This window comes from Amblyomma maculatum, chromosome 1 (assembly GCF_055883805.1).
Source record: "Amblyomma maculatum isolate TAMU_Amacu chromosome 1, ASM5588380v1, whole genome shotgun sequence".
NCBI classification, from domain to species: Eukaryota; Metazoa; Arthropoda; class Arachnida; order Ixodida; family Ixodidae; genus Amblyomma; species Amblyomma maculatum.
Window position 1 is genome coordinate 238,040,447 of NC_139344.1, and position 50,728 is coordinate 238,091,174.

The 50,728-nt window shown below is 48.6% G+C and overlaps 2 protein-coding genes and 1 pseudogene across 2 annotated transcripts; 2 read left to right on the plus strand and 1 right to left on the minus strand.

The window, feature by feature from the left end:
- Positions 1-21,267: 21,267 nt before the first annotated feature.
- Positions 21,268-22,781, plus strand: LOC146205989 (uncharacterized). Its single transcript, XM_084608306.1, has 4 exons — positions 21,268-21,461; positions 21,535-21,670; positions 21,804-22,046; positions 22,710-22,781. Exons 1-4 carry the CDS (start codon positions 21,268-21,270, stop codon positions 22,779-22,781), a joined length of 645 nt encoding a protein of 214 aa, XP_084464432.1.
- Positions 22,782-26,863: 4,082 nt separating this feature from the next.
- On the plus strand, positions 26,864-28,205 carry LOC146205990 (uncharacterized). Its single transcript, XM_084586985.1, has one exon. It carries the CDS (start codon positions 26,864-26,866, stop codon positions 27,926-27,928), a length of 1,065 nt encoding a protein of 354 aa, XP_084443111.1. The 3' UTR covers positions 27,929-28,205.
- Positions 28,206-28,609: 404 nt separating this feature from the next.
- LOC146205991 (uncharacterized) lies at positions 28,610-30,679 on the minus strand (annotated as a pseudogene).
- Between the last annotated feature and the right edge of the window lie 20,049 nt (positions 30,680-50,728).

A 50,728-nucleotide genomic window follows, 5' to 3' on the forward strand; every position in this document is an offset into this window, starting at 1 on the left:
ACTGTCACCCCCGCCAATTTGGGGGGCGAGAGTGGCGTAGGAGCACAATTGCCTATTATAGTGCGCGTGATCCTGATTGGACCGGGGTGCCTCTGCCTTTCGCAGTGCTGCAAAGGTCTTGTGAGACGAAGTATCAAAGATGCTAGCACTGCGCTTAATTATCATACAGCAGTTCATCACATCGATCAGGCGGGGGAATTTGGTTCCTGGAAACCCAGGTGCCGCGAAGTTCTCCCCATATTTTCGTGTGGCATCCCGGCGAAAATGGCGGCTGAGGAATATTCGCGCATGCGCCCCGCGAGCGGCAAAGCCCGCATTCCATGTGGCCTTTTTTCCGACCCATTGTTCGGGTCATGGTCTGCTGTGGTCATTTTACCCCGCCCATATATACTACAGCAACTCCGCGATAGGCAACGATTTTGACTTTCTCAAGTTCTAACTCACCACTGACAGTTATATATTGCCACGAAACCTTCAAAACTGTATTTGTTGTTAACAGCCGCCAGCATGCGGCCTTATCACTGCGATCCTGGCACGCGTATCAATTCTGTATCCCGTGTTTGTTCGTGCTCGTTGTCGCGATACGACGCGTTATCATTTTCTTTGTGGCGAAAGATGCGCCGAGATCTGTCTCGAAGATTCGGATCACTTGCTTATGTTTCCAGTTTGAGACGTTATGTAGATTTTTCTGAGCAGCCTTTAAATTGAGCTTTGACGAGTGTGACGGGCATTCTTTGTTCGAGGATCAACGAGCGCGTTTGATGCTATCGCCACCGCCGAGCTGCTTAGTTTTTTGCGGGCGCAAGCAAGCCCAATAAAGAGTTTTTTCAGTAACATCAAGCCTGTGTCTTCTTTTGGCGTCAACGACCTTGTCACCACTACGTGACGTCTGGTGGAGGTGCTGCCTTTGATCCTTCAAGCGAAGACCCCAGCCTTGTTCCTGTCGCCCTGGGGGACCAGCCTACAGGTCACCGAACCAGCCGCCGACTCCAAGGCCTACAACCCGAACACGGTCTTCTGCCTGACCCCGTTCGACTCCGGAAGGCATCAACTTTGGAAATGGCCCATTCAACAGCGCCAGTCGTCTTCGTGCAGCCCCGCCATCTTCCAAGGACTGCCCAGTGAAGATGCGGAAGACTGGACGGGCCTTTTCGACCGTGTGGCAGAATTCAACAGCTAGAACGACGCTGCGAAACTCAGGCAAGTCTACTTTGTTCTTCAAGGACATGCCCGAGTTTGGTTCGAAAATCACGAAACTTTTTAAAGGATTGGGAGATATTCAAAACACAGTTTTGAAGGCCTTTGTAAGTTCTGTCCGAAAAGAAAGAGCTCAGGCCCTCCTCCAAACAAGAATTCAACTTCCAAACGAGCCTGTCCTGGTCTACGTAGAGGAGATGAAGCGCCTGTTTCGCCGCGCCGACCCTAACATGACGGAAGGTGAGAGAGTGAAATTTTTAATGCGCGGCGTTAAAGAGTCGCTTTTTGCAGGGCTTGTCCGGAACCCGCCGAAAACTGTGGACGAATTTGAAAGTGAAGCATCGACCATCGAGAAGACTTTGGACACCCGGATGCGCCACTACGAGCGACCGCTACAACCGGACTACTCAAGCCACTACCCCAGCGCATCTGCAAGCGGAGGGAACCTTCGGGACCTCATCCGGGAGCTCGTGCGAGAGGAACTCAGCCGATTGCTGCCATCATCGCAACCCCCCCCCCCCCCCCCCCCCCCAGGTGGCGACACTCGCGGACGTCGTCCGGGAAGAAGTCCAGCAGGTGCTGGGCATTCCTAAAGCGACGGCTGCGACAGTTCCAGCTTAAGAGGCAACAGCGATGAACTACGCTGCTGCATTACGTCGTCCTGCACCCCGACGCGACCTCCCAAGCCCTCGTCGCTACCATCCTGCCCCCGAAAGCCGCCCCTTGGCCCCCGCCCGCCATGTCTACCAGTGATCTTTAAGCCCCAGGAAATGCGACGCCTGGAGGACACCTAACAACCGACCGCTCTGCTTCCATTGTGGTGAGGCAGGACACATCCTCCGTCACTGCCCGTACAGGCGGATCGGCCTCCGTGGTTTCGCTGTCGACGCCCCACGACCCCGTCCTGGTGAGCAACCACAGGAAATCAATGACTTCCTGCGCAGCAAAGAGCACTCGTCGTCAAGGCGTCTGTCACGCTCCCCATCGCCGTACAATGCCCGATTTGCGTCGCCGGGCCGCGGTTACTTGGAAGGACGGGCTCAGCCCCCGTAGGGGAAACTAAAGGCAGCAACCTTTGGAGGTGAGGTTGCTCAACGGCGAAAAGACGAAGGCTCTCCGCCACCGACGACCACTAACGACGACGCAGCCATTTCATTGCCGCTTCACACGACGACATCGACGACAACACGACCAGAGTGCAAGCCGACACCACCGCCCAGCGAAGTAACAACGGTATGCCCCGGCCATGACCTGAAGAAACGACGGAGCCGAGATCGGACACCAAGCCCGCGGGCAATGCGAGGACGCGAATAAGCGACCTTGAAGTTGATGTCGATGGTCGCAGAGTAAACCCTAATAAACACCGGAGCTGACTATTCAGTCGTCAGTAGACCGTTAGCCTCTCAGCTCAGGAAAGTTACCACCGCTTGGGATGGATAACTCCATCGGGACGGTGCACTGCAAGAATAACCGTCAATGGGCGTACTTACTCCACCAGCTTTGTGGTCTTGCAGGGTGCTCCTGAAACGTGATTTTAGGCATGGACTTTCTAAATGAACAGAGGGCTATCATCGACCTCCTATCCAAGCTCATCAAGCTCTCTGCATACAAAGCCATACCTGCTACGACGACTTCGACGCAACACGTCGCTCTAAACGTCCTCGACGGAGAACCGTGCCGCCCCGATCAAGCATCGCAGTCAGCGTAGGTAGCGCAGACATCAAAACCGCTGAAGGCATCGTCAAAGGAAATATCCAATTGCTCTTAGAACGAGGTGACGGCATCGCAAGAGGCATCACGAAATTCTGGAGAGGACAAGCTAAGGTGCTGGTAACAAACTTCACCGAAGAATACCGGCATCTCAACAAGGGCACGACGATCGCTTTTCTCGACGAATTAGCAGAACTCAAAGACGTATTCGCCCTCCACGACCAACCACTGGAAGACGTACCGGACCAATTCCGTCAGCCCACATTTGACGTCAACCCGGCATTGACCAACAGCAGGAAGGACCAGATTCGCAGTCTTCTTCGAAGCTACAGGGAGTGCTTCTCGTCATCATCGAAGGTACGACAAACACCACTGGCCAAGCACCGCATTATAACGGACGAACACGCCCGACCTCTGCGCCAAAGCCCCTATCGTGTATCGCCGCGAGAACGCCAAGCCATATACGCGATCAAGTTGAGGAAATGCTGCGTGATGACGTAATCCTGCCATCGAACAGCCCCTGGGCGGCACCAGTCGTTTTGGTGAAGAAGAAAGACGGCACACTTTGCTCCTGCGTTGGTTACCGCCGCTTGAATAGCATAACTGAGAAGGATGTCTACCCGCTTCCCCGCATCGACGACACTCTTGACCGGCTCTACAATGCAAGGTACTTCTCATCGATGGACTTGAAGAGCGGATATTGGTAAATTGAGGTCGACGAAAGAGATCGCGAGAAGACCGCATTCATCACACCGGACGGCCTTTTTGAGTTCAAGGTGATGCCATTTGGCCTCTGCTCCGCACCAGCCACGTTTCAACGAGTAATGGACACAGTCCTGGCAGGCTTAAAGTGGCAAATTTGTTTGGTATATTTGGACGACGTTGTTGTATTCTCACCAAACTTTGAAGACCACCTAAAACGACTGCAGACAGTGCTGGAAGCCATCAAGTCATCGGTACTAACGCTAAAAGCAGAGAAGTGTCACTTCGCCTACGAAGAACTGCGGCTCCTAGGTTACATCGTTAATAAGGATGGTGTTCGCCCAGACCCGGAAAAAACAGCTGCAATCACGCAATTCCTACCGCCTGTCGACAAGAAAGCTGTGCGCCGATTCCTTGGGTTGTGCGCTTATTATCGATGATTCGTCAGAAACTTTTCGCGCATCGCCGAACCGTTGACGCAGCTCACAAAGGCTGACGTACCTTTTAAATGGGAAGCGCCTCAAGGAGAAGCCTTTAGGCTCAACTCCATGAGCCCTCGAAACGCGCGTCCTGCGCGCTTGGATGCGCGCGCGCCGGCCAGAAGTCTGCGCATGCGCGAGGCGCCACCCACAGCGAGCGCGCTCACGACGCTCGGATCCGACAGTGCCTAATATTCGGCGCGCGTGCTGCTCGCGGTAGCACGCTTCCGAATTCCGGCGTGCAAGCATCGACCAATCTCCTGCTCGGACCATGTTTGGTCCGCAGTATGTGATAAATAAAAAATAAAACAAAATCAGCGAACGCTCTGCGTCGTGTATATCAAACATTTCACGTGTATGCTCTTGTGTTTTCGTCACAGAGGCTGTAAAAATGCTCCAGAAGCGGTGGAAAAGCCTCCGCGACAAGTTCCGCCGATTATGCAGCGCGCAACCGGGCGCGTACCGCGCCATGTATTTGGAGTTGTGTACCACTTTTTTTTTTTTTTGCGCGCCGGAGCGCGGTGCTCACTGCGCAGGCGCGCACGGCGCCCGGCGCGTAGGACGCAGAGGTGTCTATAGAGTCGAGCCTTTTGACGAACTTAAGCGCCGCCTGCAGTGCCCTCCTTTGATGAAAACGCCGAGACCGAAATTCATACCGACGCGAGCAGTGTGGGCCTAGGAGCCGTTCTCGTCCAGAAGAGTGCCGGACAGGAGAAAGTAATCGCCTACGCTAGAAAGTCCCTCACAAAAGCCGAAGTCAATTACTCGACGACCGAGAAGGAGTGTCTCGCGATCATCTGGGCCACTTCTAAGATTCGTCCATACCTATACGGCTGACCATTCAATGCTAAGCGACCATCACGAGCTCTGCTGGCTGGCTAATTTGAAAGATCCCTCCGGCCGCCTTGCCAAATGGAGCCTACGACTTCAAGAATTTGACTTGACTGTAGTCTATAAGTCAGGCCGGAAGCATTCCGACGCATACTGCTTATCACGTGCTCCCGTTGACGCTCCCCCGCACGATGACAACGACGCCTTTTTAGGACCGGTAAGAGCCAGCAGTTTCGCAGAACAACAGCGATCAGACCCTGAGCTGAAAGCGCTAGCCGATTACTTAGAAGTAAAGACCACTTCCCCTCCTGGTGTGTTCAGGCGACATTTATCATCATTCGCGTTAAGCAATGGCCTCCTCGTGAAGAACTTACGCACCCAACAGGACCGCGCAACTTCTTATAGTGCCTAAAAACCTCCAGCAGGAAATTCTGCAGGCGTTCCATGATGAGCCCACAGCAGGCCATCTCGGATTTGCGCGCACATTGCGTCGAGTAAAGGAGAAGTACTACTGGCCGCGACTGCCTGCCGAAGTTGCCCACTACGTGAAGACGTGTCGTGAGTGCCAACGACGCAAGACGCCGCCGATCAGACCAGCAGGACTACTAAACCCGATTACGCCCCCAATCTTGCTCTTTCAACAAATTGGAATGGATCGCCTCGGCCCCTTTCCATTTCGTCTATGGGTAACAAGTGGACACTGACTGCCTTACCCGTTACGCCGAAGCAAAAGCACTACTCAATGGTACCGCGGCAGAAGTCGCCAAGTTTTTTGCCGAACAAATTCTCTTGCGACACGGCGTCTCAGAACTGCTAATCACGGACAGGGGAACGGCGTTTACGGCAGAGTTGACGCAAGCCATCCTGGAATAGAGTCATACAAGCCATCGACGACCAACTGCGTCCCATCCCCAGACAATGGCCTTACGGAGCGCCTGAACAAAACGATCGCAGACATGATCGCCATGTATGTCGACGCTGAACACAAGACCTGGGACACAATCTTGCTGTACGTGATCTTCGCGTATAACACGGCAGTCCAGGAGGCGACCAGAGCGACCCCGTTCAAGCTTGTGTACGGCAGGGAGCCCACGACGACGCTCGACGCAATGCTGCCGCACGTAACCAACAAGGACAACTTTGACGTCGCCGCCTACCTGCAGCGTGCAGAGGAAGCCCGACGACTCGCACGGCTGCGTATTAAAGAGCAACAGCGCACCGACACCCGACGATACAACTTACGACGACGCCACGCAGAGTACAATCCAGGAGACCAAGTGTGGGTTTGGACTCCAATTCGCAGCCGTGGACTAAGTAAAAAGCTGCTGCGTCGATACTTTGGGTCACACAAAATCATTCGCCGCGTCGGACCACTGGACCATGAAGTCATTCCCGACGGAACGTAAGCATCACAACGGCGACGCACACGCCCAGAAATCGTACATGTTGTTCGTCTGAAGCCTTATTACGCACGTTAATGAATCCGTGGTGTTTCAACTTTGTAATATTTCTATTTAAGTTGCTTTGTTTATTTTGTAACATCGAGGAGATGTTTTTTTTTTAAGGGGGGAGTAATACCGCGAACCTTCAAAACTGTATTTGTTGTTTTTTTAACAGCCGCTGGCATGCGGTCTTATCACTGTAATCCTGGCACGCGTATCAATTCTGTATCCCGTGTTTGTTCATGCTCGTTGTCGCGATACGACGCGTTATCATTTTCTTTGTCGCGAAAGATGTGCCGAGATCTGTCTCGAAGATTCCGATCACTTGCGTATGTTTCTACAATGTTCCAGGTTGTGTTAGTAGCAGTTTGAGACGTTATGTAGATTGTTCTGAGCAGCCTTTAAATTGATCTTTGACGAGTGTGACGGGCATTCTTTGTTCGAGGATCGACGAGCACGTTTGTTGCTATCGCCGCCGCCGAGCTGCTTAGTTTTTTTGCGGGCGCAAGTAAGCCGAATAAAGAGTTTATATATATATATATATATATATATAGTGGAGATCAGTGATATATATATATATATATATATATATATATATATATATATATATATATATATATATATATTTTTTTTTTTTTTTTTCGCAGAGACTTCTGCCATAGCAAAAACCACTCTACTAAGGCAGCTCGGTCCGTCATTGGGGCGGAAGTCGTGTGCAGGGCAAAGTACTTCCATATCAAGTGTCATGTCATGCATAAATTCGGCGAGCAGCATTCCTTCATAGCCGGGACGGGAGAGCTGGGGCGGGGGTAGGGAGTAGGAATGACACCTGTGAAGAACTGGCTTCCCAGAGCCGACAGCAACACAATGCAGAAAAAGGCCTGCCCGATTTATGCCCAAAAACAGGCTTGGCCGCCATGGTGAAGGGGTTTTTCCGATGCAGAGAAGCTGACGTCTCGAGTTTTGCAAACTCTCCGTGGACTGTGGCTGTATGCTCTATAAAGTTTAGTACAAGCTCCTAATTTAGCGTTCATCTGTCAGCTGCTGATCACAAGCCCTGCATTAATTTGTTCGGAGAGGAAACAAACATTCTTAACTTCTCAAAATGTGCATGCCGTGAAGTGCTGCCATCACGGATGGTTCGCAACTTACGTCAGTCAGCCTTCTCATAGCAAAAATACGCACTGGAAACTGTCCTAGCTTTAGTCACAGTCTTTCCGACGCGAATATTGGTTCCGCTCAGAGTTTAAAGCGGCAAGAAAGAACGAGAACCACGCATTAACTCAGACAAAAAGAGAGCTCCGCCATTTTTATTGTGAATAAGGGGTTGTTTCTTCGTCGACCAAGTTTTACAACAATGTATGTACCTGCAACTGTGTGCCAATAATTGTAGGTGCATGTGTCCACCGAGAAGTGAGACATATTTATTATGCGGGGCATATTAACGTAGGTTTCGGGCCTTCGCGCGACGCCCGGCGGTGGCCACCATTGACCCTGAAGTGGGGTCACGTGACATGACGTCACGTGATGACGTCACACCGGCTGCAGATGGGGCCTCATATCGCGCCGTCGGTCGCCTCCCGGCGGTGGCCACCATTGACCTTGAAGTGAGATCACATGATGTGACGTCACGTGGTGACGTCACACCGGCTGCAGATGGGGCCTCATATACAAGCGTTTAGGGGTAGCTCGGCTGGAAACGCTGATTGGCCCAAACTTTGTGACGTCATATATAACGTCACAAACAACGTCATGAGTCACGTGATTTTTTATGATGTCATGTCCGGACGTAGGGCGCACGTGTTTTCCCTAGACTGTCCGTGGATTCCCCATGCTTTTCAGAGCGGCCGGGCGCGACCCGGCGGCATGGCCGGCGGTGTCGGCGGCGCGCCGCAAACAAACGGCAGCTGCCCAGCCGATGGCCGTCGGCGGAGAGGCACGAGGCCTAGCTTGCATGCAGTGCGGACACCGTGGAAATGGCAGCGATATCAAATAACATATGCACACTTCGAGCCGCGGAGAGGTTTCCGAACCAGCTTGTCACACCACACGAATTGCCGGGGAAATCAGTTTAATTGCTTTTCCTTTATCTAGATTTGTGTGAGACCTTTCGGCGACAAAAACAATCTAGGTTCGCCAACGCAGTGTGACCTGTTCGTAGGCCGGCCGGGCGAATTTTCCAGTGACAACTGCACACCATGTTTGCGGTGATTCCGATCTTCTGCACATTTCGTATATTTGCAAAACGCTTCCTTGCAAAATAGCTTTCTCGGTGCGACGTCCTTCAGGCGCGCAGGCTGTCGGCAACGGTCGTCCGTCCCGTTGCCACGCGTCTTCATATAATTCGGTCTTTTTCTAAGCGAAATAGTTCATTATGAATTGTTTTAACCAGAAATGCGCTCGGTGACCGCTCTTATTGGCTTAAGAGGGCCTAATTTCCTCACTCCAAACTAATGCGCCGGCGAATGCATATGATGCCGGCCGGCAACACCGCGGCGCCGGCGCTATTATAAGCACATCCTAGCTGCAATAGCTAGCTAGTTCATGACTGTAGGGGGAAAAAAATAGCTTTGAGGACAAAGGGAATAGAGATACGTACTAGGTCATTCGACTCTACAAATTTGTTAGGTCAGAAATTAGGAAAAATAAAACTAAATAAGCTGTAGTATTAAAGGATGACCTCTCACTGTTTTGGTTACCCTGTTGTTAAAAACAATTAGGTGCCTAATGAATATCCTATTCTCATTTGGGCTATGATTATTATAAAACTATGTAAGTCATTTCACATTGATCAGGGCTTGCTTTAGATTAAGTTTAATAAAGCAAATCCCCATCTTGCACTTGGAGCATAATGCCTTCATACCTCAAGTAAAGTTGATGGAGCATATCATAAAGTCGCAATTAATACAACCGGATTTCAGAACATTCAGCCTCAGGATTTCAGGCTAACAAGAAGAAATGTTGTACATTGTTACTAAGAAGGTCATGTTATATATGGGTAACTATCAGTTCAGTCGTTCAGTCGTGTCCGACTCTTCGTGACCCTATGGACCATGTCACGCCACGCTTTCCGGTCTTTCACCATCTTCATAACAACACATAACTTCATCTGTAGTGCCTCGAGGATGCCATCTAACCATCGCGTTCGCTGCCTACCCCTTCTCCGGCGACCCTCAGCCTTTCCCAACATCAAATCTTTCTCCAGCGACTCCTCTCTTCGCATCAGATGACCAAAGTAGCTGAGCTTTAACTTTAGAATTTGACCCTCCAATAAGCAGTCAGGGTTTATGGTCGACAATATCGACTGATTTGATCTTTTGGCAGTCCAAGGAACTCTCAAGAGTCCTCGCCAGCACCACAGGAGCATTATAAGATGTGTACTTTTTAAGTAGTACAGAACTGTGCGTAGCCTACATGAAAATATTGCAGCGTATATCACATGAAGAGTAATGGCATTGTATGTTTTGTAAGTGTCAGCATATGTTTGCTGTCAAATTGAGATCCATGTGATGCATGCATCTTTTAATGACTTAGTGCTTGTTCTAATGCAACGCATGGACCATTTCAGCTTGTCATGCCTTCGCATGTCTAATATGTAATAATATGTAATATGTAATAATATGTGATATGTAAGGGTGGTAATGCAAAGAGTGCAGTTAGAGAAATATATGCAAGGCAATTCACATGCTGCAATACTGTGGTCCTTAAGTTCTTTTCCTCAAGAGAATGCTTTCTCTCTTTTGTTGCTGTAAGAGAAGGTTATTGTTAAAATGAGAGATACACGTCAGTCCATCATGAAATCAAACCTGACGACCCCCACTATCACTCCGCTGCTGAAGACCACTTTGAGACTAAATGTATTCTGTTAGCAAGGCATCACTGCTCATTGGTACCTTTTTTATTTGCGTGGAGGCTACAGTAGTCTGTGCCATTGCTTTTCTATGTTGCTTGCAGTACCTGAAGTAGTAAATGCTGCACAATTTCATTTCCAGACAAAGCACCTATATCTTTACAAAGTGGTGGCAAAGATGGATGATTTAAAGCTCTTTCTCAAAGATGATGTGTGGCCACAGTGTGCAAGGCTATTGAGCAGAATTTCATAAAATCAAATGAGCTCAGAATATCAGTAGACAGGCCCCAGAACTTCAAAAAGAGTATGGTAGGGGAATGTGTCTGAGGTTCAGGGTTTTCATTGCAGGAAGAAAATAAAAGGGGTGATGCTTGACTGCACTGGTAGATTTTATGCCGAGCTCTGCTTTAAATCAAAAGCGATTTTAGAAGCCGCAGAACATATCTGGTCCTCTTGAAGTGAAGAGATTTCTTTATTCTACTGAGGGACCTCTCAAGCCTTAAAGTATCTAATCCGAAGCTTACATCCTTCTACGACAAGCTGTCTAATAGAACACATTTCATCGAAATGGCTTGGCTGAGGAGACACCTCAAATTAAAGTGGCAAGCATTGGACTCGAAGAGGCCAACAGTTGGGCAGCATTGGAGTTCCCCAGATTGAGATTTTCTAGAGCCTCTCCCCAGCCTGCAACTATTCCTAATATATGAGTGTCTGTTGTATCCTGTGAGAGGAGGAGGTTGTGTCCTGTGAGGAAGAGGACTTATGATGGGTCAGTGCACACTTTCAGATCTTGCATTATCATCTCTCGTAGGTGAGCTGGCAAAAAACATTGATTTTGACAAACCGAGTAGCAGCTTTGAAGCCTTAAAGACCGGAAAATGAAAATGTTGGCATGTCGAATTTTTTTTTTTTTGCTTTATGCTCTTTAGATCAATACCAGTTTTCAAAACAAGATTTATAATATCTGAAATTAGTTGCTCAAAGCAAGATGACTTCAGTGTTTCCCACTTTTTGTACACAAGCGATTTCTATAATTGATCGAGGGGTATGCTTATTTCATTTGTGCGGCAGGATTAATTATGCACTTGTCCCTCTGCAAAATTTGATTTTACAGCGTAGTTGTTGAAGGCCTCAATTATGACTGCTTGTTTGTTTTTGTAACTTCAGTTCTCTTCTGTGTGTTCGAGTTGTCCTTTCACTATTAGCATGCTTACTTCTCAAATGGCATTTCTACGCCCATATTTGCATGTGAACGCTCAGTCTAACATTTTAGCTGCTTCGTATTTACTTTATTCTTTGTCTTGGCCGATGTAATTGCAGTTGTCTTGTGCATGTTCAAAGCTTTCAACAGTCCTTATGAAAAGTTTGTGGAAGCATAAAAAATATGAACTGCAATACAGCACATTGGCCAGTTCTCAAGGCTTTTGCTGGCACTGCGCTATGCCTGATGTAAACGAAATTGTTCACAATGGCACCGTGTTATAATCCTGGTCGCATCTGCCAGTTTGCCACTTTTTAGTTACTGTGCGTGTTACCAAGTATTTCTACATGCTCAAAGTTTGCAATTCTTGTGGTTTTTATGTCCTTTTATTTGAGTGGTCCCAATCTAGAAATTCATCTGTCAAAAACCTCGTAGTTCTTCACAAATGCACCTTTCTTAAAGAAAAGAAAAAATATGACGTATGCCCCTCGTAATATAGCTTATTATCAGTTGTGGGGTATGCTTGTTACGTTAAGAAATCAATGAAAAAAAATGCCTCGGCTTGCACCATGTTGTGCGATACGAAAAACGAACTTCCCCAATCGAAGAAAGCCTTGACGACAAAGTAGTTGATGGTATTGCGCTCAAGTGTGTTCATGAAGAAGGGGGGAGGGGGGGTTGCCCCACGTTATTGCACCGGATGTCGCAGACCTACGCCATTGGGGGTTAGAAATGGAGTAATTTCATGGGATACAGAGGAACGAATACAACCGGTCATGGAGACTGCAAACATGCGCCTTATCTGCACTTGTGCCCTCGTTTTTGTGTTCTTTCTGAGTTGTAAACCATCAACAGGTAGCAAGGCTCGCATGCAACGGGTACCTTATACGCATGAACGTTGATCCCAGTTGAATTCCAGTTGGGGATCCATTGTTATCCAACTGGTATGAACTGGAAGTTTGTTCCTTAAACCATTTACATCAGTTAGGATTTTTGCCTGGGTTGTTTCAAAGTAATGTAGAAATGTTGTCAGTGTTGTTCAAGTTACTGCCTATGAAGCAACACAGTTTTACAAAAAAAACAATGGTTGTGAGCCACCTCATGCATTTATTTTTTCGTTTTGAAAATGTTTCAAGCTACAATAATTGCCATGTCACTTTGCATAAAAGAAGCTATAGCTTTTTACAGGAATGGTTTTAGAGTGTGCTAAAGAAAGAAAGTGTAAAGAAAGATGGAATAGTGACATATGTGGCCTCTTTTATGCATGATGTTTGTGTGCCGCACATGAAGTGAAAAGATATCTCTGTTGGTTAACGGCTTTGCGCTCAGTGGATTAGTCATGCAGTGTTGCATGACAGACCACCGAAGGCCCTATACATCCTACAAAAGACTAAAAATGAGAAAACATGACGATGAAGTTGAAGGCCCATGATCTGCCAGGAAACAACGGGGTGGCTCTGAGAAGGACATTTATATTGGCAGTAGTAAGGATGACAGTCCTCTGCTTTGTGGCTCTTCACTTCGCAGTGACAACATTGGTGTATACTGCACTAACACCTACTGTAGTTTTGACCATGCTGTCAGTTATTCTGAGAGCTGCGGCGGTGAGCATCAGCCAGTGCTCTAAGTTTCAAGTGTTCATTTGTAAAAGATGTGTTCTAGATCCTGCTAAAGAGTCTTGTATTATCCAATTGAGTTTCCAGAATTTACACTTTCTCTAGAAGCCCTCATTCCATTTAGGCATCTTTTCATTCTTTCCAATTAGAATTTTCAGTTCTAATTGAATTTCCATAATCAAATGTATTCCAGTTTCCAGATGACCTCCCAGCTGGAATAAGTACTTAGTCCCAACTGCATAGTTTTAACTCTCTGTAAAGAAGCAATTTATTTTTATTATGGGCTGCTAAGTTATGGCCATCTTACGGGTTAGAATTGATATTCCTAATGAACATCCAAACTGAATGGACAATTGTTATGCATGGTGAAACTGGAATTAAACTACATTTCAATGATGCATTGTGTGTGTGCTGGCTAAGATGTTAGGAAGCTGGTGCATTACGCTCCCTAGTAAAAATACACCCAAACATATTAAATTTCAATAGGCTTTGCAGTTAAAAATTTTGCAACTAATTTCAAAGTCCAATCTGGAGTCAGATTTTAATTCGAGCATATTAGATAGTCTCGAGAGCAAAATTAAATGTTTCAGAGAGCAACTCATGCACCTAGGTCCTGGACCCATTTACAAAGGAGCAGCAGACGTTAGCTGCAGAGTAGAATAAAAAATTTACACATTATTTAAAAAAAAGTGCAAGAATTAGACACCCTATGTCTAGAAGATCTATTAATGCGAAAGTATTACTTCGCTATGTTTATTTGTTGTAAGTACCTACAGCAACCATGAGGCATTATTGCAGGGGGGATACAACTACATACAATAAAACATGCAAAGAAGATATAAGGAAACTTGTTAGCAAGGTAACACAACACACTGATAGAACACTAAATGAATTCTCAAGTAGTATAAGGGATAACATAAAATACATTAACACAGCGCTGGCAAACGCACAGATTTCACAGATTTCTGTCCGCAGACCGCGTCCGCACATTGCATCCGCAGAACGTGTCTGCAAAATCATGTCCGCAGCAGTTGTGAGTAATTGAGAAGTGGTGGAGGTTAATGAGTGGCGTCAATCGATGGCGGGTGATGTAATGTTACAGCAGCATCCGTTCTTTTGCATTGCTCCAATGCAGATTCTGCAGTGCTCTTTAACTTTGCAACATTTCTGATTTTACAGCCCTAAAAAGTGTATTCATTTTTACAATTTCAGGAATACCTGTTTAAGTTCATTCAGTGAGACCATTAGATTGTGTTTTATTGATTGCAGGTTGCACCAAGTGTGAAAGTGCGGGAGAAACCAGAGGTTGGAGTTTTGAGTTAAAAACGGATAGGCTCTAAATTGCAGCAGTGCCATCGAGTAAAGAAAGCTTTTACTGTCCTGCCAAGAAAAATAGGAAACATGCAACAAGTGGCATTCATAGTTAAAGTACAGTGTTCTAGAAGGGGGCAGTGGGCTCACTGCCGTATCCATGCGCCGCTCCGCCGTGAAGCACTCAGTGTCGATATCTCCGGCGCCCGCCAGGGGCGCTGCTGCCAGCGTCACCTACAGGAACACTACGTCACCTGAACGATCTCGCTAGTCGCTTCTTTTGCTTCGCGGCAGCGGCGATATAGCGGCGACGACGGTTTGCTTTTCACAGCCCCTTTTGATCAGTTAGTCTTCTATCGCCTGCTAAATCCGTGTGGTCTTTTTGTGCCTCACGCTTTTTTAGCGTGCTATGTCAGTGAAAAATGCCTGGCCGTCGTCGAAATTACTGCTTCGCTCCTGGGTGCAGAACTGGCTACAGCCGTGTGAAAGACGCGCCGAAGGCGTCTTTGTTTGGCGTCCCAATAATTTCCTTGCCCTTGTATCTTTGCTTTTACCTAAAACCTCTATTTCCTAAAAGCGTGTTGACACATTTTGCAGTACTCGCATCTAACCGGTGGCGAATGTTCTGAATGTTCGTTGCAGCTATAATGCCACTTAAAATATAAAGCATGTATCTCAAGGGACCTGAACTCATAATATGAGAAAATTGTTTTCACAGGAGGATCAATCGGCTCATCAGCATCATGACTTCTAGGTTCCCGGCAGAAGCTCTGCGACCCAATTATTCATCAGCCAAAGCACTCTCGGATTTTCTGGATTATATCACGTCTTGGGAGCAGCATGCTGGTGGAGCAGGAGGGTTCTTAAGCGAGTCAACAGCGACTGGTCTGCGTGTGGCAATCTCAAGCACTCTAGAGCTACTGTCATACCTAGAAAATTTAGGGTATGCATATCTTATGACATCTCGGCTTAGTCAGGATCCTATTGAAAATTTGTTTGGAATCGTGAGACAAGCCTCAGGCTGTAATGACCATCCAACTCCCACTCAGTTTCTCATAACAATGAACTGCATGTCATTCTATAGTTTAGTCAAAACTGTGAGATACGGCAATGCAGATCCATGTGCACTCAGTGCTTTGCTTGATGCTGAGCACAGCAGTGCAGGTGGTCCTCCCAGCAATGTGTGGGACCAGGTGGATGCCCTCATTGCTTCGGGGAACTTGCCAGATGCTGAAGCGATGTTGTCTTCAGTGGATCATGACGAACACATAGAGAGAAGCGACTCTCACTTAACTTATTATGTGTCAGGATACGTCGCGAGGAAGTGCATAATGAAAACTAAGTGCCAGGAATGCATGAAAGCTCCAACCGTGTCATCTGAAGATGAGAGTCTTGGGCTGGCTGCAATAATATGAGACAGAGGCGGGCTTCTATACCCGCACAGCACACTGTTTTCTTTTGTGAAAACTCTTGAGGATATGTTCACGGAATGCTTCAGCAAAAAACTGTTGCATACCGATAGCATTTTAGATGTGCTCAGCCTGGTGAAGGCAAGATGCATGCGCAACATTGGTTGCACTGAGCATTCAGCTGAGCTCACCAAGAATGTGATCAGCTTTTACCTTACAACGCGGCTTCATTTTTTTTACAAAGGGCATTAACTCAGAGAGAAATAAAAAAAAAGAAAGAGGACCATGCACAAGAAGATCGCGAAAACTTCCTAATGTGCATGGTGTAGGATTATGTCCACTTGTAAATATTCGGCCAGATTTTTCGGCTGCACGTGTTCCAAGTCTTAAAATAAACGTTATTAAATAAGAGTGCCTTGCGTTTATTTCCTTTACATGTTCTGTTGGGTTTAGAGCGACGCAATGCATATAAATAGCTTCTTGAAGCAGCAATGCGCTGATGTCGAATTTCGCGCGCATAGTTTGGGAAGAACACTGCTTAATAACGTGCATTTCCGCAGCCGATGGTAGTTGTAAAAAAAAAAACGGTTACGTTGAAATTGGCCCTGTGGTATTCTCACTGCGAGAATGCGGCTACCATTACCGTTATATTATCAAAATATCATTGCACATCCTGAAGGCACCCTTCGCCATTGTCTGCGGTGCAAAAATTACACGGCCCCATAGGTCACTGCATACCGGTAAGATGCAGCAAAAGATGTATCGTGCATCAGACGTCATGAATATTGCATTTCGTTCGGCAAATCCAGCAGTGAACGGTACCCGTTCAACTTCGGCGCGCGGTCTAGCTTCAGGTTACGCTGGGAAGCGCGCCATCTGCCGGTGTCGACATGAAGTGCGTCACGCGCCTCCGCCATGTGAGCGCACTACAATATTCTAGAACACTGTAGTTAAAGATAATTATACTGTATTCTGCACGGAGGTGTCATGTCGTAAACCGGCAGTCAATATCGGTTATGTAAGAAACACACATTTAATTTACTGAGAATTATCATTTTATTGATATTTGCTCTTGTGGTGCTTGCCCACATAAAACTGCAATACCTTATCTGTGGGGACTTGCATAATTAAAGGCAAGGACAGTACCACATCAAGGTAACGCTCACTCATTGAAGAAATCTTTTTTTTTTTATTTGCAGTGTTGTTTATATGAATTTCCTATCTCAAATGAAAAAAATTCACACTAAGACTTATTTGAGTTTCTACAAGGTCAATATTTTTGTTATAGATCGGTAGCCATCTCTTACATCATTTTCTTATTTCAGACTCAGAACAAAATAGTTTTTCTGTGTTTATTTTCTTCATGAAATTGGACCAGGCAAACGATTTTTCAAGTAAATAATTTCAATGTAAAACAGTCTCATTGAGATCAAAGCCAGTAATAAACACACTATTATCAGCATACATGATTAGCTGAACACTGTTGTCAATATGAATTAAGTCATTTATGTACAAATTCAGCAAAAGTCTGCCTAATACTCTTCATTGAGGTACTAAACAAAATATATAAAGGATGATTTGTTTTTGTTACTGTTCATCTGATTCCTTGAATGGGACTTGATTCAATTATTTCCAATACCTTTGCGAGTGCTGGTAATTAAAAAAAATATCTCTACGAACGTGTGCTCCATGCTCTAGCAGATTTCATAGAGTTCTCCGATAAAATATTGAGCTTTTATATTAGCATTGCATGACATGTTAATTGGATGTGAAGCATGTTTGGTGTTCACAAATGCATGCCATTTCCATAATTTCGACTCCCTTAATTGTACAAAATGTTGGCACAGAGCTGAAGTGTTGCCATTGAATTGGACTCCAAATTGTTGACTGGGGGCCGATATCCAAGTTGGAAATGGTCATTTCCGATTTTGATTTGGCCTCAACTGTTTTGTTAAACTTGGAACAAAGCCATACTGCCGCGGTGCAATCCATCGCTACGTACGTGGTTCGGCTAGAGCAGCTCTTTAGACACAGTGACAGACACAGAGACCAATGACAATTTTTATTTAAGAAACAGCCAACAAAAGTGAACTGAAAACATGGCAACCGCTCGCCCCACACATGGTTACTATACAAAGGCACTGCACTTGAACCTTGTCTAGGACGCCTAGCGCGTAGAATGCTTTCGAAAAAAAAAAAAAAACACGCGTGTACACAGCATCGAATCCAGGTGCGTACACTTCTGCCTTTTCCCGTGCTCTCGAGTTAAGTGATCCTTGGATGGCGACTACAACCTTCGAAATGTGATGCATTTATAAAAAAAAAATACACAGCGGCACAAAGCCGCGGTGTATATTGTAGCCTATCGCGATGCCTATAGTTTGTCGTCATTGCAGCACTGGAGCACTAGCTGTTAACGCTGTTGTATGGGCTTAGTTAGCGTTCGTCGCGGCAGCAGAGTGACGCTTGCCACGTGTTCTGCAGCAGCTGCACGAAGACTCGGAAGAATGCGTGAGGGAAGCAGGTAATAAGCACTGTAGCACTTTATTAAATCAAATTTGACACGATTATGCATGCGTGTATTTACGTATAGCCTGGTAAAGAGGCCTAGCGCGCAAGTTATTTTGGTGGCCGCGGCGATTGATACGAAGCCTCGTGCAACATATAGAGGGAAGAGGAGTACGGGATGTGCAGGTCTGCGGTCTGCCAGGAAACATTGGGGCGGCCCTGAAAAGGGCCGTTTGGATGCGCAGCGCGACGTGACGGCGTGGCGAACACAACGCCCTGCACTCGTTCGTGGCCCTTTGCCGTGCACCGTCAACAGTGGTGCACTACGTCGTACACAGTGCCTGGTTATATGCTGCCCTGGATGCTGTAGCGATGCTTCCACTGTAGACATTTACGAGGGTTGCGGCGATGATCTTGGAGAGCTGATAAATGCCGCGATCCCTGACATGGGCTGCTGCGTACAAAGAAAATCCTCGGCCTCTTCGCAGCATACAGGAAACGGTGCTGTAAAAGAGCAAAAAAAAGTTGCATTATGAACATAGCGATTTGATGAATGCGCAACATATTACAAAACTTTCGACAAAGAAATCTGCGTTCTTGCACCTCAATCAGGGTTGAGAATGCGCACGGCAGACGTGCGCCTCAGCATAGCAGTCAGGCAGCGGTTAGTTGCCGACGGCGGATGTTTTCGTGGAGGTCTCCATAGCCGTGGCCGATTTTTTTTTTTTTTTTGAACACGAGAAGCGTCCATGCCACGAGCTGCTGCTGCACGAGGTCCTGGAAGCACGTGGGGAGAGACAAGCGATAAATAAGCAAAATGCGAGACAATTTTGCGCAATTTATACTTACCTTGACGGTGCTTGCGATCTCCCGCAGGTCGTCGCCATTATCAACGTCATTCCGCCCAACGTAAAGCACGGATCGGAGTGCCGAAAGCGCATTCACGTAAACGCGCAGGCCGCGTCAGTGCCATGCTGCAGCGAGATCCACGAACCGAATGCCGCAATCGCGCGCGTTGCCAGAGCGGGCAGCACCTAGCGATTCCCTAGAGCGTCTAGGGACGAAAAAAAACAAGCAAACCCAGTTTTTGACTACGTCACGTCCGGTTAAGCATCGAGCCCGACGCAAAAAACGTCACGCCAGGCCGCGGCGTGTCCACCAATCAGCGTTTCCAGCCGAGCTACCCCTAAACGCTTCTCTCATATCGCTAGATATCGCGCCGTCACGCGCGACGCGGCGGCGGCGCCACCATCGCTGCATCACGTGATATGTGACGTCACGCCAGGGATGAAGCGGCGCGCGCCCGCCGTGGCGTCAGTCTCTGTGCCCGCAACCGCGTCAGCGTCTTTGCGCCGGGCGTGTATGCGGTCAAGATGCCTACGACGATTAACCTAAAACCACGTCTCCGTTACTTAAACCCCATCCACACTGAGGCTGCTGCTTAACATGCTTCGCATCCACTGGGCTTAACCTTGATAAGCCTCCAATTTTTCATTTACATATACCTTACAGGCCTCCAGAGAGGCATTGTGTAAGGGGGGACAAATACAAAGATATCCGCAAAGTGGGTAAAAAACAAAATCACAATCGCAAGTATAGGAAAACAGTGGTAATTATACAAATCTATAAACAATATATCGCAACGCAGAGGGAGTTATAAGAACTACTAAGCACAAATCATATAAGGCAAGCGAGAAGATGCAAAAAAAAAAAAAAGGTAGACTGAACTATGCCACAGAACTACTGCGCATCAAAAAAGCCCCTTCAAGGAATAGTTACATAAATGACGGGAACGTAGATAATATGCTAAGCGTTATCAATGAAGTGCTTTAGTAGATCTTCGCGAAACGCTTCGTGATTGTGGAGAGATGCAATGCTATTTCGGAAGATCATTCCACAGGCGGATAGCGCGCGGGAGTGATGAGAAGTTAGAAGCGTTAGAACTGCCGTAAATGCGAGCATAGCTGTAATCGTTATGCAATCTATGCGATAGGTAGGAGGGACGTTGTAGATGACTTAGGGATGACCGAGTGCCATGGGCGTATTTATGAAAGAGATAGAAGGGCGATATCACGACGGACATTTAACGGATGAAGTGAAAGTTCAAGCTTGAGCTGGGTTACGCTGAAATGGAAATTATAATTACGCGAGATGAAACGACAAGCCCTGTTTTGTATTGCTTCCAACTTCCACGGCCGCTCGATGGAAGCGCAGGTGCGGCCTGCTGCATCGCGCCGCCGTCAATGGGCGAGCGTGTCCTTGGGGAGTTTACAGTTGCGCCCGCTGTTTCTGCTGAGGGCGCCACTGTTCAGGGACACGTCACCGTCGGGATGCGGGCTCGGGGCGCGCGATTTTGTTGGTCTCTGGACGCGTTCGCCTCAGATCGGCGTAATCAGCTCAAGTTTTATTGTGTGCGCGTGTGTGAGCTCGTTTACGTCTAGACGGGACGCGTTTGCGTTGTGTGCTGGGCTCGCTTCGTGCTTTTTGCTGTGCGCACGTGCGGTGGTCCGTCTCACGCGTGCGGCGCAATGCCGCGAAACTGCTGTGTGCCGCTCTGCGACACAAACGCGAGAAAAGACCCTACCATGAGGTATCATGAGTTCCCATGCGACCTCCAGCGCAGGGAAGCGTGGCTCAAGAATATCTCCCGCCAAAGACAAGGGGGAAAAAGTAGCAAGTGGGCGCCTAGCTACAGGTCTCTGGTATGTTCCTTACATTTCACAGAGAATGACAGAGAGCTCTTTGAAATTCAGTCAGAACTACTGGTTAAGCCAGTCAGGTTCCTTACTCGTGCACACGTTGAACCAAACAACCTGGAGAAAATGAAAGTTTGCATGGCCACTCAAATCTTTTCTCCGGCAGTAATAGCAATGCTACAATTTCTTCAAGAGAACCCGGAATGTCATCCTGAAGCATGCCACTTCAAAGACAGCTCGGCTACAATATATTTCATGCGCATGGTTGCGAAATGGTATGCCCTACATGATATCGGTGCAGTGAAGGCAAGCGGGATGCATGAGAAAGCATTCTTTTTAACAGATGATGAACGACTCTCCTGGCTGGAGCTAGATTTCATCTGTTGCTTGGAAGACCTCCAAATGAATGCTGGGCGGTCGAGGCGAATCACAAAAGAGACCTACGAAGCCACACTCCTGACAACACGGTCAACAGTGGCACTGATTGAATATCTCCTTGACCACCTAAAGTAGGTTCTTTTTTTCTCGACTCAGTTTTACGTTGTTTGCAACAGGTTACTCAAATGAATTTCATAATTGCAGCTTCCACTATGTCTTAACACGCGGGCTAAACAGTGACCCTGTGGAATCGCTATTTAGCTGTCTTCGGCAGTTCAACGGCGGCAACGACCGGGTGGATGCCAGGACTGCACTTTTGACAGCGGAGAAACTGCTAAAGGTACTGCTTAAAAATATTCCAAAGTGTGCTCATCAAGGTCACGTTAACATGGTGATCACTTGGGCCAGTTCTTCTGTCCCCGTGTCTTTCGCTGGTACAATATGCAAGGTCACATTCCTCTCTTTTTTTTCAGGTTGGCATCCTTCAAGCAGCGAGAAGTGGCAATGCACCCACTTCTTCTGAAATGAAAGCAGCGCTGAGGGTAACAAGTCCAGATGCTGAAACATATGCCCTGCCAACTGCCATTGAATTTGCTACCAGGGAGCTGACCAGTGAACTCGGATCTTTAACGCTGTGTTCTGAAGCAGAGGAACACTTTGAGGTGGCACCAGTAGCGTTTCTCGCTGGTTATGTTGCGAGAACATGTCAGGAAAAGGTATGAACTGTTTTTTTTTACATAAACATACACATTGTTTTAAATTTTCCTCTTGTCTGAACGGCCTTGGAAGCAAAGAAACCTGTGTATACAATATTTGTTTATACTCTTGAGATTGTCTGAGTAGGAGCCAATACGATAGCGTTAAAAGCCCCGTTCCGCAGAAACAATGGTGACCGCCTTGTCGGCAAAACGCCGTGGGAATGTCTGTGGCAGGAGGTTTTTTACAGGTGATGTGGCCGGACCCTGATTGTTCGGCGGGATGTGTGGTGCAACGAGACCACATGACATGATAAAGTTGGCAGGAGCTGCGAACTCTGCAGCTTCATTAAGATGAGAGGGTGAGATGGGAATGGAAACCGGGATCCTTGGATCATGAGTCAGGCACGCTACACCGAGACTACACAGGGACGTTCGCATGACTTGGTTAAAGCGGGGCTTTATATCTGTGTCGGGTGGTATATTTCACATAATGTGGTTGCCTCCGACTGTATGCTAAAGAATATGCATGAGAGGGATAGAGGCGGTAATTAAGGGATGTGTTTAATAAGCGGGTAGCAAGTGCATGTATGCTAATGAGGATCCGTAAGGGGAGAAAGCTCCAAATTTGTCTACCACTATACCAAGTTGTTGGTTTATGTGATATTTTCTGATGGTTTTCAGGTGACGTGCGAGTCGTGCAAGACCCTGTTGCAGGAACCAGAGCCAACCGACCCTGTTTACGGGCTAATGTAAAACATGGACAACGGAGGCATGGTATACCCCAAAATGGAAGCAATCAAGCTTTGTCAGCTTACGTGCGTCTTCATTAACCGGATAATGAAATCTCAAGAGGTCCGGCGAAGCAGCAAGCTGTGTGAACTGTTCATTTCAGTTTTGCTTCCGCACTTTACACAGCACCCGCAGCTAATCTGCGAAAAAAACAACCGTGCCCACACTGAGGAGCTTTGCAAGATATTCCTAAGTAAGTTGCTGCGCCCACTGATAGCGAACTCGGCCGGGAATCTCAACGCAACAGTGGAGCGACTTTTAAGGCTATGCCGTAAACCTCTCTCCAGGAAGGTTCTCCGTTTGTGAACGTCTTCTTCCTCTTTTTGTGTAACTGTGCAATAAATGTATCTAGTCTTGCTGAAGCAGTTTGTGGTTTCCTCGGCTCCAGTTGCGCTTAGAAAAATTCACAACTTCACTATAATACTAAATGCATTTGTTTTTCTAAATTAAAACAGTTTACAACCTTGATGTTCCACGGAAATGTGCTGAATATTAGCGAAGCATTAAGCAATTTTTCTGATCGCGGGTAAGCTAGTTTCAAACTGGAAGTTTCAAACTGCGCAATCTTGAGACTAGAAATTGTTGAATGCTAGCTGTAAGTTGCACAGTAGAGTACAGTCGCCCAGTCACATTGTGATGTAAAGGATAATACATTGCGCTACCTTGGCCGCTGAACAGCTTCCAATTGCTGACAGACGAGTGAAATTTTCATCTGACAACCAATTTGACCCGAATGCACATCACGGTAAAGCGCGAACTATCGAGCGGCTTTGAACTACCGTCACAATAAGTTTTTGGTGTACACTCCAGTATATACATCCTTGCGAAGAAAACGCGGTAGTGCTGACATGTTCACACTAGACATGACAGTATATAGGAATTCATGTTTCAAAATTGTGTGAAACGGAGCTCTTAAATCCTTAAAACAGTAAGCTCCGACCGCACTGACGCCTCGCTCAAAGCGCAGCCAGGCGCAGCTCTCCGCGCGCGGCTGTCCCCGAACGGTGGCGCCGCGGCGGTGGCGACGGGAAGTAGGCGCCTCCCGCGGGTTTCGGGCGATGTAGCAGGCCGCACCTAGTGCGCGCTTCCATCGAGCGGCCGTGCAACTTCTCTGCAAAGACTATTCTCTATACTCACAACCGTGATTTTTTTTACAGAAACCTCAGATGGTCGACGCGCCACGCCTGGGACGTTTGAGATGGAGAGGTTCCGAAGCAATAAAAGCGCATAGTTGTTTCGCCAGCTGCTGCGCGTTGAAATCGAAACAAGTGAGCATGTGCAGGTGTCTTTCTATGTCTACTGGTACCCCGTTTGTTCCAATTTCAAAATAGTTGCAGCCCTATGTCGCCGTTCGCCTCATGTCACGGCAGGCCTGCCCACGTGTTGCGGGCTTAATATACGCTACACAGCGCTGTTCGTACCGCTTTTTCAGAGGTGGAAGACGCTGGGAAGACGAAGGAACACGTTTATTTGGCGGTCGAAATAGCTGCAGCTTTTAATCTGGGAACAGAAGGCCACGCTGGATCGAAACAGGCACGCTATCAGTCATTTTTTTTTTTTTCAAGAATACTGCATGGTCGAGCGCGTAAGCACTGCATTCGACATAAGGGAGCAAGAAAAGTGTCCGGTCGTAATTCTGCACACTTGTGTTTGCTGTAGAGGGCCGCCAGTGTCGCCGTTGGCTTCATGTTACGGAAGGCGCACCCACGTGTTGCGGGGCTAAATATTGCCGCAATGTTACCTTACTGGCGCCGCCATGTGGCGAGCTCGGGAGACTGGCACGCGCTCGTCTTCTTCGCTCTCGGTGCTCGCCCGCCAGTCGGTTCCGTGCCTTATCTTGCCGGTGCTTTTACTTAGTCGTAAGTAAACCTGCTGAACCAGTTTCACTGGCTTCTGTGACATTTTTGGTGGAGCTTCTGGGTAGATCCCATGTACGAAGAGCATCTGGCTGCCCACTACGCCCATCTACACACCGTGGACACGACACCTGTGCACAAGGCGAGCCGTCGCTTGAGAGGCTTAGCTCCCGAGTGTGGTCCTCGTTTCCCCACCGCAAACCACGATGAATACAGCGGCAATTCAGACCACTCAGCCTCCCGTAAGTGCCCAGCAGCTAATCTGCCATACTCCACGTATGCCCACGCCGTTTCATGGCGACAAGTTCGAAGACGTTGAGGACTGGCTGACCAGCTACGACTAGGTCGCTGTGTTTAATGCGTGGGACGAGTAGCGGAAATTGCAGAATGTTTATTTCGCACTAGAAGATTCCGCCAAGATGTGGTTCGAAAACCATGAGGCTACCATTTCCACCTGGCAGGATTTCCGGCGGCAGCTGCTCGCAACATTCGGCAACGATGCAAGAAAAGAGATGGCCGAACTCGCACAGCGGCCTATGGGCCTGGTGCGCTGCAGCTTTGGCCGAACATGTGGCGCCGTCTGGGAGGCGCCGCTGTAAAAGGCGGCTGTCTGGATCCGCTGCCGTGGGTAGCGCTTACGCTGTGTTCCGATTTCTTCCTGGTTCCCCGTAAGAATAAAAAAGTAAACACCGACTGAAATAAGAGCCTCTACTTACTGTTGTTTTTGTGGTAATTTCCAACCTCATATAAACACATTGCGTTTCGGCTGCGCATTTTCCTTTCTTTTTTTTTTTACCCAGTAATGCACGCTAGGTTTCTTTCATGCATGTACGACCAATCGTTTGTTTGTATCGAGTGCGCGGCACGCGAAAAAAAAAAAAAAAGACGGTGTAGTTTCTTTTTTCTTTTTTTTTTTTTAACTTCTGGGCCCGGCTGGAGCCGGGGAAGCTAACTGGAACCAGCGCTCGGCAGGTCTTCGGACACGCCATGTGTTAGAGAGTGCGGAACCTTTCTGCCCTGCGGGAGTTTTTTTTTTTTTTTCTTTATCGACTTCCTAATGATAGTTTACAGCTGTTATCCACGCTCGCTTTTGGGAAGACTAGCCTGACGTGGAAGCACGACGTCGAGAGCGAAGCACTTAGCAGTAGTGCACGCTTTCCGACTCTCTGCGCATTCATGGCTCCCCGCAAAGAGAAAACGCCCTTTAAAACTAGGAGCTCGATTTACTGCTGTGTTTACGGATGCCATAATAGTTACAAAAATACGGCTGGGAAGCAACCTAAAATCAAGTTTTTTCGCTTTCCTTGGAAATCCTACGAGACTGAGAGAAGACAACGCTGGACCAAAGCAGTACGTCGTGCAAGGTAAGGAGACTCGTGTTTCGTACTTTAGGTTTCGCTTTCTGGAGCGTCTGCTTAACTTCGCTTTCATATCTCGTGCTATCTTTCAGTCCAGATGGAAGCCTCTGGCAGCCTGCACGTAACACGCGCATATGCAGCGCTCATTTCATAGGAAACGAGAGGAACAACATAGCAAAACACCCTGGATATATACCAACTATATTTCCAGTGTGTTATGGACCAGGTGATGGAGTTTCCTCTGACACAAAACTGAAGAGATACGAAAGGTACGTGTCGCTGACAATTTTAGTGCTAGACGTAGAAACAATATTCATATTGTTTCGTTAAAAAAAAAATGGACTGTTCATCTTTCAGGGCTCAGCGACGTGACTCGTCTGTTGATAAATCGAGGCATGTTAATACGGCTAACGTTTCGCCTGGAGTATCGCCGCCTGGTGCTGCAGACGAAAGCCTGAGTTCTGAAGATGACTTTTCCAGTGTACCTGTGGCTGCGGGGAGCAACTTGCAGGATGCTTCAGTAGATGTATCGTCGTGTGCTGCCGATGAGGAGCCGAGATCAGCGAATGACGGCTGCATCACGTTCGCGGTAAGCTGTTTTCTAACTGCTTAATTTAAGTTTTCAGGTTTGCACCCTTGAGATCCATACAGCAAGCGTTATTTGAATGCGCAACACATATACACGGTCGTTTTTATTCTCAAATGTATATAATTAATTACAGCACCCGTTCCACAATGATACAACATCCTCGGATAAACTAGTACAAATGTCCCGAATTTGGCAACAGTTCCTCAAATCCTTACAGTTGCGTGCATTTGTTGTGATTCGCAGATGACGCAAACTGATATGAGCTCTACTGGTGGGCCCTGCACCATATTTTTGTCTGTGTCATCGCAAGGCTGTGCATCAACACAAGTGTCGCATATCAGCACCCTGAACTGCGCGGTCCAAGCAGTTGTTGTTACTGGAACAACTGCATCTGGGCCTGAGGAAAGGACGTGCGTTTTTCTCGGATATGATTCTTTAATGGAGAGGGAAGATGCTTTCAGGCAACTTTGTGGTGTGAACAGAAATGTTTTTAGTTTGCTCCTGTCCATTTTATTCCCAATAGTCGTGAGGCGGGTCGATGTTCCCATTTCACAGAAGCTCATAATTTTTCTAATGAAGCTCAAGCTAGGTGTATCTTTTGCAAGCCTAGCAGTACTTTTTGGCTTGCATCGAACGGCAGTAAGCCGCATATTCTTTTTTATCCTAAGCAATTTGCTAAACGCAATGAAACAATGGATTCCAAAGCCATCTTTTGCAACAGTTCAGGCGACAATGCCACCTTGTTTTTTAATCCATTACCCCAACTGCCGCTACATCATTGATTGCACGGAGCTGACAACTGAAGAACCCCCCACCGTGGAGCAAAGACGGGCATTGTTCTCGCACTATAAGAGAAATTACACCTTAAAGTTCTTGATTGCAATCTTACCGAATGGTGTAGTGAGCTTTGTGTCCGAAGCGTATGGCGGCCGCACGTCGGATACACACATAACGACAGAGTCTGGTTTTCTAGATTTAATCGAGCCCGGAGACGTTGTTTTGGCCGATAAGGGCTTTCCTGGAATCAAGGTTCTTGCTGAAGCTCAAAGAAGCATCATTATCCTGCCCCCTTTTTCCAAGGGAAATGTACAGTTCACATATGAAGAACTCCAGGAGACGTATCATATTGCCCAAGTCCGAGTACACGTCGAAAGGGCGATTCAGCGTGTAAAAATGTTTAACATTCTGAATGCGAGAGTCACAAATGACCTCATCCCTCACATGAGCGATATTATGCGCATGTGCTGCATACTAGTTAATCTTCAGCCGCCAATAATAAATACTGCTAAGAAGGGCACTTTAGAGTGAGTAATACAGGCGCACGGTAGCATATACATCGTTTGTTTGTATGTGTATTTTCGTTCTTGCTATCTGCCAGTAAACCTTCTAATGACATCACAGACTAGTGGCTGGCTTCTAGATTCATATTTAATAAATGCCAGCGCCTGTATTCTCCCACTGAATAATGCAGGCGTGGAAACTAATTGAATGACTGAAATTTTCACTTTTAATTTTATATTACCAGGTTAACATCAATCTAATTAACCGCTACGTAACATCACCAGATCAACAGTTCGGGCACAGCAACCAGTTACAAAAATTATGAATTCAATGTTCGCTTTTTTTCTTTTTTGCGAGTAATTTAAGAATGGAATTCATTACCAGGTTCCTGTTATTCCCCGTCGTGATCGTTTGTATCGCTTGTTTGCAGACTCTCAATTATTGCTGATGATCCAGGTCTTAAGATGTATAATTTTTGTGAAGTGCATGAAGGAAATGTTTTTCAGCGCATGCCGATTTTTATAGATCAATAATAATATAACTTGCTTTCATGTGACTGGCATCAAAATTTTGTGTATTTTTGTTCGCCCATTCCTGACAGCATAATAAACAAACAAAAAAAAACCTGTGCTGTCCTTTTTATGCAGTCTATTGTAGCGCTACCACGTGCTCATGACAGGACAAAATCATTTTCCTGGGGTAAAAAATATTTTATTCAGTCCAATATATAAGCAATTCAATTCAATATAAACACTCAGTAAGAATTTTCAACATGTAGCCAAAATAAAATGCTTCAAGTTTCGGGACGTACTCAGAAAGGAAGTCATCATCCCTGTCGACACTCACGGTAATGCTGCGTACATTTGAGTAAACATAGAGAAATGCATGTTCCAAATTCAATACATACAACATGATCATAATTTGTGTGTAGTATGGGTGGCTTTTTTTTAAAACAAGGCAGCCATTGATATACTCAATGTATGGAACAAAACTCGTTTGCTTTTCGTGATCGATGAGATAGCTGTCTCGCAATGAATACGGACACTTGATTTCTACAAGCTGCAGAGTGCCCCGAGCCCAGAAAATGCCGTCAGGACTGCAGCTCAGCCATGGCTGCTGTGGGTGTATAATTAGCCCCACCTGCGAAAAGAATGAGTCACGAAATAACACCAACGGAGATACATGCGTTACCTCATGAATGGGAGCTCCGATAGCCATCGCAAGCTCCGCTCTTGCTTCGTCCTCAGTCTTTTTTCCTGGAAGGTATGGAAATTCACCTTGTTATAAGTAGGCGCAAGATTTCGTGAATTTGCGGCATTTACACCAGATGAATCCCGAAGAAAGTAATAATAGTGGTGAGCTGTTATCTGTTGCAAAACCAACCAAAAAATGAAGGGAAAAGATGTGACAGCCATTGTATTATCGGATACCGAAGCACCTGCAGCCAGCGGAGCTGAAGAGGCTAGCGGCAACGCAGGAAAAACAAAATATCGAAAAAGGGCTGGAGTATATGCGTATGTGATAATAATAATAGTAATGGTATAATGGCCTAATCGTAAAATATATTTATTGCATTTTTTGATTCCAGCACTTACCATACAATGTGGCTGCTGTTGAAAAGCCTCGCGCTTTCACTAAACTTTCGGCCAAGACATCGAACTTCGACTGCCTTGTCTTCACCCTGTGTGCCGCTGAACTTGTAATTCGGAGGCGTCTCTCTTTGTGCCACCTAGTAATGAATCATATATTAGCGGTCGCAGCCATAAAAAAACACGATTCAAAGTTCAAATGAATAGATTGGCGAACCTTGTTTGTGCCGCCTGACCCCTGGTCATAAGAGCGATCTCAACGATTTCTTCAAAGTTTTTGTTTACGAATTTCTTGTAGAACTCCTGCTCTTTTTTTGAGACAGAAGACAATACGTCTCGCCTTTTTAGTTTCAACGGGCACATACTAGTGATTTCTAATACGGTGTGCAGGTGCCGCTCACCACATAAACAACTTCTCAGAAGTACCGTATCTTCTTGGTCCACTATCCTGCTTATCATAGAAGATAGTGCAGCACTGCATTCTTTTTCGATTTTGCACCTTCCTTCTTCAATAAGTATATCCGCAAATGCACAGTTAACTCCACTAATTTTGGAACTCATAGACATTGGACATAGCGGCTGAAGGATGGGGACAGGCATGGGCCGACCTGGAGAAAAGGCAGAAACGTTATTTGAATGTGGCTGCGTCACGATCTCCACGAATCGAATCGCATGCAATATCCGCTACACTTACTTTCAAAAAGCTCTTTCACAGATTTTTTTGTGTCCAACGTTGGACGCGACGATGGTCTCCGCCACGCACAAGGCAAGTCGGTGCACCGAGTCGTGCCTGTGGTTGTTGATAAACACCGCCAGTGCTGCTGCGTGCTTGCACCATCCCCGGCACCCGGCCTTGCAGGTGCAACTGGCATCCGTGATATCGCGTGAGTTTGCCGACAGCTACATACAACAAAAACCGAATTACATATGTGGTGAAGAGACGCCGAAAGGGAACAAAACTCACCTCCAAGCTGACGTCGTAGAAGGCGCTTTTCATTTGGGCAGCACATTTGCCAAAGATATCAGAAGGCCCCTCTGCACTCTGAAGTTCTTCGCGCACTTCGTACACATGCTTGGCTTCGTAGAGTTTTTGTCCGCGCACCAAACAGTTAATCTTAAAATAACTCTCAACGTTCTTGATCTTCCTAAATCCACAGAACAGCACGCGCTGCGGAGCTTGCTCAGCCATGCCCGTTTTTTCGCGCACCGCTCTGTCGCAAGTCACCGCTCGCTTTGACGCACCGAGGAAATAAAAGTTACGGCTGAACTGCCGAGCGACGAAAAAGAACGCAGCGCCCGACGCCTTAAGGCACATCTCCAGATGGAACCTGTGCTCGTTCTCTCCTGTAAAGGAGCTTTTTTATTATTATTATTATTTTTTTTTTTTTTTTTTTGTTGTTGTTGTTGTTAAGAGCCTTTCCATTGACCGACGTACGATGCCGAGCTGAGCTCGGCTCTCGCTTCTGGGGGGTCTGGCATATGCCGTCTACACATACGTTGCCGCCGAGGGGAAAAGCCAGTGCTACGCATTACACGCTGGTTCAAAGTACCATATTGCCTGGCTTCCAAATTCCTACTTAAAAAAAAAAAAAAAACGCATAGCCGTTAGCAGAAGCGCTCGCGCGCCGACGATGCGCTGCGCGCGCCCAAAGCGCCGGCGGCCTTCTACCAGACGGCTTCAACGGGTAGCGGCTTTCTTCGCTTTGCTTTAGGTTTATTTTGCGACACACACACATGGTACATGTTTCTCATATGTTCGCGCATGGCACGAGGCAGGAAATGACTGAAAAAAGTTTCGTTCTATCACGTTTGTTGCCGAAAAGCGTGGACTTCGCGTTCACTCCGCCGCCTCTCTCCGACGAGCAGACATACCACATATGGGTGCGCCGGCGGGAGGTGGCGCCACTTGTTCCGGAGCAGTGGCGCCTCCATACCAGCGCACTAGGCCCATTGAGAGCGTCGCCATGTTTGTAGAAGAAATGACTCGCCTTTTCAACCTTGCGGATCCGTCCATGTCGGAGGTAAAGAAGGTGCGCCACCTTATGCAAGGCGTCAAGGAGCAGCTGTTCGTTGGCCTTGTACGTGAGCCTCCACGTAATGTTGCTGATTTTACGAAAGAAGCAACAAGCATCGAGCGTGAATCAGCGATTTGTACATTTTGATCGCTCTGTGAACGTCGCTGCCGTAGGCTTCCGCTTGCCAATAGCCGGAAATGAAGCCCTTCGCGAACTTATCCGAAGCATCGTGCGCGCAGAGCTGCAAAAGCTGCCCTCTCTCGAACAACATCCACGTGTTGGGGGCATCTCGGATATTGTGCGCGAAGGGTTTCGCCAAGCAGTGCCATCAGTACCGTCACCCCAGCCGCCTGTGTCACAGATCATGACGTACAGCGACGTGTTGAGTACCCCTGCGCCTGAACCATCGGCACCCTGCAACCCTGCTCCTCCCGCTCGTCCTCCACCCCAATATCCAGTTTCGACTGGTGTGCCTGAAGCTCGACCACCCGTTCGCAAAGCACACGCGTGGCGCACGCCGAACAATCTGCCTTTGTGCTTTCACTGCGGCGAAGCCGGTCGCGTTCTGCGCCACTACCCGTACCGTCGGATGGGCTTGCGCGGATTTTCCCCGGATGCCCTTCGGCCGCGCTATGACGAACGACCTCGGGACATCGACCAATACCTCAGCGACCACGTCCCACCTGCGTCCCTCCAGCGACGCCAGTCCAGGTCACCACCGCCGAGACAGTTTTCAACCAGCCGCCGTTCTTTCCTCGGGCAGTCCCCAAGTCCGTGCACCGGGAAAACCGAAGACGGCGACCCTCGGGGGTAGGGCCACCGTCGATGGACACTACGACCAACATCCTCCACTCACCGATTCGATCACACAGACCGACCTCCGACCCTTCGCTCCGACTAACAGTCCGACCACTTTTCGACGATCGCCGAAGCTTTCCTCCGACGCCTCCAATCGACGCACCGCACGACCAACGAGTCCGACGACCTCCCGACGATCACAGAAGCTTACCTTCGACGCCGTAATTCGACGCAACGAACGACCCGGCCGTCAGCCCGACGATCCCTGACACGCCGCACTTTGCCGACGGTGAGCTACATTCCGCCGAGATACCGATCGTCGTTGATAAGCACAACACGAATGCCCTTGTAGATACCGGCGCTGATTTTTGAGTTATGAGTCATGGCCTTGCTACCATTCTGCGAAAAGTACTCACTCCTTGGCACGGAGCCCCAATAAGGACAGCCGGAGGGCATGCGGTAATGCCGCTCGGAGTGTGCACCGCTCGCATCGAGATTCACCACGTAACTTTCTCGTGTTGCTTTGTTGTGCTGGCAGAGTGCTCCAAGGACCTGATTCTCGGCCTTGATTTTCTTAGAGAAAACGACGCAATCATCGACCTCCGTGACTTCATGGTGACTTTTTCCACTCACCGCGCAATTTCCGACGAGTACAGACAGCACAGCGAAGACTACACAGGCAGGCCAGTTTTCCGAGTGTGCGACGATCATGTCACTCTACCTCAACACACCAGCTTGTTTGTTACAGTGCAGTGCGACAACCCCCCACCTTTCAAGGCCTCGCGGAAACGAACGTGAATTTATTGTTGAGCCTACAAGTCTGCGTCGCTCGGGGGGGTCTTTGTCTTGAGAAATAAACGAACTGAACTGCTTTTAACGAACTTTAGTGCCGAATACCGCCATTTACCGTAAGGTACAGTTATCGCTTATTTTGACGAAGTCAGTGCGACATCCACCCATTGCGCCCTTTCGCTGGCCAACGAGAACCCTCCCGAGAGCACTGGACATACTGTTCAAACTGACGTGAATCCTGCTTTGTCTCTTACCCAGAAACGCCGCCTTCAAGCAATTCTGGGCACTTACCGTGACTGCTTTGCCGTCACTTCCAAAGTGAAACAGACGTCAATAACCAAGATCCCACCGAGCGCCCTATCCGCCAACACCCCTACCGAGTATCGCCGAAAGAACGAGAGGCTATTCGGGCGCAAGTTGATGAAATGCTCCGCGATGATGTGATCCAGCCGTCCACAAGCTCATGGGCCTCACCAGTTGTGCTGGTCGCTAAAAAGGACGGAGCACTCAGATTCTGCGTCGACTATAGGAGGCTTAACAAAATTACGAAAAAGGACGTCTACCCATTGCCTCGAATCGGTGACTCGTTCGACCGACTCCGCCACGCCCGATACTTTTCATCGCTCGATCTATGCAATGGGTACTGGCAGATCGAAGTCGATGAACGTGAACGAGAGAACACCGCATTCATTACTCCTGACGGACTGTACGAATTTAATGTGCTTCCATTCGGTTTGTGTTCCGCTCCCGCAACCTTTCAAAGAATAATGGACACTGTGCTAGCAGGCCTGAAATGGCAGACGTGCCTCGTCTACCTTGACGACGTTGTCATTTTCTCTGCGACCTACGAAGAGCACCTCAAACGATTAACGGCCGTGCTAAATGCCATCCGCGAGGCCGGACTCTCACTAAAACCAGAAAAATGTCACTTTGCATTCCAACAGCTCAAGTTCCTGGGTCACGTCGTGAGTGCTGAGGGAATTAGCCCTGATCCAGAAAAGACGGCTGCCGTAGCTGCTTTCCCGACCCCCACTGATAAAAGTTCCGTGCGTCGGTTTTTGGGCCTCTGTGCATATTACAAGGGAAGGAAAGCGTAGCAGGGGGCGGCAGAAAGTTAGGTGGGCGGATGAGATTAAGTTCGCAGGGGTCAAGTGGATACAGATAGCACAGAACCGGGTTAAGTGGAGAAATATGGGAGAGGCCTTTGCCCTGCAGTGGGTATAGTCAGGCTGATGATGCATATTACAGGAGATTTGTGCACGACTTCTCCCGAATAGCGGAACCATTGACTCGTCTAACAATTAAAGAACGACCAGCCTTTCATCTGGGCCGACGAGCAGCAAAGGGCCTTCGAGGAATTTCGCAAGCGCCTTCAAACAACGCCCGTACTTGGCCACTTCGACGAGGAGGCCGACACAGAATTGCATACCGACGCCAGTAACGTTGGCCTCGGTGCAGTTCTCGTTCAGTGGCAAGAAGGCGTTGAGCGGGTGATTGCTTACGCCAGCCGCACCCTGTCTCATTCCGAAGGGAATTATTCTACTACCGAAAAGGAGTGCCTTGCAGTTGTGTGGGCGGCAACAAAATTTCTGCCGTATTTGTATGGTAGGCCGTTTAGAGTGGTCAGCGACCACCACTCACTCTGATGGTTAGCGAACCTTAAAGATCCTTCAGGCAGGTTAGCCCGCTGGAGTCTCCGCTTACGGGAGTTCGACGTCACTATTGTGTACAAGTCCGGCAAGAAACACAGTGACGCTGGCTGTCTATCCCGAGACCCTATCCCGTGTTCTTCAAGTGAAACAGATGACTCCGTCTTTCTCGGCGCTCTCTCGACACCAGATCTCGCTCAACAGCAGCGAGACGACACCGAACTGCGGCCCCTCATCGTTTACCTCGAAGGAACCGCCTCATCGCCGCCTCGCCTTTTCACGCGTGGCCTGTCGTCGTTCTGCTTGCGTGACGGCGTCCTCTACAAGAAAAACTACGCTTCCACAGACATTCAGTATATATCTGCTGGTTGTCCCAACGCCGCTCCGTACCGACGTTTTGCAGGCATGCCACGACGAGCTTTTTGTCAGCATCTCGGTTTTTCGCGCACCTTGGCACGAGTACGACAAAAGTGCTACTGGCCCAAGCTTGCCGCTATGGTTCAGCGCTATGTTAGGACGTGCCGTGATTGCCAACGTCGGAAGATACCACCTGTCAAGCCGGCCGGCCTGCTGCAGCCTATTGTTCCTCCGCGAGTACCTTTTCACCAAGTCGGTATGGACTTGCTCGGGCCATTTCCTACGTCGTCATTGGGCAACAGGTACATTATAGTCGCCACAGATTATCTAACCCGCTAGTGTGAGACGAAAGCTCTTCCCAGCGGTACGTCTACTGATATTGCGAACTTTTTCATCTTTAATATAGTCCTTCGTCACGGTGCCCCTGCGATCGTTTTAACTGACAGAGGCACGGCATTTACTTCAGCTCTAACCCAGGAAGTGATTCGGCTCAGTGGCACTTGTCATCGCAGAACAACAGCTTACCACCCTCAGACGACTGGCCTTACTGAGCGACTCAATAAGACCATCGCCGATATGCTTTCTATGTACGTCGACGAAGATCATAAGAACTTGGACCAGATACTACCGTATGCAACATTTGCTTATAACACCGCAATCCAGGAAACGACCTGCTTTATACCGTTTCGTTTAGTGTACGGTCGCGAAGCTGTCACCATGCTGGACGCAATGCTACTACCAGATGTTTCCCACCCATCGATTGCCGGTGCCGACCAATGCGTGCAGCACGCCGAGGCCGCTCGCCAACTGGCTAGACTAAGAGTCCGGACACAGCAAGTTAAAGATGCTCTACGGTGTAACCTTCGTCACAGGGAGGTAATTTGCAACCCTGGCGATCAGGTTTGGGTGTGGACACCTGTTCGCCAGCGGGGTCGCTCCGAGAAGCTTCTTCGCCGCTACTTCGGCCCGTACGAAGTACACCGCAAACTCAGCGACGTCACCTACGAAGTGACCCCGCAAAGAACTGTTCGCTCATCCCGACGGCAAGCACAATCGGAAGTCGTACATGTCGCCAGGATGAAGCCCTTCTACTCCCGCTAGGTCAAGCTGCATGTGTTTTTTTTTCTTTGCTTCCTTTAACTACTTGATGTGAACGCGCATCCTCGCCGACTACGGTTATCCTCGACCTCGCCACTCGGCATCGGGACGATGCCTTTCCACCGGGAGGGGCAAAGCCGCAATGTTATCTTACTGGCGCCGCCATGTGGCGAGCTCGGGAGACTGGCACGCGCTCGTCTTCTTCGCTCTCGGTGCTCGCCCGCCAGTCGGTTCCGTGCCTTATCTTGCCGGTGTTTTTACTTAGTTGTAAGTAAACCTGCTGAACCAGTTTCACTGGCTTCTGTGACAATATAGAGCTTATTCACGTGACGTTATTGCAGCTTTACTGGCAACCATGGCACCATGGCACGCACCGCACAACATCGGAGAGGGGGAAACAAAGAGAGGGCCTACGGCGAATCATGACACGCCGTATGTGAAATCCGAGCTCTGGTTGGACGGCGTTCCAAACGGCGTCACAAGTGTCCGACAAATGAGTGGCGTGCAGCAGGGAGGACGCAGGGAGGAGGAAGAGGAGTTTCGAACCGCCCAACACTATGGCGTCTCCACAATGCAGGGTTGCCACAACTGCCGCCTGCTAAACCTGATAAGGTATTCACTGAGGCCGTTCTACCAGATGGCGCGAGTATCGTCACGCCTCCATGCCTTGTCCGCCATGTCGAAGGTCGCCGGTGGCATCGGCGAGCGTCGGGTCTTGTAGTATCAGGTTCACTGTCAGATGCCCGCCGTACATTGGAAGTGATCCGTAAAGATTTATCAAGTTTTTAAATACTTCCACATCCACTTTTTGTTGTGGAGCGCTTTGTGCGCATGGAGTCTGCAGATGTATTTTTGTGCTCCGAGATATAACACTGCCTGTTTTAGCCACCGTAACGCGGGTGCGTCAGGGCCCGCGGACCGTGAAGTCCGCGGGAGACTGGCAGTGGCCAGCAGGGATGCGCCCACGGAGGAGCTGCAGTGGGCCGCCGCAGTAGCCATGAGCCCGGTCCAACGCAGGGGCGCGCCGCAAACGTGGAGGCAACGAGGGGAGTGCCGCGGGGAAATCCAGGTCACCGGCACAGCACTGGGTCGACGCCTCGAGGGCGGAAGGGGCGCACTGTGAGGGTCCGGTGATCCTGGAGTCGGTTGCAGCACTGGGTCGCACCTCTCACGCAGCAGCTACGAGGTGCGCGAAGGAAGTCACGGGTCCGGGGCACTACGGCAGCAGGAAGGTTGGCAGAAGCCAGCGAGATGGGGACGATGACCCAGGGAATGTGCACCAGCGGGCTGGAGCAGGGAGGACTGAACCCCCGAAGGGGGCGAACAGGACGCACGAATGCGTGAGGGACGGTCAAGGCTGACGAGAGCGCGGCGAGAGCGGGAACGCACGAGCTCGCCGGAGCGAGCGCCGCACGCACCCGCTCTCGCCGAGCTCTGAGAGGCGACTGACGCGGAACGCGCCTAGTCGAAGGGCAGCGAAAGACGCGTGTCCGTTCCCCTCGAAGATCCGAAGGAGACTGCCACCATGATTTCCTCAATCATCTTTCGCTTTCTTTCCTTATTGTCCGTTTATCCCCCTCTGCACGTGTACGGTAAGCTGAGAATCGCCTAATTAACCTTCCTGCTATTCAGTTCTTCTGTTTTGTTCTCTTTCTCGGATATCTTTTGCGTTTCGCAAGAGCTTATCGCACGCCAGCGCATGAAAATTTAACCGACTAGGAGTGAGGCCCAGCGTATGCCTTCTACGTCGTGTGTGTGTGGAACACACTTTTTCTCTCTGCGCTGCTCTCCGCGCTCTACACAGCTCAAGCCGACACAATATGTTATAACCGTAGCTTTTCATAACGCTGTTTTTCGAAAAAGAAAAAGATGGGTAGCACAGCCAGTATCTAACAGTAATTGATACTTTGAGACTGCCAGCGTTGTCCTCACGGATGGAAATTACCGGCTGCGCCGGCGCCTCTTCATCAGTGCTGGAGCTACTTTGGAAATCTGTCGATTCCTTCTGTTTTCGACCAAGTCCTTAAACGTTTTAGTTTCTGCATTTAAAAGCCGCTAAGTGAATGTGAGAGGTCATCAGCGCTTATGAACAGCAATGCTACTTCCCCCTCTCATTTTGCACCAACCCACTGCGATTATTCCATTATTTAAGCTCTTCAGCTGAAACTCGCGCAGCCTTTCTGTGCGTAGCTGATGCCGAATGTTCGACCGCAAGTATGTCATGACACACCGATACCGCAACGCCACAACATACTTCACTCGCCTCACTGCAACTCGAGGCTTCCGAATCACGGAATGCACTGCAGAGTATCGGTTCCTGCAGGAGCACCGTCGATTTTCATACTTGGCGCCAATATATAGTAGCAGACGACAGCGCGCTTTTTTCTGTCACTTTATTTCTCTTTTTCTTCACAATGCGTAACCCGATTGTGTGCTTACGTAACCTGGCACCGTCCTACTCCACACGTCACGCGTACGTCACAATTTGAACAAAATGGCGAATTGTCGAGAATAGGGCCCCTGTTTGAGTCATGGCGCATATATCTATCAGAAGCGGGAGAATGTTAATCGTTCCTTAGGAACCACTCTCTCTTCTCGCGCCCCCAGTAGTAGTAAGTGGTTATTTATTAGTGTTTCGAAATCTGGCGATTTACAGCTCCTTCGTAGACACACCTTGAAGATGTGTTTAGAGTGGTTTACTGGCAAAAACCCAAAGTAAACGTCACAATGTAAAATGAGCATAATGCAAAGGAGAATTACTGATGAGAGCCAGAAGATGGGAAGGACCTTGCACCCTTTGCAGAGTATTTACTAAGCCCAAAATGTAAACAGTTTTCACCGTTCACGCACCAGTGTCTGGAGCCTGTTTCACATAACACATATAAGTTCACTGTATATTTAAGGCCATGTGCACGTAGTGTCCTGTTGCTAATGGATCGCAAGTCCGGTCCACGCACAAGTAGCCAAAGTGCCATGGATCGCCACCTCAAACTTGAAGAATAAATTGAGACAGATTTTTAGCGCTGTGTTTTCCAACAAGAACCTATTTTTAGGTGCGCATTTCTCTCTTAAACCGAAATCATAATCAACACCATTCAGCCATGATTTGACTCTGTATTCGTAATGCAACTTTCAGTAAATGCGTAGCTTCCTGCCGACCACAAGGCAAACTTGTCAGAACAGTTCACAGCATGCCACCTTTTTTTTATCTTATCTCCGTCGTGATTGGGGAAATTACCTCTGATTACGGCAAAAGCAAAGAGCCTTTATCGGCGGCGAACGATTGATTCATCTGGTGCAATTTAACAGTCTAGAAGAAATACTGTGAAGTATGAATTTTTTCATTGAAGATATTAACTATTGCACACAATTGACGAGTGCACCAAACACAAAAGGCAGCACCATGCATGTTTGACGCCCAAAATACTACAACCCTTACAGACTGCATTCACGTCAACGTGTCCATGCTGCATTTTCACCACGTCACCGAAATGTTTGCAGAGCTAACTGATGTTGAGGCTAATAACATACGCGCTAAAATGCAGTGGTTATATATGACATTAATATCTGCGATGCACTATGCAAGAACCATGACCATCGCTGTGGGAACTTTCAGTATGAGCATCCGGGAAGTCAGCATTTTCCTATTTCCTACCAGGGAGCTTGATTGCTTTGTACGGTTAATGTGCAGTGCACGCTATTGTACCATCCCTCATGTCTATGCGCTCACTACATGTAAGTGCTTGCAGTAATAATTCCAGTCAATAAAAACAGCCCCATTACAATCTCCTCTGTACACCTCATAGAGGGTGCACGCTTTCTTGTAGCAGCATGATTGTAGTCGCGCTCATGGGGGCACTTTTGAGAAAAGTGTGCATTCATAGGGCAGGCACAACCTATTTAAATGAACCAACCAAAGCGCTGACATGCACCAGGTCAAACACGTCGAAAGAGGACGCCACATGGTTCTTGCCGATGCGGAGAATGCATGTTTACTAAAAAACAGCACAGGAAACGTTTTGCGCCACTCAAATGTAAAATACTCTGCATTTTCGTAAAGCTAGACCATACTCCGAAAGCTTGCCGCAATACTTTAAATTAAAGGCGCGGTCAGTGATAAAGTAATGTGAAGAGGCGTATTTTTCATGGCTCGTAGGCTCCATCATATTTCGATGCTCAGGGAAACGGAATATTTAAGCTACATTGATTAAACTTTGCTAAAGTAAAGTTTAAGCAATTTTTACCTGTGTACCTGAAAGCTTATCTGTAACTGTTATGCATGACCAGATATAAATGTTTGATTTTGCATCGCCATTCACTTACGCGCCGTCGCGCCACCAGCCGTCGCGGAGAGCGCGACCGGTTTTCCGAGGCGCGTGGACGGGAATCCCGAGGACGAAACTGCTCGCTTGTTTTGAACTTAAATATGCAATTATGCTCGTTTGATGTGATGTTTTCTCGGCCAATATAGGCACAAAGGTGGTCCCCGGCTGGCTTCCAACTACTTCTTCGTCCGGAAAAGGCTCCGCTCCACCGTCCGTGTGCGTCAGGCGGGCCCATGTCGTTCGCGGACTGCGCACCCGCTCCGATGGACGCCCGCCAAACTCCCTGTGCCTCGCTACCGCCGTCATTATCTTTCCCTACTGACGCACCGATCACATGCCACCCCCGTGGTTGACTGACAGCAAGCTCATACGTTATGGCATTGCTCGCTTATGCACCAATGCAAATAGGAAAGAGGGCGCGTAGTTTTAAAGGAGTATAGGAGGTATTCACGTGTAGGCTGCAAGAAGCGGCGTATATAGTTGAGACCTACGCCCTAGATAGAGGACTATCTTGCTTTCCTCAAAAATCTGCACTGTTCTCAATGTGCAGCAAAGCACAACTAACACGAGAATCCCACCTACCGCACCTACACAAACCAGTGGAGGTATATGTGGGAGGGAGCCAGGTACCGAGAGTCAGCACCATTAGGATCCTGGGATATTTCCTACAGCAGAATAGGAAAAACGCCACCATCCTAAAAAAGCATCAGACGTATGTCAACCAGGTAACGGGGATATTCAGGCATCTCTCTCAGGACCAAAGGCCTCAGAGAACACTGCCCAATAGCTTCGTGCCCTCATAATCAGGAAGATAGCTTGTGGCACCCCCTTTCTCAATCTCAATCCTGGTGAAGAAGAGAAGTTAGAGAAAGTGATCAGAACGCCATTCTAAAGGGCTTTAGGCATCACCCCCCCCCCCCCCCCCAACTCGTCAACAGAGAAGCTTCTAGCTATGGGAATGCATAATACCTGGGAAGAGATTGCTGAAGCGGTCAGGGAGGCCCAGATCTGGCGGCTCAACTCCACAATAGTGGGCTTAAAAATACTATAACAACAACAGCTTCCGTCCGGTGTGCTACCCTATGTCGCTGAACTCCTGGAGCTTGAGACGCTGAAACTATTTAAAATTGCAATTATCGATAAGAATATGCACCCGATTCATGACAAGGAACGAAGAACGCATAGAGCAAACTTTATTCAAAGCAAACTAATCAACGACCCTCCTGAGGAATCAGCCTATTGCGATGCTGCCTGCGGGCTAAAATGGGCCGCGGTCATAGCAGCGGTAGATGGGAACCACTCCAAGAAAGTCATTGGATCCATTATTTCGCGTAACGCATTAATAGCTGAAGAGGCTGCGATAGCGCTAGCATGCACTCTAAAGCCAAATCTATCCTCTCAGATAATAAGGCGGCTGCTAGGAACTTCTTCAAAGCCTATTTTCCAAGCAGGCGGCCAGTCTACTAAGAAAGCGCTCTCAAAACGGGAGGTTTCAGTCATCTGGGTTCCAGCTCACGAGGGTCTTCCAGGCAATGAGGCTGCCCATTGCCTCGCTCGAGATGTATACGCCCGAGCGGCCATAGAGACACCGCTACCCGAAAACAAAGTACCCCTCATTACCTACAAGGAGCTCTCTGAGACTCCCAGACTAAGCAGAAGGATCTATTCACCACCAGATAGGTCCTTAACACCCTCAGAATGCAGGGCTTGGCGAAAAATTCAGGCCAATAGTTTCTTTCCTCATGTTACTCTGCATAATGAGTTCACAGCTGACCGAGAGGCTTGCAATCTCTGCAACGTACCTCTGAGTCAAAATCATTTCATATGTGCCCCAATTCTCCGGGAGAGAAAGAAACTGATCCCATTGATCAAATTACCTGGGATTCCTATGTCCGCTGCTCAAATGCGGATGAACAGAAGATCGTTCTACGCCTGGCAGAGGAGGCTTACTCAAAGACTTTCTCTGCGGCCACGGCGCAGGAAAGCCGGCAAGAAGATCCTCCCCCTGGCTGAGCCCCTGCCGCGAGGTCCATGCCGGTGTAAATAAAGTTTTCTCTCTCTCTGAGGTCGTACTACCAGACGGCGCGTCCATCGTCACGCCTCGCCCGCCATATCAGAGGTCGTCGGTGGTATCGGCGCTCCCAGTATCAGGTTCGCTCTCAGGTGCCCGCCGTACATTGGAAGTGATCCGTAAAGATTGATCAATTTGTTAAATACTTCCACATCCACTTTCGTTGTGGAGCCCTTTATGCACATGGAGTCTGGAGCGGCACTTTCGTGCTCCGGTACATAACACTGCCTGTTCGGTGTTGCAACACGGATTCACCCATGCAACAGCTAAACAGCAGAAGTGGCCGGCTGCCCGTTGGGCGCTACACGACTTGCAGCTCATTAAATTTGTTGTTAGGTGCCATTGAGGCAGAACACATCTTGAAGAGAGAGCGCATTATTAATGGCCCCAATTCCAAACTGACGTGGCCAAGGAATGCACATTTCTAGTGGCGCTAGTCGACAAACTGCAGGTAGAAGCTTACATAGGCGCTGTTCCAACAGTAAAGCGAAGCAATGCAGTTGCTTAATTTGGGTGACAGAAGGTCGAGCAAATACTTTCACACACTCGCTACATAAACGGTTCACCTAGCGAGCATATTTGAGCAACGTAGCTCTGCTTAAAATGCACATAACCTACGAAACCTAGGTTCACAGCAACGCGATGTGCAGCGATAACTTTTGATACATATAATATGTTGAGGCAACCAAAAAGAGAATAAAATAATATGCCTCTGCCCAACTTTTGATACAGTTGTAACACGTCACTTGCAAGTCATACGCCAGCTAAAACAACAGTCACATCGCAATTTACTCGCCTCTAAAAACGGCACGCCGGCTGTCGACGCTCTCACACACGCGTGGCTCTTGGCTTCGCTCTCTTGTCCAAAAATTAACACTTGCATCGATTTGTACGTTTTAATATCTTCATCTGTCGCAAAACTTGTGAGTGCACTTCACAAGCAGGCCCCGATATCGAGGAATTCAATGCGAAGCAGTGGTCTTGTAGTACGCCGCACACCACGACGAAGTTAGCAGTCGTACGAGCCGATGTTTTCACGAAGTCGAACAGTTTATCGAGGCCGACGTTTTTCTTGTTCCACGAAGTACACGGGTGCAAGTACATATCTTCTCACGGTTATCGCTGGTGCACGGAGAAATTCCGACAAGAGACGAAAAGCGCAGGCAGGATCACGAGTTTACTGCCGCGCTGGTTGCGGCGCCCGCACACACGACCATGCATATGGCGAATGCCGCGCCCCTGGCTGTGACGTCACGTGCATACCTCCTGTCATAGCCTCCTTTATATACTCTGTGCCTGTCAACTCCGCGCTCCGCGGCCGTCGCCGCCGCTCCTCCTCCGTTGACAAGTTACGCCGCTGGCTGCCGAGAGATGGCGAAAGCGACGTAGGGTCACGGGCTGCTTCAAGGGAACACCGAATGGCAAAGAAAGCACAGGTATCTCAGGAGGAAATCGACCAAAAATGGGAATCATATCGACAAAAGAAACTTCAGGTGCAGGCCATCGTCCAAAGTAACATAAGACAGTCCACCGATCGCTGGATGGCTGATATACACGATGCCTCGAGAGGCGGAGCAAGAAAATTTTGGAACCGTATAAGCTGGCTAGGGAAGAAGAATCAAAGAAAGCAGGATCGGATTCAAGATAACGAGGGAAATTGTTTAAAGGGAGATAACGCAGTGAACTACATTACATCAGTTATAGCCGAGTCATTTAAGAGCGACGATAGGGTAATCTCCGCAAATCAGGAAGCAACACAAGGTAGCAGAATACAAAGCAGCTTAGAACTGACCAATCTAAACTGGAAAAAGGCAGAAAAAAATATTCCTAAAAACACATCTACAGGAGATGGAATTCCGATCAAGCTGATTAATGAACTCGGTCCAAAAAGTAAGGAAACGCTGTTAAAAGCTCTGGAAACAGCCATAACGAATAAGCAAATTCCGGACAGCTGGCGGCAGAGTAAAATGAATTTGATTTATAAAGGGAAAGGAGACAGGATGCACATAAAATCCTACAGGCCGATTACCATAACATCTGTTATGTACAGGTTAGCCATGCAAGCGGTGAAATTAATGGTGCAAGCATGGGTTGAAAGTAACAAGATGCTCGGAGAACTTCAGAACGGCTTTAGAAATGGTAGGCGCTTAGATGATAGCCTGTTCGTGCTTACCCAATGCAACGAAATATCTAGAGTGGAAAATAGACCTTTGTATTTGGCCTTCCTGGACATAAACGGGCGTACGACAACCTAAGCAGCGAACTCCCGTGGAACATATTAAAAGAAGGTATCGGTTATGAGATAATAGAGTTCCTACAGGAAATATACCGGGATAACAAAGTAGAAATTACGTGGGAAGGGATAAGAAGTACGGAGGATGTCAAAGTATGCAAAGGATTAAGACAAGGCTGTCCTCTATCACCGGTGCTGTTCATGCTTTATACGATAAACCTGGAACGGAGGATACAAGACAGTAACCTAGGTTTTAACCTGTCATATAGATTAGGTGGAAAGGCGGTAGAGCAGCGCCTCCCCGGTTTGACGTATGCAGACGATATTGTGCTGCTAGCTGAGAGTCTGGAAGAATTGCAAACTCTAGTTAAGTATTGCGGAGACGAAGGGGACGCTCTAGGCTTCAGTTTCAGCGCAGTTAAGTCGGGTCTGATGATTTTCAACGGCTCAACTGATCAGGGTCTTAAAATACAAGGCCTTGAAATACCTAGAGTAGCAGAATATAAATATCTGGGGGTATGGGTAAACGAAGGATTGGCATACATTGGAAAGCATGAGCAGTCACATAAGGCCAAAGGGCGAAGGAATGCCTGGATAATGAAGCATAAGGCATTGTGGGGATACAATAGTTTGGAAAGGAATTATGGTGCCCGGACTTACTTTCGGAAATGCGGTTTCGTGCCTAAAATCAGAGGTACAGTCGACATTAGAAACAAATCAGAGATCCGTTGGACGATTAGCGCTAGGTGCCCACGGCAAAACTACAAATGAGGCGGAACACGGAGATATGGGCTGGGCATCTTTCGAAGTGCGGGAAGCTCAGAGTAAAATATTATTTGAGGAACGCCTGAGGAAATTGTACAGTAACAGATGGGACGGAGAAATAAAGAGCATTAAGCAACAGGTGAAAAACACAGAAGGTAAAAATTGGATAAATTCGATGGAAAAGAAACAGGGTGTGGAATTATACCGAAAGTGGAAAATGCAGATCAGGAAGGAAGATTTCTTTGATAACTCAAGATGCAGTGCCCTACTTTTTGAAGCTAGATCAGGGTGCCTTAGAACACGCAGCTACAAAAAGACATTTAACAATGGAGATGACGCATGTGCTATATGTGGAAACTCCAGTGAAACAATTGCCCATATTATACTTGAATGTAATGGTATCCATCCGGAAGTTGGTGCAGGCGCAATCACTGTTCCTGAAGCTCTGGGGTTTAGAGATAACAGTGGCCGGGTGAATAAACCGGCGGTGGAAACTAGCAAAAAACGACTGGAAGATTGGTGGCTTAAAGGCAGAGAAGTGACATAATGTTAGTAATGTAGGAACAAATTTAATAAATAGAATGATGGTTTAGTTAACCATTCTAAATCAATAATTAAGATATAGGGAGAAAAATGAGCATGATAGCTACTACTACCACCCCGTTTCAAAGGGGACGCTCCTATATTCCATCCATCCATCCATCCATCCATCCATCCATCCATCCATCCATCCATCCATCCATCCATCCATCCATCCATCCATCCATCCATCCATCCATCCATCCATCCATCCATCCGTCCGTCCGTCCGTCCATCCATCCATCCATCCATCCATCCATCCATCCGTCCGTCCGTCCGTCCGTCCGTCCGTCCGTCCGTCCGTCCGTCCATCCATCCATCCATCCATCCATCCATCCATCCATCCATCCATCCATCCATCCATCCATCCATTGTTACAGTTGGTGTCGCTTGCGCCTCGGTATCGCACCGCTGCCACCAATTGTTAGGTTTGTGTCGCGTGGCTCTGGGTAGCGTACCGCTGCCAGCAGTTATTACGTGCGGCGCGCGGCCCCTCGGTAGTGTTGGCCTGGCGGCTCCGTGGACGGCGGACGGCACCAAAGGTGCCAGCAAAGACGAGGCGTCTTTTAACGAAACAACCTTTACTGCAACATCATGAAGAAACGGGCAGTGAAGCTGACCGGAGAGATTACAGACACTCTCACACAGCTGGTGTCTAGTGTCGTGCCAACGGCGCGTCAGAGTAGTCTCTATCTCAGCGGAGTCGGCCGCTGCTTTTTATAGTTTTTCCAGTTCACAGGGAAAGGGTAAACCCTCACAGGAAAGGGAGAGCCAAACATGTTGGTTCACGACGAATGACTCAATCGCAGGTGTTCCGACCTCATCTCCTCCACCTCCTGCAGACAGGAGAGGGCGACGCACTCTCCCTCGAGCTCCAGGCTTGGCCAGCTTTTGCACACACACGCACGCACACACATTTGGCGCGTGGCAGGATCACGTTGAGACTTGTCGGCGGGAGGAAACGTTGCGCGGCCGATGAACGGCGCCGAAATGGCCGATCCGCTCGCGGTTCTGCCTGTTGCTATGCGGTGGCCGCGTCAGCTGTCCCACTTCTCGGTGGAGAAACGTAACAGACTGCCCCGCCGGGGGAGGGAGATCCCGAAGGGCAGGGGACTGCATCCGCTGTCCGGAGGGATCGGGATGTTGCTGCTAACCGGGGTCGCCCGACTCTGTTTCTCTTGAGCCAGTCAGCCTGAAGAAGCCCTTGGCAAGTCCGGGTTTCCAAGGCACTGCAACTTGTCTTCAGGAGAGATTTCTGACAACCCACAACGTCACAACCACGCTAAAAACTCAACTGGTCAGCCAGCAAGCACGGCACAATCTTCACTAAGTTATGCCAGACTATTTCCCTCTTATGCCCCCATTTATATTAAAGGGCAGCTCAGCAGCACTTGGAACGCGTCCACAAATTTGAAAATCGCCTTTTCAAAACAGCACTTCAAACAAAGATAATACAATACAAAGGTTCAAAATCCTATGCCAGGAAGAAAAACACCAACTAGTGAATACAGGCTTCTTCTCACGTCATGGGCTCCGACTTTAGCCATCGGTGTTACCGTTGAGATCACCCTTTTCACTAAAGCTACGGCTGTCCGTTTCGCGGGACAACCTTACCTTCCTGTTTCTGGGCAAAGAAACACATGAGCACGAATCACTCATTTTTCTAAACAGCCTATCCCTCTCCTTACGCTTTGCGCACCAGTCACGCGATTTCTCGGCACGGGCGCATTTGTGCCTTCGGGATAGTCGCTTTCTTTTTCGCGATAGCCTCAACTTGCTCCATTCTTTCTCGCGACTGCCTTTCCGGTTTTTTCTACGGCAGCACTGGAACACAGGCGTTTTGCTTTCTTTTCGCAATCGTTTGAGTGTCCTCTCCTTACGATGGCAGCATTCTTTATCGCGCCTGCCCTTTCGCGTTTTTCGTCGGCAGCACGGGAATACTAGCCTTCTGCTTTCTTTCTGCAATCGTTTGCTCTCCTTAGGATGGCAGCATTCTTTCTCGCGCCTGCCTTTCCGCATTTTTCGGTAGCAGCACTTGAATACTCTAGTCCTACTTTCTTTCGGCGCGAGCTCTGGCAAGCTAGCGGTAACCGGAGCTAGTAGGACACCGGTGTCATCGAATTGGTCAAAGCAGTCAAAGTGCAGTGCCGCGTCTGCATCGAGGCCAGCAGCGCATGACTCACCTTCAGACAAGTCCGAACAACAACTGCTCACGCCAGTCGCGTCAATCCCCCTTCTAGGCATTTGCTCTGGCGGCTCGCCACTCAGTGCGTCGCCTCGCTCAGAGCTAACCGGGGCACGATCAAGCTCCTTCGACAGCTGGGGCGCTTCGGATTGCGCGAGGGTCATATGTGCCACGTACGCGTTCTCACTGAGGTTGCTTTCGCGAATACAACCTAGCATGGTATTGGGGCACGAACGATTCTGACTCCGCTCTGGTCGTTCGCTGTCGCCTTCGCAAGTCTCGCTCTCCACAGCGGACGCGCACTCCTCGTCGGTCTGCCCTGGCTGATCACAACTCGCGGGCTGCGCAGTGTCCCTGATCGGCACTTCGTTTTTCTGCGTGCCCTGCTCTACGAGACAGCTGATTTCGGAAGCCGAAATTTTCTCCTCTCCTAGCTCGTTTCCAGCTCCGTCGCGCTCTACACAAGCTTCTGCTTCTGACTCGAGAGACGGTTCAGTTACTGATAGTTGCCCACACTCATTTGATGGAACTGTATCTCCTACAGCTACTTGGGTCGGCATGCAGTTCACCTCGCTTAACGGCGTCAATTCGGACTTCTCGCCGATTAAGCTTGCGCTAACCGTCCCGGCTAGTGGCTCGACCAAGGTAACACAATACTCCTCTGTTTGAGGCTCGGTCTGCTCGCTACTGCGGTCACGTTGCTCGGCCGCTTCCCAAAGCTGTTTCTCACACTCCGGTGCAAGTTCGATTTGCTCCGGAACTTCCGCACTGTCTAGCCATTCGTTTACAGCGGCTTTCAACTGATAGGCCAAATCAAAGTATGCCGTGTTACAATGTTTCTCGCTCTCATATCTTTTCCGAAGATCCTGAGGCGTTATCTGATATCGTATCAGCAATGACTCTATTAGTTCATCGTAATTTTTCAAGCGGTCGCCAACCAATCGCTCGATTTCTTCCGACGCTTCAGCGGAGAGAAGAGCTACCAACTTCTGCGCCCAACCATCTCGCTCGAAACGTTTACTTCTGCAGACATTCTCGAACTCTGCCAAATACTCGGCCACATCCTCGGCAATGAGGAACGGTGGCGGACCATCTCGCGGTATTGAACCGTTACACTGAATGGCATTGCAAGCTTTAATCCTTTCCACGCTCCTTCTATGTGCTGAAATCTCCAGCTGCATCAGTTTCCTACGTTCACGCATCTCTTTCTCGTGACGTTCACGTTCCTCTTTCTCGTGACGTTCGTCAATGATCTCAAGGCATTCCGAAAGCTCGTCATCTTCAGCTTCCAACGCAAGAATAGCCTTTAACACTTCTGGTTTTCTGAGTTTGTCTGACAAATTCAGACCCAGCTCCTCCGCAAGCTCCAGCAATTTCGGTTTCCGCAACGACTTCAAATCCAAACCCATGGCTGTTGCGAATGCTGCCTTCTCTACTGCCCACTATTGCCTTGCTGCAATTAACCCAGTAACAACGACAACACAATTACCAGCTCTGTTCTCTACTTAACAAAAGCCTGGCAAAACTCAGTAGAAGAAAGTCCCGCACTCACCAAACCTCGCAGCCAAGAATCCAACGCAGTCGTTCCGCTGCAGGCAACCAGTCATCACACAGGGCTCGTTGCACTGCTCCCGCCTTTTCTCTAAGCTGCTTGATTCACGGGTCACGCCTCGGACATCTCCGCTCTTCCCACCAGATGTTGCACCTCGGTCAGGCCTGGCTCGTTTCACTGACCACGGTCACTGCTTGGTCGTCCTCGTCTCTCCGCTGTTCACCAGTTGTTGGACGACGGTATCGCCTGGCTCGTCCCTCCAACCACGGTTACGGCTTGGTCGTCGTCGTCCCACCGCTGTTCACCAATTGTTACAGTTGGTGTCGCGTGCGCCTCGGTATCGCACCGCTGCCACCAATTGTTAGGTTTGGGTCGCGTGGCTCTGGGTAGCGTACCGCTGCCAGCAGTTGTTACGTGCGGCGCGCGGCCCCTCGGTAGCGTTGGCCTGGCGGCTCCGTGGACGGCGGACGGCATCAAAGGTGCCAGCAAAGACGAGGCGTCTTTTAACGAAACAACCTTTACTGCAACATCATGAAGAAACGGCCAGTGAAGCTGACCCGGAGAGATTACAGACACTCTCACACAGCTGGTGTCTAGCGTCGTGCCAACGGCGCGTCAGAGTAGTCTCTATCTCAGCGGAGTCGGCCGCTGCTTTTTATAGTTTTTCCAGTTCACAGGGAAAGGGTAAACCCTCACAGGAAAGGGAGAGCCAAACATGTTGGTTCACGACGAATGACTCAATCGCAGGTGTTCCGACCTCATCTCCTCCACCTCCTGCAGACATGAGAGGGCGACGCACTCTCCCTCGAGCTCCAGGCT

Bases quoted from the DNA above. Each gene is read 5' to 3' on its own strand.
- LOC146205989 (XM_084608306.1), top strand. From the start codon at position 21,268: ATGCATGAGAAAGCATTCTTTTTAACAGATGATGAACGACTCTCCTGG. The intron at 21,671-21,803 runs GTACTGCTTAAA...CTTTTTTTTCAG, and splicing joins CAGCGGAGAAACTGCTAAAG to GTTGGCATCCTTCAAGCAGC. The intron at 22,047-22,709 runs GTATGAACTGTT...GATGGTTTTCAG, and splicing joins CGAGAACATGTCAGGAAAAG to GTGACGTGCGAGTCGTGCAA.
- LOC146205990 (XM_084586985.1), top strand. From the start codon at position 26,864: ATGACGCAAACTGATATGAGCTCTACTGGTGGGCCCTGCACCATATTT.